This window comes from Miscanthus floridulus, chromosome 5, assembly GCF_019320115.1.
Source record: "Miscanthus floridulus cultivar M001 chromosome 5, ASM1932011v1, whole genome shotgun sequence".
Taxonomy (NCBI): domain Eukaryota; kingdom Viridiplantae; phylum Streptophyta; class Magnoliopsida; order Poales; family Poaceae; genus Miscanthus; species Miscanthus floridulus.
The window spans coordinates 148632256-148702170 of record NC_089584.1 but is presented as its reverse complement, the minus strand read 5'-3'; the positions used below and the strand labels follow the sequence as shown (position 1 = coordinate 148702170).

General features: G+C 46.5%; 6 protein-coding genes, 1 non-coding gene and 2 pseudogenes across 9 annotated transcripts; 2 read left to right on the top strand and 7 right to left on the bottom strand.

Annotated features, from left to right (window-relative positions):
* Positions 1–2035: 2035 nt before the first annotated feature.
* LOC136454107 (UDP-D-apiose/UDP-D-xylose synthase-like) lies at positions 2036–5599 on the top strand. Its single transcript, XM_066454651.1, has 9 exons — positions 2036–2558; positions 2745–2837; positions 2938–3045; positions 4119–4233; positions 4337–4470; positions 4562–4663; positions 4760–4852; positions 4936–5071; positions 5162–5599. The coding sequence occupies exons 1-9, from the start codon at positions 2256–2258 to the stop codon at positions 5275–5277; spliced, it is 1200 nt and encodes a 399-aa protein (XP_066310748.1). The 5' UTR covers positions 2036–2255; the 3' UTR covers positions 5278–5599.
* A 622-nt stretch (positions 5600–6221) lies between these two features.
* Positions 6222–8037, top strand: LOC136454106 (uncharacterized; annotated as a pseudogene).
* Positions 8038–9450: 1413 nt separating this feature from the next.
* On the bottom strand, positions 9451–9534 carry TRNAL-UAA (transfer RNA leucine (anticodon UAA)). The gene has a single exon. It is a non-coding gene; the product is annotated as a tRNA-Leu (tRNA).
* A 17004-nt stretch (positions 9535–26538) lies between these two features.
* Positions 26539–27792, bottom strand: LOC136454105 (dehydration-responsive element-binding protein 1F-like). The gene has a single exon (XM_066454649.1). The coding sequence runs from the start codon at positions 27752–27754 to the stop codon at positions 27017–27019; it is 738 nt and encodes a 245-aa protein (XP_066310746.1). The 5' UTR covers positions 27755–27792; the 3' UTR covers positions 26539–27016.
* A 2165-nt stretch (positions 27793–29957) lies between these two features.
* LOC136451153 (tRNA dimethylallyltransferase 2) lies at positions 29958–32889 on the bottom strand. Of its 3 annotated transcripts, none has more exons than XM_066451902.1 (10): positions 32516–32888; positions 32351–32430; positions 32191–32259; positions 32002–32083; positions 31814–31908; positions 31602–31676; positions 31053–31406; positions 30860–30935; positions 30405–30767; positions 29958–30300 (listed from the first exon to the last, which is right to left on the bottom strand). In XM_066451902.1, the coding sequence occupies exons 1-10, from the start codon at positions 32784–32786 to the stop codon at positions 30149–30151; spliced, it is 1617 nt and encodes a 538-aa protein (XP_066307999.1). In that variant the 5' UTR covers positions 32787–32888; the 3' UTR covers positions 29958–30148. The 3 variants fall into 3 exon arrangements, with proteins under 3 accessions (XP_066307999.1, XP_066308000.1, XP_066308001.1); XM_066451903.1 differs by having other exon boundaries at positions 30598–30767; positions 32516–32887; XM_066451904.1 differs by lacking the exon at positions 29958–30300 and having other exon boundaries at positions 30597–30767; positions 30856–30935; positions 32516–32889.
* Positions 32890–33370: 481 nt separating this feature from the next.
* Positions 33371–41711, bottom strand: LOC136451152 (BTB/POZ domain-containing protein FBL11-like). The gene is given in 21 exon segments (XM_066451901.1): positions 33371–33675; positions 33750–33818; positions 33892–33936; positions 34515–34595; positions 35174–35229; positions 35304–35544; positions 35624–35962; positions 37819–37964; positions 38136–38396; positions 38499–39042; positions 39428–39573; positions 39711–39747; positions 39891–39999; positions 40081–40169; positions 40320–40369; positions 40676–40753; positions 40756–40813; positions 41174–41300; positions 41398–41448; positions 41528–41690; positions 41693–41711. Coding segments are annotated over 21 exon segments (2883 nt in total). The 3' UTR covers positions 33371–33501.
* A 9144-nt stretch (positions 41712–50855) lies between these two features.
* Positions 50856–52215, bottom strand: LOC136454104 (uncharacterized). The gene is made up of 2 exons (XM_066454648.1): positions 51883–52215; positions 50856–51802 (listed from the first exon to the last, which is right to left on the bottom strand). The coding sequence occupies exons 1-2, from the start codon at positions 52124–52126 to the stop codon at positions 51042–51044; spliced, it is 1005 nt and encodes a 334-aa protein (XP_066310745.1). The 5' UTR covers positions 52127–52215; the 3' UTR covers positions 50856–51041.
* Positions 52216–56836: 4621 nt separating this feature from the next.
* On the bottom strand, positions 56837–58285 carry LOC136454103 (uncharacterized). Its single transcript, XM_066454647.1, has 2 exons — positions 57914–58285; positions 56837–57808 (listed from the first exon to the last, which is right to left on the bottom strand). Exons 1-2 carry the CDS (start codon positions 58212–58214, stop codon positions 57075–57077), a joined length of 1035 nt encoding a protein of 344 aa, XP_066310744.1. The 5' UTR covers positions 58215–58285; the 3' UTR covers positions 56837–57074.
* A 7222-nt stretch (positions 58286–65507) lies between these two features.
* LOC136455603 (uncharacterized) lies at positions 65508–66904 on the bottom strand (annotated as a pseudogene).
* Positions 66905–69915: the final 3011 nt, after the last annotated feature.

The window sequence follows — 69915 nt, the reverse complement described above, 5'->3', positions numbered from 1 at the left end:
TTGGTGAGCTAGCTTTAGGAATCAGAACAATAATTGTATCATTCCACCCATCATGTATTGACCCACCATTGAGGACACCAAGAACTTCATTTTTAACACGTTCACCAAAGAGAGACCATAATTTCTTATAAAAGATAGAAGGCATACCATCTGCACCTGAGGCTTTCAAGTCACCCTGCTATGGAGAGCATTCCATATTTCCTCTCCAAACAATGGAGCGAGCAAGGCTTCATTCATTTATGTAGTCTGTTCGCTGGTTGATTTCTGAACTGATAAGTCTGGCTGGTGCTGGTTTATTGTGAGAAGAAAACACTGTTGGCTGGCTGATAAGCCCTAACTGAAACCAACAAGCAAACGGGCTGATGGTCTAACTCTTGGGAACTACACCCTGACTTCATAAACTACTCAAGTAAAAAAAACGGTTCGTCACTTAAACCGCTAAGGAACTAGAGACAAAAAAAAATCTATAGCTTTTTCTTAAAAATACACCATCTAAAATCATTTTGCCAAATGTTTTTTGTAAAGCTATAAATCTATAACTTCAGCGGAGAAGGTTTTCAAAGAGCTAGAGCTGAAGCCTTATTAAAGTCCCCTTTGGCACGGCTCATCCAAAATGACTTCACCGATGAAGCCAAAGCAGGTGAAGCCAGAAAAACTGACTTTTTCGGCTTCTAGTTCATTTTAACCCCGGCTTACAAAATGGCTTCACGCTATAGTGCATCGATTTACGCAAAATAGATGAAGCCGAAACCGGCATAAGTCGTACCAAAGAGGCCCTAAACCTATCCTAAAGGCCAGGTCTTTAAAACATTCGTCCACCCTGAATGAATGATTGTACCGTAATCTCTTTAGCATACGGTATTTCAAATCTACGCGACATCCAGAAAAAAAACATGTTATGTTTCTCTTTTCTACGGAGCGTAGCATACATATGCATGTACCCCTATCTTTATGAAAACATAGTCATATACTCTATCTGTGTAGAAACATTAGAGACAACCGAATTAGTTGAATTTCATAACATATAGCCCTATTCGGCTTACTCCATATCCGGTTTGTTTATTTTTTTTTTCAGTTGGAACAATGTTTTTCTCTCACTAACATTTTAGTTAGAACAATATTTTCGGACGATAGTTTTGTTGTCAGGGGATAATGCTCTTCAGGTGCGCAGGCGTTGCACAAGCTGAAAATGGTGCTGAGGCCCGATCTTAATCGGAGCTGAGATTTGTCACGGAGGAAATGAAGCGCTTGGTTTGATCTCTTGTAAACCTCGTGTTTTTAAGCAGGTACTCCATCGTTCCTAAATTATAATACGTTTCATTTTTTTCTAGATATATTGTTCTTGTATGCCTCTAGATATAATGTACTTATATCTAAATGCTTAGCAAAGGTATGTATCCAAACAAAATGTTTTTATAATTTAGAATAAAAGAGTAAAATAATAAAGTAATAACGAAACAGAAAAATCTAAAAGAAAATTAGATCTGCAGCCGTTTCGAGTTATATGACTGAGGATTATAAATTGAAATAATATTTTTTTATATCAAACCAGTCAACAGTACTTCTGGCTTATAATCCATGATCGTTTTAGTCGAAACAAACAGGCTGTTGAGCGGTGGGCCCATTACCAGGGTGAGAAGAAGGCGACCATTGATTGAAGATGCCAATTTTTTAAGAGTAGAGCTAGCTATAATCCTGTTCATTTGTTGATTTCAGCTAAGGGTGCGTTTAGATCCAAAAAATTTTGGATTTTGGCTCACTGTAGCATTTCGTTTGTATTTGGTAATTAGTGTCTAATTATGGACTAATTAGGTTCAAAAGTTTCGTCTCGCGATTTCTCGACCAACTGTGTAATTAGTTTTTTTTTCGTCTACATTTAGTACTCTATGCATGTGCCACAAGATTCGATGTGATAGTTACTATGTAAAAATTTTTGGCAACTAAACATGGCCTAAATTTTATCAACAAACCCATAAATCAGCATCGGCCAGACTTACGGTGCCAGGGCAGCTATCCTCGTATTCCTCTCTCGTTTTCCTTCCCTTCCCCCGGCGCGGGCCCCACCCCGCTGCCTCCGGTCCTCCTCCATAAATAGAGGAAGAGGAGAGAGAAGAAGGCCACCGCCACCGACATCGCCTCGTAACCCGACCGGACGAGCCCCCATTCCCCGAACCCCTCGCCGGGGAGCCAGCCACGCGCATTCCCCGATCCCCACCGCCTCGCCCGGCCGCGCCACGGACCAGGGGAAGGAGGATATGTCGTCGTCGTCGTCGTCTCGCTCTCCGGCGGCGGCGGCCGCGCGCCTGGATCTGGACGGCAACCCCATCGCGCCCCTCACCATCTGCATGATCGGCGCCGGGGGCTTCATCGGCTCCCACCTCTGCGAGAAGCTCATGGCCGAGACGCGCCACGTCGTCCTCGCCGTCGACGTCTACTGCGACAAGATCCGCCACCTCGTCGACCCCGCGCCGCCGCACCTCTCCGGGCGCATCTCCTTCCACCGCCTCAACATCAAGAATGACTCCAGGCTCGAGGGCCTCATCAAGATGGCCGATCTGGTGAGCCTGCGCCCGCCTGCCTGCTGCCACCAGATTTCGGGACCCTGATTTCATCTCACCTCATCCCCCTCTCATCAGTATAATATATGCATTTCGTACCCCAATAATTCTGCTGGGAGCGCACAACTCACTCACGAATTCCTTCCCTTCACGTCTCCTCCTGCTGTTGCTTGGGTGGATCTGAAGACCATCAACCTGGCGGCCATCTGCACGCCGGCGGACTACAACACGCGCCCCCTCGACACCATCTACAGCAACTTCATCGACGCACTCCCAGTGGTCGGCCCTCGATCTTCTTTTTTTCGCATTTCGTACTACCACTGAAAGAAAGAATGTTTCACTGGCATGACTGATGACCGATTCCTTCCTTCCTTTGCAGGTCAAGTACTGCTCCGAGAACAGCAAGCGTCTCATCCACTTCTCCACGTGCGAGGTCTATGGCAAGACCATCGGTAGCTTCCTCCCCAAAGACCACCCGCTCCGCAAGGTGACGTGATTTTGCTTTCTATCCACTCCACCCCGTGCCAAGTTTCATTCTGCCCACGCTTGTCAGACGGTTTTGACGCTTCAAGTTATATTCCTTTGTTTTTAGTGTTGACTTTCATCAGCCAGTCAATAAACAAAAAGGATTGCAGATATGGTGCAGGTTGCTAAATTGTGCTGTTTAACTATAATAACTGTTCGTGTCCTTGTAGTACGGTCCTTGTCTCAAGATTGGGATAGATTTGGTGTTAGTTGGGGAGGGATTTTCTAGTTGAGCCTCCTTTGGTTGTTGGCATGCTCTTGTCTTGCTCAATTCTTGTCATGATTAATTGATTATTATAGGATGTGGTTGACTTTTGATGAACACTATGGTTTGACTGCATATGCTAGTTCAGGTCGCCCTTGTGTTGGTCTTCCCTCAATTTCTGTACATTGTTCAGTACTATATTTTTTTCCTTTCCGCGCCTTTCAGATATTTGTATTGTTCAAAACTTCAAGCTATGCCATGCTTACGCCTGTTGGTCTGTTGCTGCATGTTCCCTTGTAAGTAATAGTAGGAAAAAAAACATACCATTGTCAGGAACTATCCTTCCCCAATAGCATTTTTCTAAACAATAAGCTACTTCTGTAGTTCTGTTGATGCTGCATCATTTATAGATTGTCAACTATTGGCACCCCTCAAGGATCAGCGTTTGTTTAGCTTGCAGCTTTGTTTTAATTCCGATTATTTTCCCAGTAAAAGTCCGCTCTCTGCATTTGTACTGCACTCGTGCTTAGTTCTGTGGGAATGATTTAGTTGGCACTCTATGGTGTTCATCTGCTTTCTTAAGACTACTGTATTCATCTGTTTGCCATGTGATTATTAATGGAAGTGTAATACATCGACAATGTTGGATAAAAGGATGAATTCTGAATCTTTCCACAGGTTCATGTGGTATGCTCTAGAAGAAACTTAAGTTGTAACTCATTTGCAGTGCTTTACAGCAGGATAAGATAATGACATTTGTAGTCATGCAGATTTCTTTGGTCATACTTGTCCATTGCTGACATATATGTCTCCTCTTATCTTTCAAACAGGAACCTGAATTTTATGTTCTGAAAGAAGATGAGTCACCCTGTATTTTTGGTCCAATCATGAAACAACGATGGTCCTATGCATGCGCAAAGCAACTTATTGAGAGGCTTATATTTGGTCAGTAAAGTAAATTGTCTTATTTTCTTGCCACTGTACAGCGGATGGTCTTACTTCTTCTCGTTCTAACACTTACTATCATTTTGATTTGAGTATCTGCCAGCTGAAGGCGCAGAAAATGGCCTTGAATTCACAATCGTGAGACCTTTCAATTGGATTGGCCCAAGAATGGACTTCATTCCTGGTGTCGATGGCCCTAGTGAGGGTGTACCCCGGGTTTTGGCTTGCTTCAGTAATGTATGTGCACTTGTTTCTTTCTGAGGATGGTTACCTTAATTTGCATCATATTCAGTCTTCTCAGAAGATGCATGGTACAATGGTTTTGCAGAATTTGCTCCGCCGAGAGCCCTTGAAGCTTGTTGATGGGGGCCAGTCTCAGAGAACCTTTGTTTACATTAAGGATGCCATCGAAGCTGTTGTGCTGATGATTGTATGTTACTGCCTTTGTTATCTCTGGCTCCTTGTTCTCATATGCCCTAATTCATTAAGACTGAACTCCTGTTTTTCTGTTGCCAATTACGAAAAGGAAAATCCTGCTCGAGCCAATGGTCACATTTTCAATGTTGGGAATCCTGACAATGAGGTTACTGTTAGGGAGTTGGCCCAAATGATGACAGAGGTATGCCATCAAATTTATGATGCCGTCAAGTAATAGTTGGTGTTACCTGTTTTTGTTTTAAGCCATCTGTTTTGTACGGGCAGGTCTATGCTAATGTCTCAGGAGAGGCACCACTGGATGAGCCCATGATTGATGTGAGTTCGAGTCAGTTCTATGGTGAAGGATATGATGACAGTGATAAGAGAATTCCCGACATGAGTATAATCAACAAGCAGCTAGGTATTGCTGTTGTCAATATGATGCGGTGGTCTCTGGGTATTCTTGTTTTCCCTAACTTGTGGCTATTGGTCAAATGTCGACTAACTGTAGGTTGGAACCCAAAGACCCCTCTCAAGGATCTGCTGGAGACAACATTGACATATCAGCACAAGACATACAAAGAAGCTGTGAAGAGGCAAATGTCGCAGGCTTCAGCAACGAGTTAGATGACATGCCCCCGGACCTCAAGGTGGTGGTGGTGGCTAGGACGGTTCTCGTTAGAGCCCTAGTCGCAGCTGTTATGAAGTTTCGGAAGTCAGAATACATATACGCTAGTAATCGTTTTGAGGCCCTAGATGTCCATGTTAGATTTCATCATGCTGCTATCAAGGGATGCTATGCTATCCGTATGTGATATGTGTGGGTTGGGCCATCCGTTGTACTTGTGTTGGTTGCTCCCCCTGCTGTGCGAAGTCATTCTTTGGAATCATTTCATTGGCGAGAGCTGTTATTGTTCGTTGAGTATACAACTCCTAGATGATTGCTTCAGTTTTGTTGGTTCATATTCTGCCATTCACTACGTGTCATTGATGCTGCCAAATGTCTTCTGTCTGTCAGTTATATATGTATACTGCTACTATGGAAGTCTATCAGCCTGTTCGGGAGGCCGTATCGTATGTCTATGGGCGGGGGGTTAAGACTGAAGAATGATGTTCACCTTACTTTGGGCCTGTTTGGCTGAGCTGTTGAACAGCTTTTGGGCTGAATCCACAATCCAAGAGTAGTTTTGCTAAACTGTTTTTCTTAAAGAAAAAAAAAAGGTCCTTTTTGACATCCTCAACTTTTGTGGTCATCCAATTTCCCCTCATTTATAAAATTGTTTTTTTACCCCTTTAACTTTTATACCATTTGTCATTTGTTTTTGTATTCTGGGTTGTTTTTAATGACAGCTTTTGCTGACATGGTGCCACATCAGCTAACAGGGGTATGTTTGACGATAATTCATAGGATATACCGGATTATAAAAGTGTTCCAAATATTTTTTTTAAAGAATGAAAACCAAACAAGTAAAACATTTTTTGTGAAAAAGAATGATAAGTACTGTAGGGACAAAGGAAAAAAGAAAAGAAAAGACGCTGCCTTGCTTTGCTTGCAATCTGAACCGGGGCAAGTAAACTACTGGACTCGAGAGTTGAGAGTGTTGGGGCCGCAGCTCTTGAGAGTTGAGAGACAGAATACAGCAAACGGGGATTGCGAGGAGGCGGCGGACGCCATGGGCAACGCCGGGAGTGCGCCGGACCAGGCCAAGAACTCGGCGGACGGGGGCAGCGCTGCCGACGCGGAGTCCCGCCGCGGGCAGCCGTCGACGGTGCGTTTCTTCCCCGATGCGGAGCGCCACAAGGCACGGCAGCCGCCGCCGATAAAGCTCGAGGAGGAGGAGGGCTGTCCCGCCACCGCCCGCCACTGAGGAGGAGATGGCCCCGCGCAACCTCTGGCAGGTACGCCGCCGTTCCAAGTTGCCTCGTCGACTAGATTAGGCTAAACCACCGCAAAACCCCTTTGTTGCGAATTTGCGATAGGGATAGCGATGCGATGGCCCGATTTCCTAGTTTCTCAGGATGTCATCTGAGTAGTCATTTTCCTGCAAGTCGCAGCGCATATTGCTTGATGATACAATTGGAAATTTCCCACTCGAAACATTCGCCCCATGATTATGATTGCCACTGAGTGAATCACTGTTTGTAGATGTTACTATTGCAGTGGCATTCTTCTTGTTCCAGCCACGCTGCAACCAGTCTGAGATGAAATTGGACGCAGTTCCCCTGTCCACAATATGGCCATAGTTGCTCGCGATTGGAGTTACAATTTGTTGTATTATTTGTTGTTGTACTTGTGGATTAGCCTTCTCCTCATTCCTCAGCACATAAATTAGTTTGTTACAGAATCATATTTCCCAGAAAGCCAATAGACTGTCCGGATGCAATTCGCTGACTGATTGAGCTGCAAGTTAACACCTACACAATATGCTGCCGTGTAGGTCTTTCAACTCGGATAAAACTGTGCATCAGGATTATAACTGACACTTGACTGTTGTGAGTTGTGCTTGCAGTGTATATTACTCTGAAAACATTATATAGTTGCCCACTGTCAAATTAGAAATGCGCATCATCGAGACTCAGAACCACTTGTAGCAACAGTGCGCTTCCATTGTTACTTTTGGCAGGGTCTGTAACAAGTAACCACTTGGAGACCATGGGGTCGATTACATATCTTCAAGGTCCTCTCATTTGCTATGTTCTACAAATGCTATCACTTGACAAGATCTAAGCTTTTTAGATGCTGGTCATATCATATTGTTGTTGTCAGCCTATTGTTATTCTGCACCTGATACAGATGATTGAGATATGTTGCCCCTTAAGAGAAAGTTTACTCTTGTTTCCTGCAGTTGTTTCATGCCAAATATTTGCTTGTATTTTGCTTTATTTCCAACTGTTCTTGCACTGTATGATATATTGTGGGCTTGTGGAAATATGACACTTCCTACTATATTGCTATAGGTGTATGCACTTGGGGCGTTCATTGTGTTGAGATGGGCCTGGGCTAAGTGGAAGGAGGACCAGGACAGTGAGGACTCACCAGATGGTGGGGATGGGAATGCACCGGACAGATCGACTTAATCTCCGGTTGCTGCTGCGTGGACTAGGCTCTGTTCCGGTCTAAAACTACCAGGGAAGATGAATGCCGTTTCGTGATGAGCCAATGATGATGGATCACTCTATCCATCATATAGTGGTCATCAATGTTGCTGTGTGGTGCCGGATTATGTATTTTGCTGACAATTTGCAAGTGACATTCTCCCCTTTTTCACTCTAGTAGGATCCTTTTTATCTGAGTTGTGGCGCTGCAATCTATGATATAATAGACTGCCAGGTTGACTTGTTTTGAACTTGCAATCTTGTGACTATACTGATAAACGATGTCAATGAACGTACGTGGAAGAGATAGCCATCAGGTGGGTATTTAGTAGGCATGGGCATCCGGTTAATTTCACCGGTGAATTCAGAAAATCAGTTTGGTTAAATTGGTTTTAAAGAATTTTGATTTTGGCAAAATATTGATCGAATTTGCTGCTAAAAAACTCGAAGCCGACTAAAATAGGTCGGTTGTAACACATATTTTGCTAGGAGAAAATGTAACAACTCATTTGGCATAGGAAACCACTCGATAAAAAACTGCAACAAGCAATAAACGAAAAGGAGGAAAAACAACAAAGAATGCTTCCAGCAAGTAAAGCCTCATACAGGTATATTTAAATATGCAAATGGACATAGTTTTAGTAATATTATAGTCATAAAGAATTTTGGTTAACGCCACCTACAAACCACCGATCATTGAATAGTGCCAAATCTTCACTGAATGGATCATGGAAATTTTGGTTAACCGAGTTTTTAGTTAAATTTGTTTCGATGATATTTCACCCGCTTTATGTAAACAACATTATGACACTACATGTGTTCTTATATCACTCACTATATGTCATCCAATAGATTGTCCACTTCCATTAAAAAGTAAAGATTGTGCTCTCCTTTTTTATTGAGAAAAATGATTGCCCAGCTTATTGATAAAACTACAAAAGATGAGAACTTGGTGTATAGACAAACATTTTGGAAAAAAAAGAAAACAAGATAAAGAAGAAGCTGCTGGATCGAAAATAATGGAGGAAAAAATTATCCCCTAAAGTTGTTGCATCCATAACGCTCCTTTAAAACTATATATACCGACAAGAAAACATTTACAAAAGTAAAATTTGAGACGTGGGTGCATTGAGAAAAAAAAATCGAAACAAAAATGATGGTGCGTGGACATTTTTTGAAGGAGCAAAAGTTGTTGCATACAGACAGTGGCAGAGATTGGCACCGAACCGCATGGGCCAATCAATAAATCATACATACAGAAATTAGATGGTGATTTCAAGGTGTAACAATAGGCAACAATTTCACATTTAGTGCTTATTACAAAGTAGCAGGGACCATGGGCCATGTTGTTGTCAAAGAAAGCTATGGCCCTTGCATAAAAAAGTAATTGAGGTAAAAAGGACATTGTTCATGCAAATTAAAAACAAATATTTGAGAAGTTGGTGCATAGAGAGATTTGGGGGGTGGGGGGGGGGGGGGGGGGGGAGAGGGAGAAGCAAAAATAGGAATATTAAGAAGTTTTTGCATGAAAAAGAGAGAAAAAATGAACAAAATATGTTCTTGAAAAGCAAAAACAAAAAACAAAGCAAAAATAAAACAAAAAAAAGAAATAAATAAAAGCAAAAAATATGTTCTGAAGTTGGTCCTTGAAAAGCAAAACAAAGCAAAAAAAAAAACAAAAAAAGAAATAAATAAAAGCAAAAATGCTGGCTGTGGGGTTCGAACCCACGCGCAGATGAACTGCAGAAGATCTTAAGTCTTCCCCCTTAACCACTCGGGCAAACCAGCTAATTCAAATACTTGCTCTGCAGATTTATTTATAAATATTCTTTCATTATCGTCCGGTATATTATTTATATTTGAGTCCTTGGGATTTGGTCGCCCATGCATACTGATTGACTGTGACTGTGAGTGAAAAGTGGAAACCGGATTACGGTTAACGAGACGGACGATTGGAGAGGTCGAGGCATGCGCTCATGGTTTAGGGAGCACTCCGTCGCCAGGGAGGTGGGAGACTAGAATAGAAGAATCCGTTGACTCTTTTGAGTTTTTTAAGGTACAGTTTATAGTTCCGTTAGTCTGAGCTTATTCAGCACTATTTTTTAATTATAGGATAATATTTTTTCTCACAATATTTTAGCATAAGAATCAGAATAAGTCAAATTTTAGCATAAGCGAACAAGGCGCAAGTGTATGGAGACATTTGTTTTCATGTCTGGTGTTCTTTGTCTTAATTTTATGGATGCTAACAGGGACAGATCCAATGGTGGGGCGAGCAGGGACGGATCCAGCGATGGGACGGGTGGGGCTCTAGCCTCCCCCTCCCTACGGTCGTCGGACCCATGGAGCCCCTTTAGGAATTTTTGCTATAGATGCACCTCGAGGAGAGGCTAAAATTAGAGGTTGAAGAAGCCTCCCTAGATATTTTCTTGAATTCGTCCATGTATGCTAAGTGTCTTAATTTGGTTTGATTTGCATGTATGGGCTAGCCGTCAGTGTTGAATGCTTATGTTAATATAATAACATCAAAGGCCATGTTCGCTTTGCTGAAAAGCTGTAGCTGAAAGTACTGTTTGCTAATTTGCTGTGAGAGAAAAATACTATTCGTTCGCTGAAATAGTACGGCTCATAAGACAAGCGAACAGGGCAAAAAATGTGCTGAAAATTCATGTTCAGGTTGAAATAAGGCCGAAGAGCTAAGTATGGCGGCCTTTTTTTTACAGAAACTTTGTTTTTTGGGGGAGGGGACAAGACATATTACTTGTGGCGCGTATGCCGCCGTACTCGTACTCGTACGTGATGCGCGTGCGGTGCCTTGCCTTCGTTTTCATTCAAGTCGGTCGGTGTGCGACTGCGTCTACACTAGAATTTAGGTGACGATTTCTTTCAATGCTATTCAATGTGTCCTTTGATAATGATAGCGAGGCGCCTGTGGTGGCCTCGTCAAGCTCAAGATTTGCCTACTCAATCTTTCAGATGTACTTAAAGAGGTAGGACATGTGTTCGCCACCAGTAGGGCCGCCCCACCCACCACCCTACCCTAGTCACCACTGCTCCCATACCTAGGTACACGCCTCCCCTGTCCCTGACCGTCGGCGCCCGCCCCGTCCATCACCGGCCACACCTCCCCCGTGCCCAGCCATGCCGCCGGTCGTGTCGCCCCATCCCCGGCCGCGCCGCCTTACCTGCCGTTGAGAGGAGAGATAAAGAAGTGGTCAGTGGAGAGGGAGAGAGAAGAGGGAGGAGGAAGATGGATATGGCAGGTGGACCCCACATGTCAGCGTGCCCGTCGGCATCTAGATGTGGATGTAGACCCGTTTGGACTATATTTTGAGACCCGAACAGAGTTTGAGGGCATAAACGACCGTTTTACAACTCTAGAGACCGGGATAACAAACTAGCATAAGTTTAGGGACCGCTGGTGTACCTTACTCCAAGTGTATATATATGCAGCTAGCAGGTGACATTTCATTAGTCTTGCACAGTATCAGGTTTATAAACCCGGGGTCCCTCATGGACCAGCTTCCCAACAAAGGCTCGGTCCAGCAGCCAACATTACAAACAACGTGCAACTCATGGGCCGGCCCAAATACCTAAAACAACATAGAAGGGCGATCCAGTCTCAACCGGAAGGCCAGGCCAAGAAGGAACAGCGCCCGCTTCTGACTCTGGCCCAGCCTCTCCGACCGGAAGGCCTCGCCTCCACCTCCGGCCCACCTCTAGATGGCCTCTCCGATCGGAAGGCCTGGCCAAACACCACTTTTGACTCCGACCCACGTCTCCGACTGGGGATGCACACTCACCGCTCTTCCCCAACTGGCGCAATCAGAGCCAACTGGGACCAACTGACCAGGGACACCCACTCGGTAAGGACCAGGAAATAGACAAAGAAAGTAAGGCAGGGCACTCAAGTCAACCGCAATACCAAGGACCGTACCTTGTACACCTGCCAGACAGTATGCTACGACCTTCCTAGCATGAGATAACCCAAGTAGTGTTGTAGGTGCCAACATTTCCCCTACAGTGTTGTGGGTGCCATCAACTCCCATACCAGACAAACACGGTAAAGTTCCCCCCACGTGCCTCTGGGGCATCAACAGTGTTGTGGGCGCCGGCATTTACCATACCAGGCGAACATGGTAAAGCCCCTTGCATGCCTCTGGGTATCAACAGTGTGGCAGGCACCGACGTCTGCCATACCTGAAGAAGATGACATAACCTCCCACATGCATCTGACATTAAATAGTGTTATGGGCGCCTACAATCATCCTGTACCTGATAGCGTGGGCAATAAGACTTAACATACGTACACTCTCTCCCTCTCACTTGTAAGGCTATCCCCTTCATCTATAAAAGGGGATGTGCTCTCTCCCAAAATAGATAGATCGATCAAGTTCACTAGCACACAATAGCAGAACCACTAGGTTCAAACCTCGAGCACACGCTCAAACACTTAGCACATAGCGGAGCTCACGTCGCACTCGGTTCCTCAGACCGATGTCCGATCGGACCTCTTATACCTCCATCTTTCTTCCTTCCGTTTGTAACCCCACATCAAACTTCGAGCACCTAGGCTCAGGAATAAAGTCACCGACTGACTCAAACTGGACGTAGAGCATGTTGCCTGAACTAAAATAAACCCTGTGTCATTGAGTGTTGGGCTACCTCTGATCACAACGTAAAGCAAAACTAGAAATATTTACGTGTTGGTCACTTTCTGCACCAATAGTTGGCGCCGTCCGTGGGAAAGACGTTGTACATTCACACTTATTGGTCATCGGATGGCCCACTTTTCCGCCATCTTCGCCATGGCGGGCTCAAGCGATACGACTCGCTTCGGCTCACTGGAGTTTCCCGCACTCCCACCTGTTGGGATGTGGGTTCCACCCATCTTTGAGCTATTCTAGGCCTTCCTCTTCGAAAGCCTAGACTTTGTCGCTGACCGGCTCGGCGTACTACACCTCCGTGAGGAGGCATTTGTTCCGGCGCCCGTCGGAGCAGCGCCCTCCCTTGGCTCTAGGACACACGATGACTTCAATGATGAGGCGCCTGCGTTTCATTCCGAGCAAACTCTCTGCTCAAACCCCGCTATGAGTAATGTGCATACTGTTATTTACTCTCTATTTACTATCTCCCGTTGATTATCTAGAGGGACCGTATTGTCCGCACCGTAAACACCGTACGACTGGTTCCCCTGTGGCCACGTGTCCCTTGCGGACATGTGCGCTCAGGGGCTCCGAAGGACGCTGACATCGCCCCCTCTCACATCCGAATTCGTGGGAATAGCGAGCTATGCTCCTACCACTTTCCACAAACTTCTAGATGACGAGGTTGAGAGCGACGGCTCTAGCATCGGCGACATGGCACCTAGCCACCGTTTGTCCCGGGAGTACGCTATGGCGGACGCTCTAGGACAGCCGCCGGTTGTTGCAAAGTCCGTGCAGACTCACACCCCTCTAGACCCGTGTGTGGGGGCCCTTGCGCTCGCACAAGGGCATGTTGAGGAGCTACGACAACTATGGTAGAACCAGCCGACATGCTCGGTGCAGCACGTTGTGCCCCATGCGCGAGACCCCACGAGCGGTGCTCAGGGTCACGCCCGCTAGGTCCAGCGCAACATCATGAACGAGGGGAATGACCCCCCACAGTTTGCTCGAGCTAGCTAGAACATCGCCGCTGTGATAATGCTTCTACGTGGCGTTCCCAAGACCGTCGACCCCCAGGAGCGGGCTGTCTACCAGAACCTCCGGGCACTGGTAGAAGCTGCCGACATTCAATAGGCGGAAAGCTTCACTTCGTGACTCCGACTCGCGCCCTCTCTCCCCACTAGGGGAGTGGGGACGCACCAGACAGATTACTCCATCCGCTCACCGCTACAGCCGCCAAGCGCAGCTCGAGAGGCCATGGCTGCACCACGGTCTAACCTGGCGCCTGCCCTACACCGATCGCCGACATGCTAACGGCTCGGTCCATACCAAGATGCTCGCAGCGTCATTAGCAATTGGCATCAGGCTCGGTGTGATGATTACGTCCACCGGGCACCGATGAGGGCAGACGACATGGGTCCCTACCGAACCATCGAGGGGAGTGGTGAAACGTGCCCTAGGCATGGTCGCTAGCTAGATGACCAGAGTCCTAGCCCTAAGGGCCCAGGACCATGGGCCTTTAACCGGCATATCCAGAGAGCGCCGTTCCCACAGCGCTTTCGACCACCCACTAACATCGCCAAGTACACCGAGGAGATGAACCCTAGTATTTGGCTCAAAGATTTTTGGCTCGCCTGCCGAGCTGGAGGGGTAGATGGTGACCTTTTCATCATTCAATATCTCCCCATCTGCTTTGGGAAACATATTCGGGTATGGCTTGAATTCCTCCCGCACGACAGCATCCGTGACTGGGTGGACCTCAAGAGGGTCTTCGTTGGAAATTTCTAGGAGACATATGTCCACCCTGGTAACTCCTGGGACCTCAAAAGCTACTAGTAGGAGCCTAGTGAGTCCCTATGGGATTACATCCGTAGGTTCTCCCAACGATGCAACTCCCTCCCTAATATCATCGATGCGGACATCATCAATGCATTCCTCTTTGGGATGACCTGCGAGTCCCTGATCCACAAGCTTGGCTGCCTAAAGCCCTATACCATCCGTGACTTGCTCGACGTCGCCACTAACCATGCCTTTGGTGAGGAGGCAGTCGGAGCAATCTTCAATGGAGGCTAGGACAAAGGCAAGGCCAAGTGCACGAACTAAGACGAGGGCCCCTACACACAAAGGGGTAAGAAGAACAAAAAGGATCGGCGCCGACCGGACAACACCATGTTGGTCGCCGTAGCTGATTGCGCAGGCAAGCGGCTCTAGCAGAGCCTGCCTGACCACTTCAACAAGCTCATGGATTGCCCATGCACCAACCATGCCTATCCCATCAAACACCTCTATAAGGACTACGAGCTCCTCAAACGTTTCCTACGATAGGCTGGCGGGCCAAAAGAAGGAGATGACAAAGAGGCGATAGCCAAGAAAGGAGGCGCGGCAGGCAAGGATGGGGATGGCTTCCCTGACCCCATGGAATACATCATGATCTTCAACGGATCCGACGCCATCTGCTCCAAGCGCCAGCACAAGGTACACTACAAGGAGGCATGCGCCGTCGAGATGGCCGTCCCCTCCTTCCTTAGCTGGTCAGAATCTCTGATCACCTTTGATTAGAGGGACCATCCCTCCCACATCACGAGACTAGGACGCTACCCGCTCGTCGTCGACCCCATTATTTGCAAGAAGTGCCTCATCAAGGTGCTAATGGATGGATGCAGCGGTCTCAACATACTCTACGTCGACACCCTCGACGCCATGCGTATCCCCTAGTCAGAACTCCATGCAGTGGGCTCTCCCTTCCATGGGGTGATCCCGAGAGCGTAGGCATACCCGCTCGGGCAGATCGACCTGTCCGTCACATTTGGTAACCAAGGCAACTTCTGATCGGAGGTCCTCACCTTCAAAGTGGTGGACTTCCTAGGGTCCTATCACGTCATCTTAGGGTGGCCATGCTATGCCAAATTCATGGCGATCCCCAACTACACCTACCTCAAGCTGAAGATGCCAGGACCGAACGACATCATCACCATGGGCAGCGCCTTCTTGCACGCTTTCACATGTGACCGTGAGCATTTCGAGCTCACCATCGCCGTCATCAACTCGTCCGAGCTCCTATAGCTCAGAGAGTTGTCAACCCTAGTAGTCCTAGACTGCAACAAGCCAACCTCTACGATGGTCTTTCGTCCACTCGAGGAAACTAAGGTAGTGGGGATTGACCCCACTGACCCAACCAAGACGGTGCGGATTGGGACCCAGCTCCCGGCCAAATAGGAATGTGAGCTCATCGACTTCCTGTGCGCCAATCGTGATGTCTTCACATGGAAGCCATCTGACATGCTGGGAATACCATGGGATGTCACCGAGCACGCACTGCGCCTCATCCCGGGTTTGAAGCCCTCTAAGCAACACCTACGTTGCTTCAACGACGAGAGGCATAGGGCCATAGGCGAAGAGATCACCAAACTCCTGGCAATCGGATTCATTAGAGAGGTATTCCACTCTGACTGGCTTGCCAATCCTATTCTTGTTAAAAAGAAGACCGGGAAATAGAGAATGTGCATTGATTATACTGGCCTCAACAAAGCGTGTCCAAAGGATCACTTTCCTTTGCCGTGCATAGACCAGATAGTCGACTCGACCTCGAGTTGCGAGATCCTCTCCTTTCTGGATGCCTACTCGAGCTACCACCAGATCACGATGAAAGAGTCCAATCAGCTCGCAACCTTGTTCATCACCCCGTATGGTTCATACTGCTACGTAACCATGCCTTTCGGTCTAAAGAACGCTAGCACCACCTACCAAAGGTGCATGCAGCAATGCTTCACTGGCCAAATCGACCCGCTCGATTAGCTTGATCAAGTCGAGTGGCCGAAACCAACAATTGCTGTCTATGTTGATGACATAGTGGTCAAAACAACTCAAGCTTGCGACCTGATCGTAAACTTGGCCGCAACGTTCATGAACCTCCGAAGGTTCAACATCAGATTGAATCCCGAGAAATGTGTTTTCAGGGTTCCAAAGGGAAAGCTGCTAGGATACATTGTGTCCGAGCATGGCATCGAGGCCAACCCTAAAAAGATCACTACCATTTCCAACATGGGCCCTATACGCAACGTCAAGGGCATGCAAAGGCTCACCGACTGTCTAGCTGCCCTGAGCCGATTCATCTCCCAACTTGGCAAATGGGGGATGCCACTCTACAAGCTCCTCAAAAAGACAGACGCCTTTGTCTAGACTGAGGAAGCTCAGCAGGCTCTAGAGAGCCTCAAAGCTTTGCTAACATCGGCCCCAATCCTTGTCGCTCCCAAACAGGAAGAACCCCTCTTCCTCTATGTCGTGGCAAGCAACCATGTGGTGAGCGCCGCCCTAGTCCTTGAAAGGGTGGAGCTAGGACACTACCTTAAGGTCCAGTGGCCCATGTACTTTGTTGGGGAGGTACTCACCAACCCCAAGGTCTGATACACCTAGGTGTAGAAACTCCTATACGATGTGCTAATGGCAACCTAGAAGCTCCTACACTACTTTATCGACCACGAAGTCGTGGTCGTCACTTCATACCCGCTCGAGGACATCATCCGCAACCACAACACTGTGGGATGGATCTCCAAATGGGCACTCACACTCATGGGCCATGACATCAGGTATATCCCCTGTACCGCTATTAAATCTTAGGCTCTCGCGGATTTTGTCACCGAATGGACATCGGTGCAGCTACCGACCCCGGACGTCACCCATGAGTAGTGAACAATGTACTTCGATAGATCCATAATAGCACCTAGCTCAGGGGCTAGAGTGGTTCTGATCTCCCTAGATGGGAGTAGGCTCCGCTATGCCATCCACCTCCATTTCTCGGCCTCAAACAACACCGCAGAATATGAGGCCCTCATCAACGGGATGTGCATCGCCATCGAGCTTGGCGCTACATGACTCTATGTCCACGGTGACTTGGAGTTGGTCGTTGACCAAGTCATGAAGGAGTCCTCCTACAAAAGCCCCCTCATGGTGGCATACTACCAGGAGGTGCGCAAGCTTGAGGACAAATTCTAGGGGATCAAGCTGCATCACGTCCCCCGAAAGGACAACGATGCCGCCGAGCGGGATCCATCTCTGAGTAGGATCTTCATCAACGATCTCCACAAGCCATCCGCCTACATCCTAGAAGGTCTAATCCAGACACACCCTAATGCCAAGTCGATGCCCGGGGCTCCAACCCCGACGCCAAGCCAGCGCTCAGGGGCTTCGACCCTAGTGCCTCTATGATGACGTTACCCACTGACGTCGTCGTGTTGACACTCGATCAAATAGACTAGTGAGCTCTGGTACTCGCTTACCTCCTCGAGGAGGTTCTCCTTCCCAAAAGGATCGAAGCTCGATGGATTGCTCGATGCGCCAAGACCTTCGTCGTGCTCGGTGATGAACTCTACAAACAGAGTCCATCGTGGGTGCTCATGAAGTGCATCCCCACCAACTAGGGGAAGTAGCTCCTCCTCGAGGTCCATGCCAAGATCTACGGATATCACACGGCCCCAAGGTCGCTGGTCAGAAAAGGCTTTCGCCAAGGTTTTTATTGGCCCATCGCACTACGAGATGCAGAGGAGGTCGTCCGCAGGTGTGAGGGATGCCAATTATATGCTCAGCAAACTCATTTGTCGACACAGGAGCTTCAATCCATCCCTATCACCTAGCCATTCATGGTCTGGGACCTCGGCAAGGTAGGATCCCTCAAAAAGGGCCTGAGCGGCTTCACCCACCTACTCATAGTAGTCGACAAGTTCACCAAGTGGATAGAGGGCAAGCCCATCACCAATATCTGCTCGGAAGAGGTAGTCAAATTCTTCCTCGATATCATCTACCGGTTCGGTGTTCCTAACTGCATCATCACTGACCATAGGACTAACTTCACCAGGAAGAAGTTCCTAGACTTTAGTGATGGATACGGCATCAGGATCGACTGGGCCTCAGTCGGACACCCACGTACTAACGGTCAGGTCGAGCGTGACAATGGCATGGTCCTCCAAGGACTTAAGCCATGCATCTTAGACCGACTCAACAAGTATGCAGGACGATGGGTTGTAGAGGTCCCAACGATCCTCTAGAGCCTGAGAATGACCCCGAACCAATCCACAAGGTTTACACCCTTCTTCCTGGCCTACAGAGTTGAAACAGTGCTGCCCTCTGACCTCGACCACGACACCCCAAGAGTGAAGGCTTTCGACCGTGACTAAGCCATAGAGGCTCAGCAAGACACAGTCGACCTGCTCGAGGAGGCATGCGAGACGACCGTCATCCGCTCTGCTCACTACCAGCAAACTCTCTATGGGTATCATGAAAGGAAGATCAGGGGGGATCCTTGAAGTCGGTGAACTCGTGCTCCGGAGGACCCAATCAATGAAGGAAAAACACAAACTCTCTCCACCATGGGAATGACCCTATACGGTGACCGAAGTGATCCGACCGGGCACCTACCGACTGAAGGACGACAACGGCAACATCCTCAACAACACTTGGAATATTGAACAACTACGTCGTTTTCCCCTAAATTCGGTCTTACCGCTTTTATTCAACACTTGCTCCTGTAAAGCACCCTAGCCCGAACACTTTTAGCCTAGGCTGCTCGGGGGCTCCATGAGGGTACAATACTAAATACTACCTCTCTTTTTTACTATCACATGGTAAAAACTTTGTCCCTAAACAAAAGCGCATTCCATTCCTTTGATTACCCTACGTGACTTTGTTTTTACTCCTAACCGAACGCACCCCACCATGACCTACGGTTATGAGCAGCCAAGCCCCACGCGCCATGCCCAGGTTCTTAAAAGTTGTAGCCTATGGAACGAACGGGCAGGTGTGAAAAATAAAGGATAAAAACAAAGCTATGCTAGGATAAAAAGCAAGGAACGGATAGTGATTCTATCACAAAAAAGAACCGATGTATTCATTCATACAAAAACTATTCATACAGGGGCTCTCCCACAAACTTAACGATTATATTTGCTGACTACTTCTACTCCAAATACTACTGTGGCCGCTCGGTGGCATCAGCTGATGACAAAGGAGAGGCCATGGCACATGCCACCGGACATAACCATCGCCACAAGGGCCATGCCTGGTTCCGCTCCTTTGACTTCAGCGAGCACAACGGGTACCTCAAGGACCCCGCCTGGTTCCGCTCCCTCAACTTTGGCCAGCGCAACGGGTACCTCAAGGGCGTCACACCCATAGATGCTCAACAAAAGAGCATGGAGCTCTTGACCTTCTTATGCAGTTGAGGTAGCTCTTGGGCAAGGACGCTACCCACTGAGGTATGGCCACCGTGGCTAGAAGATATCTCATCAAACTTTATGCACTAGCCAACCTGAGCAGCTACAAGGGCAAAACTTCCCACTGGCATAGTCCCGAGCGTCTTCCTCTCCGACAAGGCTTGCACAGAGAAGACTCGTCGGAAGGAGTCCATGTACGGCTCCATCCCGATGAAAGCCTCGCGGTGACAAAGTCAGTGACGTACGGTACCCTCCAGTGCGCCACCTCCTTCCGTGGAACCAGCCCCTTCTTGGTGAAGGTAGCCAGCACCATCTCATCTACATTGGGGGACCTCCAACTCAACATCGCACTCTGGAATCACGAATAGGTCTGTGAGTTCTCTTTTCCTTCTCCCTTCCCCTATTTAAAGAAAAGGCAGAGCGGTTGAGGAAAGGCGAAAGGATTGGGGTGAGAAACCTTCTCCCTTCCCCCATTTAATGTAGATGAGAAACAATGGGACGCACCATGACCGATGGGACACACCCTGCCTGATAGAATGACGCCTGGTCAGACGGGACATGTCCTAGGTATGGCCCACCACTACCGCATGACCGGGCGTGAGAAACAAAGCGCCACCACGCGTAGGTGGCCCTCCGCCTTCCCAAGCGGAACTTGGAAAGGCTCAACTATGGGATCTCCTCCCAAGAGAGACCATCAGGCTTCCTAGGTCAATCGAACAGCTCAGGAAAACACCGAGAGACAGGTATGGAGCAAAGGGATGCCCCATGTGGGCCATGCCGACTCCGTCACGAACGATGAGCATGGATCCCGGTTGGACATTTTTGATTGGAGCTCTTCAAACCCCGTCACTCGAGTTATCAAGGTAATATTATCAACCCCCACTATTTCTTTATATAATCATTCATACATCCATACACGCATTCATTCCATACACCCACACCCCCGGATGATTTGGCATTCATTCCATACACCCATGCCCCCAGACGATTCTACCCAAATCACCTAGGGGCTCGGGGGCTAAAGCATTACATATGTAGTCTAATGCATCACAACGCTCCGTGTTGCATCACGAAGCGGCAGTTGCCTCATTCAACATGAGCAACGATCGACCAAGGTTCGAAGGCTAACCCACGAAGGGCTCAAGGCTGTCTCGCGTCAAATAGAGCCAGGGGAGAAAACACGGATGAGCCTCGAGCGGCCCTCGCTCGGTCTGCCCTGAAGCAGACAGGGTCATCTCAACCTTCTCATTCGGTCCTAAACCTCACCAAACCCATAGAATCTCCAACGAGGGGAGGCCAACGGGCCACCCGGGGTCAGTCTTCGGAACGACCCAGATATCTACCGGGTTGTAGGTTAAGGAGCAGTGGAGTGCCACATGAGGGCTATGCCGACCCCATCATGAACGATGGACCCGGACTTAACTCAATCATACCCGTTAGTGAGCTTACCAAGCGCGTCACTCGAGCTCAAGCCATCGAGGCCAGCGATGTTAGCTCAGCCCCTCCGGTTGTGAGAAACCAAGGATGGGGTAACACACAAATTTCAAACCAACCCCTACCAAGCCCAACGGGGCTCAGGGGCTCAAGACACCCAAAAATGCCTCTACTGTGCCTAGGTCCATGACTCTGACTTGCCTAAAATCCCTTGGCGTGCCTGACGCCTGGATCCGCAAGTTCGTCTCGGCGCGCTCGACGCCTGGATCCACGAGTCCGTTTTGATCCCTCAGTTGCGCCCGATGCTAGGATCCACGAGTCTGTTTTGATCCCTCAGCTGCGCCCGACGCCAGGATCCATGAGCTTTGTCTCGCCCGATCCCTAAAACAACTGCCTCGGCTACGCATGATGGGTCCACGAGTCCGCCTCGACCGATCCCTTGGCTACACTCGATGTTAGGATCCATGAGCTCCGTCTCGCCCAATCCCTAGAAACAACTACCTCGGCTGCACATGATGGGTCCGTGAGTCCGCCTCGATCGATCCCTCGGCTGCGCCCGATGCTAGGATCCATGAGCTCTGTCTCGCCCGATCCCTAGAAACAACTACCTCGGCTGCACACGATGGGTCTACAAGTCTACCTTGACCGATCCCTCAGCTGCGCCCGACACCAGGATCCACAAACTCTATCTTGCTCGATCCCTAAAAAATCACCTCGGTTGTGCACAACACCTTGGTTGATGACTCTGTCTCGACTAAAATGCACGCACACACGCCCGCTGATAAAAACCCCTAGGCGATCATGTCCGAATCGCCTAGAGGCTCGGGGGCTACACTCGTGGGTGCGCTCACGTGCACCTGCTGACGAAACGAAACTTCCCCCGCTGGTAACATAAAAACCCCCTAGACGATTCTGCTTGAATCGTTCGGGGGCTCGGGGGCTACACCCGCGGGTGCACTCGCGCGCACCCGCTGTTAAGATAAAAATCCCCTAGACGGCTCTACCCGAATCGTTTGGGGGCTCGGGGGCTCCTGTTGGGTTTATAAACCTGGGGTCCCACATGGACCAGCTTTCCAACAAAGGCTCGGCCTAGTAGATAACATTGCAAACAACGCACAACTCATGGGCTGGCCTAAATAACTAAAACGACACAGAAGGGCGATCCAGTCTTTAACCGGAAGGCTTGGCCGAGAAGGAACGACGCCTGCTTTTGACTCTGGCCCGCCTCTCCGACCAGAAGAGCTCACCTTTGACTTCGGCCCGCCTCTGGATGGCCTCTCCGACCGGAAGGCCTAGCCAAACACCGCTTTTGACTCCGACCCACGTCTCCGACTAGGGATGCGCCAAACCACTGCTCACTGCTCTTCTCCAACTAGCGCAATCAGAGCCGACTGGGACCAACCGACCAGAGACGCCTGCTCGGTAAGGACCAGGAAACAGACAGAGAATGTAAGGCAGGGCACTCAAGTCAACTACAATACCAAGGACCGTACCCTGTTGAAAGGTCCTAATGGCTAGAGGGGGGTGAATAGCCTATTAAAAATTTCTACAACAACACTTAATAAACCGGTTAGATAATTATGAGGCGAAGCAAGTGTTGCGTTAGCCTACTAAAATAGCAAGCCACCTACCACAATTATAGTTTATATAGTTTCTATCCATACAAAAGCTATGACACTACACTAAGTTAATGTGCTCTCAAAGGCTAACTAAAGAGCCACACTAACCAAACTAATAAGCTCTCACAACTAGCTACACTAAAGAGCTTGACAACTAGTTTGCGGTAAAGTAAAGAGAGTGAGCAATTTGTTTATACCGCCATGTCGAGGAAGGAGCCAATCAATCACAAGAATAAATACCAATAAAGACCAATCACCTTAGAATCAAATGATGACACAATAAATTTTTACTGAGGTTCACTTGCTTGCCGATAAGCTAGTCCTTGTTTTGGTGATTCACTCACTTGGAGGTTCACGCACTAATTGGCATCACACGCTAAACCCTCAATAGGGTGTCACACAACCAACACAAGATGAGGATCACACAAGCCATGAGCAATCCACTAGAGTACCTTTTGGCTCTCCACCGGAAAAAGGTCAAGAACCCCTCACAATCATCATGATCGGAGCCAAAGACAATCACCACCCTTCGCTCGACGATCCTCGCTGCTCCAAGCCATCTAGGTGGCGGCAACCACCAAGAGTAACAAGTGAATCCCACAGCAAACACGAACACCAAGTGCCTCTAGATGCAAACACTCAAGCAATGCACTTGGATTCTCTCTCTATCTCACAAAGATGTTGAATCTATGATGGAGATGAGTGGGAGGGCTTTAGCTAAGCTCACAAGGTTGCTATGTCAATGTAAATGGCCAAGAGAGTGAGCTTGAGCCGGCTATGAGGCTTAAATAGAAGCCCTCACGAAATAAAGCCATTGTACCTATTCACTGGGCACAACACGGGGTGACCGGACGCTCCGGTCATATTGACCGGACGCTGGACCTCAGCGTCCGGTTACGTGATGCATGCCACACGTCCCCTCTCTTCAAATATTGATCGCCCGATCTCAATGGTCAAGTGACGACCGGACGCAGCAACTCAAAATGACTGGATGCTAAACCCCAACGTCCGGTCATTTCTAGTAAGCATCCATAAATGATTTTTCACGACTAGACACGTCCGGTCATGCTCGACCAGACACACCTAGCGTCCGATCACTCGGTGACTCCTCTGTCCACTGCCACGTCAGTAGGACCGAACGCACCCTATCAGCGTCCGGTCACTGAGTGACCCAGCGTCCGGTCAGAGACCGACGCTGCGCGCCCTCTGCTGCCACTGACCGGACGCGCCGGTCCAACCGAGACCAGCGTTCGGTCACTTACAATGACCTCTGTCTTTTCACAAGACCGAGACCGTGTGCTTACTGCTGTCACTGACCGGACTCTGAACCCAGCGTCCGGTCACTGTACCACTAGCGTCCGGTCACTCTGTGAACCCCTGTTTTTTCTATATAGGGCGCCGGTGGCACCGTCGAACTGTCCGCACTCTACGGGCGGACACTTCACCGATGAAGTTTCTAACCCTTGCTCAAATGTGCCAACCACCAAGTGTATCACCTTGTGCACATGTGTTAGCATATTTTCACAAGCATTTTCAAGGGTGTTAGCACTCCACTAGATCCTAAATGCATATGCAATGAGTTAGAGCATCTAGTGGCACTTTGATAACCACATTTCAATACGAGTTTCACCCATCTTAATAGTACGGCTATCTAACCTAAATGTGATCACACTTGCTAAGTGTCTTGATCACCAAATAAAATGGCTCCTACTATTTATACCTTTGCCTTGAGCCTTTTATTTTTCTCTTTCTTCTTTTCAAGTTCAAGCATTTGATCATCATGCCATCACCATCGTCATGATCTTCGTCATTGCTTCATCACTTGGAGTAGTGCTACCTATCTCATAATTACTTTGATAAACTAGGTTAGCACTTAGGGTTCCATCAATTAACCAAAACCAAACTAGAGCTTTCATATGTGGGGTCCACTTGCCATATCCATCTTCATCCTCCCTCTTCTCTCTCCCTCTCCACTGACCACTTCTCTATCTCTCCTCTCAACGGCGGGCAAGGCGGTGTGGCCGGGGATGGGGCGGCGCGACCGGTGGCATGGCTGGGCACAGGGGAGGTGTGGCCGGTGGTGGACGGGGCGAGCGCCGACGGTCAGGGACAGGGGAGGCGTGTACCTGGGTATGGGAGCAGTAGTGACTAGGGCAGGGCGGTGGGTGGGGCGGTCGTGCTGGTGGCGGACACATGTCCTACCTCTTTAAGTACATATGAAAGATTGAGGCCCAGTTCGGCTTACCTTATATCCGGCTTTTTCGACTTCTTTTTTCAGTCGGGATAGTATTTTTCTCTCACAATATTTCAGCCAGAACAGTGTTTTTCAGCCACTTTCAGCCAAGTTTCAGCAAGCCGAACGGGGTTTGAGTAGGCAGATCTTAAGCTTGACGAAGCCACCTCGCTATCATTATCAAAGGACACATTGAATACCATTGAAAGAAATCGTCACCTAAATTCGTAGAATAGATCGAGCAAATGCAAGCACCAACCCTACCGATCGACTCACCTTTGGCTTTTAGAAAAATTGCACCTTAATTTTTAAGGCTTGAGAGTTTAATTGAGTACATATATATCCATGTGCCTTCTCCAGTTAAAATTACTTGTATTTAACTTTGCCGTCCTCCATGTAAAATTATTACTACGTCTAACTTCTTTTGAAGTATATGTATACAATTCATATGTTTTGAAAATTGATAAATTTTAAACTCGTTGTTGTTCATAGTTGTTCTAAGATTATTTGACTAAATACTGTCCTCAACGGCATATTTTTATGACTAGAAGGGGGCACAACAACACTGGTGCATATATCTAATCTAGCACACTTCAATCTCCCATAGTTACAGATAAGTCAAGGTTTTCGTCATTAATTAAGGTTTGTAAAAGTTGAGTTCACGCACCCACTGATCTCTATCCTGACACATTTACATAAAGGAAGACAAAGACATTGGATATTTTAATCGGACGGGACATTCTTGGGGAGAAATTTGCGCATGACATCATCGTATGTCCAAATGCCAAATACATTTAGAGAAATATACTTCCTCAGTTCCAAATAAAAGTTTTTTTAAGACTCGGGTGGAAGAAGAAAACAAGATGACCATTATATACCCCTTAATATAATAATAATATATGCTAGTGTCATATTTGTACATATCCTCTCTTCCCCTAACTAAGACAATTAAGCAAGTTTAAGACATAAAAAGGATGGTGAAAAAGGCCTCAGAACTATATAATGAATTAATTTGGTCTTTTCTTTTTTGGCAAACACACACCATAGATGAAGATCAAAGCTCGCACACACACTCGCCCTGTAAACAGAAGCATAATACATGCATGCCTCTACAAATTGACGAACAGCCGTAGAAAGAAATAGATATATGACGACTGAGACACACAAATAAAGATTGAAACTTGAGATTTAATTGACCATCAAATCTATAGGGTCGTACCACGCTTGACGGTTGGCTTAGGGTGTGTTTAGTTGAGCTGTGGCTGTGGGAAAAAACCGCTGTGGGCTGTGAGCTGTGGAAAAACTGTTGTGGCTGTAAGCTGTAGAAAAGCTAAAAGTTGTTTGGTTAAACAAGTATAAAATATATTTTCTATCTTTATCTCTCTTGAAACAACTATAGAAAAGCTTTTTGTTCCACCAATTTCGAAAAACAGAAAGTCAAAAGTCAAAAGTAGGATCAAACCAGCTTTCAAAAATATACTACGAAAAAACAGCTACTTCTAAAAAAACAGCTTTTAAAACAGCCTCTTTGTTAAGCACCAAAAATCCAACCAAAGAGACCCAACATAGATATGTTGTTTTAGACATCTGTTGTGGTGGAGCTCCGAATGAAAGTGGCCGGCCGGGCATCAATGAAACTGATCAGAACAAAAAGAACAAAACGGTGAAGCAAATTTGAGAGGAAAAAAACTTGCGCCCGCCTCTGATGTATGCGCCCAGCTACAAAAAAAAAGGCGCATGTTTTTTTTTCTCTCAAATTTGCTTCGCCGCTTTTTTTTCTAGGGGCAAAAATGTCTTTTTAACGGCCAGTTAACACCGTTAGCTAACGGATTTGACGGCAGTGTCAAATTAGGAACGAAAGTTGAAGTGAGTGTCAAATAGGGAACGAAGAAAATTTCAGGGCCAAGAAAGGAACGACTCATTTTCCCAGTGTCAAATAAGGAATTCTCTCATTTTTTAACTACTACACCTCGAAAGGAAAAAAAATACTTTAAGGTTAGGCCCTAATTACCAAACAGGGCCTGAAAATAAATAAAAAATTTATTTGCAATGGAAAGCGCGCGTTTATTCGGTGGTACGGTATTAAACATCCGTACGTTTGCGTGGCAATATATAATGAAGGTCATCCCATCGTCAGTCCACCATCCAGAGCGTGCAGTCCACGTGGCTATGGTGGTGGTGGTCGTCGTCGTCAAGGGCGCCCCAGTCGAGCCGCCGGCCCATGGCCGGCGGCGTGAGCAGCATCCCCCTGGCCATGTCGTCGATGAGCCCGGGCATGTCAAAGATGGCGTCCTCGTCCAGGAAGCCGTAGTAGCAGGCCGCCGTGTCTCCTCCGTCGGCTCCTCGGGTTCCCGTACTGGTCGTCCAGCAGCAGGGAGAAGCCTCCGGCGGCGGCAGTGAGAGCGGCGGCGGCGGGGTGGTCGTCCGGCGGCCGTGCTGCTGCAGGCCGGAGGTGGAAGAAGAAGAAGAAGAAGAAGGGCGGTAGAGCTCGGCGGCCTGCGCGGCGGCGCATCGTATGTCCTCGGGCGCGGCGGTGCGCGCGCGCGGGAGCGCGTGCGCGGAGTCCGGGAAGTTGAGGTCGGCGGCGGCGGCGCCGCGGAGCGCGATGGCGGCGACGTCGTGCGCGCGCGCGGCCATCTCCGGGGTCGGGTAGGTGCCGAGCCAGATGCGCGCCTGCGCCTGCGGCTCCCGCACCTCGCACACCCACCGGGTGCCCCCGCCGCGCGCGCGCACGCCGCGGTACACGGGGTGCCGCGTCTCCCGAAACTTCTTCCGCCCCGCACGCCGCTTGGGTGGCAGGCGGTGGTGGTTGTGGTCGGCGGGAGACGGCGGAGGAGAGGACGAGGAGGACGAGGAGTCGTCGGCGTCCATGGTCCGGCGAGTACTGGCAGTGGCAGTGGCTCACTCTGGCTGGTGGAGGGGGCAGTAGGCACCTCACCTGGGGAGCTGGATATAAATAGGAGTCGACTTGGCCATCGAAGCCAACACGACTTGTTGGGTTCGGGTTGTGGGTCTGGGCGGGTGTGAACTGAGCACAGCGGCTCGGGCAGGGACGGGATCCGCTACGCCTTTTTACTCACGTGGGGAATGTGCAAGTCTTGAAATGGAACACGTGCGCGCCTGCCTCCCGCTTTTCTCACCGTCACCCAGGAGGAGATGCAGGCTTATTTGGAACACTTGTTCATATGGTTTTTCTTTGGAACAGTGGGCCTTTTATGTTTTTTTGGTTGTGGCGCTGTGCGCTGACCCCTTTTTTTTTTTGCTTTTAGAAATTTTAGGGCCTTGCCCCAGTCTTAGCATTAAGCAAAGACAACAATATCCATAGAACATTCAGGTGGGTTACGCCTCTCCATCAAAACATGAAAACACAAAACATGGATAACTCAACTACTCCTCCATACCTTTTTGTTTTTTCTTGAACAATGGTCTTTTTTATTATTCATAATACACTGACCAATTCATCAATAATCTTTCCGTTTCAAAAAATTGACTTTCTACTTTTATCCCTTTTTCCGAAGATCCAATGACAAGAGCAATGTCGGACATATATCAACAGACAAGAAACATTTTACAATAAATAAAAAACAAAACAAAAAACCTCACGAAGAGGGCAACAACAAAACTACCACCACAAGAAACACAACACCAATGATCCTCGTAACAACTTTTATTGTAACTCTAGACCATCTTAAGTTTGACCAATTCAACAGTTCGATTAGAACCCGATGAAATAAAATGTCGTGCTAATTTTAATAACATCCTTCCATCGGTGTCTATTCATTCTAGCTGGGTGTATGTCCTACCAATAGGTTTGTTTTTTCCTTACATTTTGTATGCAATGGCGCACAAGACTAATGTAGTCGAAGATTGAAAATAAAATTAGTTATCAGCAAGGGGATTTATACACAATGTCCGCCAAAGAAGTCCTGGTCAAGTGACCCTTATCTACAAAGAAAAAGAAGAATGTCAACCGGTCTAATATTTAGTCCAAGAGAATGATCAACCCAACCAAACTTTTACATGAGAAAACAAGTAGAAAATTTTTGTTGTAGGGGATAGCCTAAACAAGTAATGACGAGGAAGGCGTACGGGTCATCAAACTACTTTTCTAAGAGAAAGAAGAGTACAATCTTGATGCATTTGTTTTGTCAGGACACCTAAGGTTTTGTTTGGATCCACTGTGTGATTATAGTAGTCAACTAAAATAATCTAATTGCAAACAAAACATGTTGGATTATAGGTGGGTTGTTTATAATAAAAGTTCAGATTATAATAATCCTATAATCCAGTTGAGAGCTGCCTTTTGAGATTGTAAGCATTTGTCACTTTAACCAACGATAATCCACTATAATAATTTAATGATCCAAACACTCTGATTTTCATATTCTAATCTCGATTGTAGTAATCCTATACATAATCCAGATTATAATAATCGACCGTGATCCAAACAGGTCCGTGTTATGGTAGTATTTGTCAAATTGTAATAATTGAGCATCTATAATCCATGTGATCAAACATGTCTATTAGGGTTTAAGTCCTAGATGCAATGTATGCATGCATCGGTGCATATGTTTATAGAGTTTGTGTGTGTACGAGTGTTTAATAAAGGAAAAAAAAGAATGTGCCCAATTAGTAGTCTTTGGATGGACCATTGTTCATGTATCCACTTCCGTGGGACAAGAAAAAAAAAGGGGGGAATGTTCTGTTCATGTATCCACCAAGATCGACTTCATACTATGTTGGGTGCCGTCGTGTGGTACTGGTGCAGACCCAACAACATCGTGAAACGGCTGCTCTAATGAAGAGATAGGAGGAGGTGTTTGCCTGCCTTTTATAATTACAAGCAGCAGCACCTGCCTGTGCCTGCTTCAGCTAAAGCATGGAGATATTCCCCGTGGGCGTCGCTGTCAGGCTAGCAAGTTTATGATGAGTGCGCGCGAGACATCTTTGTTAGGACTTGGACCACATCACCACCAGCGCGCTTTTTTGGCCCCCGCCGTTTTTGTTGCAGGCCTGCTGCCATTTACTTTGGTTCTTATCATCAGCACAAGTCAAAACACGCACGTGCCGCAGATCACCCAATTATTAATCAAAACATTCTTCAGTGAACTCATTAGCAAGACCAATAACCCCATCCACATACATACATGTGATTCATCATGTTAAAACTTAAAACGCTTTTCAGCTCGTCTACTGCTCAAGACCGTGAACTGCATGCCTCATCACTCGATTGCAAACAAAACAAATGGCCACCTGCAGCTGCCATCACTCCATCAGCTGCAGTCTTGCGACGCTGATGGCCATGGCCTCAGGCTCAGGTTCTTCTGTTTCAGGCGCTGCACTCGCTTCCGGTGGCCTCGCCCTTGCCTGTGTTGCTCCCACTCGTGCGCCCCTCGCAGCACCCGGTTGTCGCAGGCCTGTGGAGTTAAATAAACACAACACCCATGCTTCATCGTCGGTAACTCTGCAACAGAATTCTCGGCGTCTGCTTTCTTATGGATACAATGCAAAAGGGGCGTACCCGGTGCAGAGAGCTCCCGCTCTGTGCGGGGTCTGGGGGAGGGTGTAGTGGCAAGCCTTACCTCGCCTGTGCAATGCGAAGAGACCACGACTCGAACCCGGGACCTTCCGGTCACAGGCGGTAAGACTCTACCGCTTGCACCAGGCCCGCCCTTCTTATGGATACAATACAGCTCTTGCAAAACTAGACTCACCTCGCACACATATTGCGTCCACAGCTCTCTTGACGGGCCCCTTACACTTCCAACCACACCATTTGAGGCGCTTGTGCTTGGTAAAAGAGTTGAATCGTCAGACAAGAACCTTTTCACAACATCCACACAAGGTTCAACAACTTTCTTTTGCCATGAGTCGCCAGTGGCACCTATCAAAACACACATGAGAGATTATGAGTTTCTGCAGAGAAGGCATACACATTTGACAGTGCACCGAAGGAGTTTAGATGGCCTTACGTACAGCAGAATGCTTCGGTTGCATCAACGCGATGCAAATTCCACCCAAAATCTTTACTCAGTCGATGCAGTCTCCGTCTCTTTAAGGCCAAAAAAAAAGGTAAGAAGTTTACAGTGAGCCAAGTATCAGTGCCCAGTCTGACAGTTTTCCAAACGACAGCAATAACATAAAAATACACAGGATGCTAAGAGCTTACTTGGCGTCGAACTAGTCTGCGAGTGTTTGCCTTCAGCTGGGAAACAGCTTCATCCAACAAGCTCTTAAGCTGATCGTCATGTATACCTAACAAGCTCGCAGAAGAATCCTCACCAGATTCTTTTCTTGGTAAATATAGTCTGAAAAAGTCATCAAATTCACGGACCCCAATTGCCTGCCGCAGCCCTTGGGTATAGAGAGCATCTGCATCATATATGTTGCATACTTCGTCCAGCAGGCCAGCATCCATCATGCAATCAACCCTTTTGTTGACATAACTGTCCAGAGCTTGAAGGTCAGCATCTACCCACAGGAAACAACAGTCGAATCTGGAGTTACTAGGACGACCCCATTTCTGTTCTGACACAACCAATGATCTCATTTAAGACATTTAGAAATCCCAACAAGTTCAAACTCAAACAGGAAAAAGAAAAGGAGTGTTGTGAGACGATTATGGGTTCACGTTCATGACAAAAGGAGGGCGTTTCACTGGGATTTCTACAAGATTGATAAAAAGCGCCGAGCAAACAAGTGTAGAGAAATTCCTCACCTTAGCAGCCTCTCCTTGGAAAAGATCACTGGGTAGGAAACCCGTCGTTGCATACAACTCAAGGTAGCGTTTGATCTTTGCAATAGACCAACGCATGCAGAATGGAAAAACACAGAACAATCAGTGGCAGTAGGAAAATGAGCACCTGTACAAGAAGGAATTCTAACATTGCATAGTTATATAAAGTCAGGAAACTTGGGCAACACCCTTACTTTTCTATGGTCGTTTGGATGGATCCTTTGCGCAGCCACCGGATCAATCTCCTTCAAGCGTTCATACCCACTGCCTTCATCGCCATTGGTAAGGCCTGTTTGGCATAGATAACAGACATGTCAACCGCTGTTTGGGAATTGAGCTACACACTAAGAACAAGGAACATTTAACATGACTTATTACTCACCTATATCATCTATGTGATCTCTCAAAGTACAGTCCTGCATTTCTTCTGCCATATCATCAAAGAGGAATGGGCTAACAAGAGTCTGAAATATTAAGTGGGCAAAAAACACGACAGTAGTTCAGACACTGCGGTCACACAGAAAGCAGATGGACTTGATGATACAGAAATCAGGACACTTCAAATTTGAACCTGGATGTAGAAGTTTGTGCCGCCGACAATCACAGGGAGGCCATCGCGATCCAATATTTCCTGTATAATCTGTGAGCAGAGGGGAAGGCGTTAGCTATCATCATGTGACCCAGGTCCAGTACTGAAACTTGTAGAGGCAGTGGTAGCAGCATTGGCTTACCGGAACGGCATGGTCGCGGAAATCACGGCAAGTGAACTCTACGGAGGGATCGATCACGCTAAGGAGATGATGAGGAACACCTGGAATAATGCATGGAACGGGTTCGAGCATTTAATCTGAGAGGAAACTCAAGTTGGGGGAGGTGGCGAGGAGTCAGAGACAGACCGTTCTGCTCGTGGAGGGGGACCTTGTTGGTGAGGACGTCGAGGCCGCGGTAGAGCTGCATGGAGTCGGCGCTGACCACCTCGACGCCGGCGAAGTGGGCCGCAAGGTCGATGGCCAGCCGCGACTTGCCGACTCCCGTGGCGCCCATGACGATAACCACCTTGCCCCGCCCCCTTTGAGACGGCGACGGCGACGGCGGAGACCAGGCGGCTCCTTCCTCGCCGGTGCCAGGGCTAGGGTTTGCAGCGGCGGCAGCGGAGGGGTGGGCCATCCCTAACCGGCGGCGGGAGGCGGGAAGGCGGGGAGCTGGCAGGCAGATATGCAGATCGGTGACAAGGGTTTAGCAGAATTTTTTTTTTTGGCGAAAATACTTTTTAAACTTTCTTGATTGATGATGATTCAGGCTAGTTAATGACATGGCGGACAGTATTTGCCTCTGCTGATGTTATACATGCGCTTGCTACTAAAATTACTGCATTCAAATTACTGTCATACAGCTGTAATTTCAAACATGAATAACTGGATATTGATATGGTCATCCAAAAATTCCAAAGTCTACGACAATCTTTTTTTCCTGAAGAAAGCGCATGAAAATACTATACATACAAGACTTCAATATCAAATTTTGTTCGTGGATCAACACAACATATGAGAGTACATGTATACAACTGCAAACGCTATTACAGTTTGGTCTCGGGACAAACTTGTCTAGAGATGTTCTTCTTCGCTTGGCACCACACATACAGACAAAAGGATGGAACCAAGTACGTGTCCATCACACTAGTATAACTTCACACAGAAAAAGGATTCAAAATCAGCAGAAAGAAAAAAAAACATTCATACAAGTCATATATGTTGCGAATCGCCCTGTTCTTCAGCGATACTTTTCAGCGGAGGAACAGTGTTTTCCTCTCACAACAAATCAGCATACGGCAAATTTCAGCGAAACAAACAGTGTACTTCATCAGGAACAGAAAAAAGGCTTATCACACTCTTTCTTTCACTACGGTGGTTGTGAGCCTTCTGCTGCTCCATTCCAGCACTACGGTGTCCTTGTGCACCGGCCTTGAAGACCCTTGTCTCGGGACCTCCAAACAGGACCCCTTCATTGTCTTGCATCGACTCATCCTTACACTTCTAATCATCTTTCCTTCCGCATTCTACAAAATAAAGACAGTGATATATTAGCATCTGTCTTATCAAAGTTACAGATAGAAATCTTTTCTGTGCTCACATTCGGGCTATCGTAACCTTCTTCACAGGCATTGCATAGATCCAAAGCCAGCTTCCGCAGTAGTGGTAACTGCAACAAATGTCACCGAGTTGATTTCGAAACCTATGGTGCCAGACGATAAACTAGAGGAGAAGGAAGGCACCTCTCTGATAGCATCGTCTATGATGCTCCTTCCAATGCCCCTACCCTGCGGTTCTCAACTCTCAGAAAAAAAAAACCTCGAACGGGGGGTTAAGACTGCCCCCGCAGCATTACAAATAAGAAGGACCTTCTCACTCGGCCGAGAAAACCCCCGAACCCCCGCCCCCACCCTTACACGGTGGCTTTCCGTCGCCCAAGTGAGAATTGGGCCGGTGCCCCCCCAGTGCTTTGGTTATGGGGGTTATGGGGACGGACGAGGGGATTTTTTTTAACCTCAGCCTGAAATTCGCTCCTACAGGGAGTCGAACCTAGGACCTGAGGAGTGCCGCTGGGTCACCTAACCGTTTGAGCTAGGCGTATATAACCAATCAACAATTCAACTGAGAAAAGTTACAATGGTATACGTCCTGGAAATGACATATATAGAACTATAGATGGACTGCAATTTTGCAACAGCATGGTGAAAGTTTGTTTCAACTGTAGCCATGTCAGGCACCACTTCCTCTTTGGGTAGCAACTAACAAGTATTAAGTTGCTCGCATCATTTAGTACAGTTCTACATTGTGTTTTAGGATTCACTAGAACTATATCTCAAGAACTTGCTATGATATTTTTCATACTCACCGTGTGCCGTAGTAGGATGTCTTCCAAAGCTTTACAACTGAGAAAAGAAGAAACCCCTTCAACTGTTATTTTACCACATTCCTGTATATGGAAAAATAATGCAATCCATAAAAGATGGCGTGTACAGGATGAAAATGGTTTCAGACATTGAGTAGAGTTTTAGATATTTGTAAAGTATACTTTTTATAGCATTGGAAGTCAAATAGGGCGTACCCAGTGCAGAGAGCTCCCGCTCTGTGCGGGGTCTGGGGAAGGGTGTCAGTGGCAAGTCTTACCCTCGCATGTGCAATGCGAGGAGACCGCGACTCGAACCCGGGACCTTCCGGTCACAGGCGGTAAGACTCTACCGCTTGCACCAGGCCCGCCAAATCAAGTTTCAACTAATACAATATAAAACATCCAGCAGTGAATGAAATAGAGCTGTAGAGTACATGCTGGCGCACAAAATATGGACATGCTATTTTGTTAGTCTTATAAGCTACTCTTTTAAAAAGGCTTTTGCTGCCCCACCACTAAAGCAAGTCCTATTTATTTAGTTTAGTTATATACTTATATTAGCCACTGAACCCCGAAATTTGATTTTAGAGGAAAAAATATCAGATATTCAGCACTGACACAATAAGGTTTACTCAAATTGTCGAGATTGCAGTTAGGCATACCTCAACGTGTAAAAGTGCCAAGTTTGGCCACCCAGATGAGATAATGTCTTGAGAGTCTGTAGATCAAGAAAAAGTGAAAACTCAAAATAACCAAATTACAGGAGCCACTGGATTTGGAAGTAAAACTTACTGGAGTCAAGGTGTTTGCAACCGGACAGTGAAAGTTCAGCTAAATTGCAATTCTCTGTAAGGATTGTCAAGTCATCATTTGTAAGCCATGGAGTAACCCAATGAAGCTGCAATACTCTTAATGCAGGTGCTTTTGTCTGGAAACTAAATGAAGTTAAACTGCCAAGACAATAGTGCAGGCAAAGCACATGAAGATTTACTGCTGATTCCAATAGATTTCTAACAACTCTGTCAGATATCACCTGGATGTATATTGTCAATTTGTTATGGAGTGAAAAGCACAAGTTCATATTTAACATGCCGTCGAGTGTTGGGGCACACCTGAAACCTCAGAATCAAAGACTCGAGGAATGGGCAAATCATAGGAAGAGCACACATGACATTCTCAGCTAATGCTGTGCCAAGACCAATTGTCATCTTCCTTACTTTACTAAAAGAAGGAGCAAGATCTTCAATTCGAATAGGGCAAAATCCCCAGCCCATTTCAACATCCTCCAAACAGCAGGTAGTTCCTACCTCCTGTAGAAAATCTCCATACTTGTTACCACTGATATTTTGTACATTATCACATTCCAACAGAAGACTACGACATCCAGCTGTTTTCAGACAGTTCAATTTACAATTTCTTCGTATAACTGGAGCTAATGATACCATAGAAATCTGTGAGTCGATGGACAAAAAGAAAAGAATTAAGCACACTCTATAGTGGTACATGAAAAAAACAAACTTAACAATCAACTTTTGGGGTTTGTCCTTCGAATGCGAAGGTAAAAATGATAGCTATCTGTCGGTGTTTCGGACCGGGGGGTCCTCAACCAACCAGTGAATTTGTTCTGCGTGCTCCCAATTCCGGATGGTGATGCAAAGAGACACAAGGTTTATACTGGTTCAGGCAATCGAGGCCCTACGTCCAGTCTGAGAGGTCGATCTTGTATTCCTTGCACCGAAGTGCTCGTAGTAGGGGGTTACAAGCTAAAGGAGAGAGGGAGCTGGTCCCAGGTCTCGACAAGGTGTCGTGCAAGACGCTTGAGGCGTTGCTCTCAGGCGGCAGGGATGTGCGCGTGTGTGTGTTACAAGGTATTCTCCTTCGTCCCCCTAAAACGGCCCAAGTCCTCTCCTTTTATAGCCTGAAGGGAGGACAAGGACGGTACATGAGCTAACTATACGGTGTCGTGTGAACAGAGGTGGCATGTCCGGGCCCTGTAGCCTGTTCCTGTGGCGGCGTGGTCGTCGGAGTGGTCCGTCCTTGGAGCACTGGGGCGGCGTGGTCGTCCCATCAGATCCTGTGCGTCGTGGGAGCCCCAGGACTGCCTCGGAGTGGGTGCGGCGGTGAACGTGCAAGCCACTGTGGACGGACTGTGCGCGAGGCCGAGACTTGGTCGGTGTCGAGGCTGCACCGCGGTGGAAGGGTCTCGACAGGCGCGAACCCCAAGATCGCCGAGACCTTGGTGTACAGTGCCGAGGCCTCGAGTGGGCGGCTGATCGTGGGCACAGTGCTAGGACACAGTGGCCGGTAATCCCCGCCGTACCCTGTCCCAGCCGGTATGGCGCTGATCGTGGACACAGCGTTAGGACACAGTGGCCGGTAATCCCCGCCGTGCCCTGTCCCGACCGGTATGGCGCTGATCGTGGACACAGCGTTAGGACACAGTGGCCGGTAATCCCCGCCATGCCCTGTCCCGGCCGGTATGGCGCTGATGCGACCTCGAGTCCCGTCGGCCATTCTGTGGCGTTGAGCCATCGTCCGGCTGAGATTGCGGGAGTGGTTGAAGCATTAATGAGACATGACGCGCTGTCTGGAGGGTCGGTCGAGGCGGGGGGGTGACGGGCTGCGGACGACCCGGCCTCGAGCAACACGGAGAATGAGGCCTCGCGCGAGACGGAGATCGGGCTCCTTGCCGAGGCCTCGCGCGAGACGCCTCGCGCGATACGGAGAATGCACCCCCTGCCGAGGCCTTCCGTGGAGAGCCTCGCGCGAGGCGGAGTTTGTGTCAGGATGCCGAAACCTCCTGCTCGAGGCTCGAGGCGAGGAGGAGGAGGACCCAGTGGGCTCGGTCGTGGCAGGTGAGGGGCCCACGGCTTACCTTCTAGCTTTATTTTTTAGATGGGACTTTAGCGACCCATTTGATATTTGCTTGGGGTACCCCGTTCTAAGGTACCCGACACTATCGTACTAAAATAAAGTAGCAGAAAAGTCCATCAACATAATTAAAAACCGTGTACTTCTATCACCCTGCAACCTGCAGGCATGTGTATCAAATATCAACCTGATACATAGAAATAATAGCCCCACAGGCCATAGTGCACTATGTATTACTCATCAATAGTCTCCTAGCTCAGTGAACATTCCAGTATGAGTGTTTCATCAACTGTTCAATTGTAGTGCTTGATTAGTTAGAAGCTCAAAACTAAATTACATAATCAGTATGATAAATATTTTCTAAAAAGTAGACACATTAATATAAAAGTGATCAGGTATATTGAACAAAAACAATGATTCAAACAGAAAATCATACCACAGTCTCTGAAACGTCAAGATACTCAAGACTAGAGCCAACAAATTTGCAGAGTGCACCATCTGTAAGTGATGTTTCCCTTAAGCTCAGAAACTTTGTGATGCTTATAATGCTCATTAGCTGCGACAAAGCAGCAGAGTCAATACCTACATATTGACATATACCCATATTAGCCAGCATGCCTAAGTAGTGGAAGGCAAACATAATGATAACTGAAAAACAAGCATAGCATCGTATTTCTGATGTCATAAAAATAAATTATCATTTGCTCAGTCATCGAGGGATCTGGGGCATGAGACAAAGGGAATTGTTTTTACCTTTGCAGCCATCCAGATGTAATTCTTGCATATAAAATGCCATAACATGAGCATGTACACTGTTGTGGCCAGAAGGATTGGTAGCGCATAGTGTTTGAATTGATCGATTTCCAAAAGAAGTATAAGAAAGAACCATTGAATGGATCTTTGTACACTTCATCAGAAGGTTAGAAATACCATCATCTGTTAACAGGAAGCAGTTTCTAATGTTTATATAGCACAGAGAATTTTTCAAAACAGATATCTCCAGCAAGCCCACATCTGCACACGCGCAAACAATGAAGTTACTAGCTTGCAGGTAAGGTAATAACAATATGGACAGCTGCAAAGCAAGAGATGATAAGCACAAATCTTTTCTATTACCATCAATATCACTTCTGCCTTCCAATGTCAATCTTGATATATTTAAGAAAATCGAATTCAGTTGTCTGTCATATGGTGGACAATGTATGCCATATCTTTTCTGATTTGGTTTCACTTTGCTTAGGACTTCAGAACTAGACGAGACTACTGAATGTTTGGGTGTTACAGTGCTTGTATCAACAGTCATATCAATTTCATCAATCCATGGACATCTCAGTAACAGATATAGCAAATCATCAAATTGAAAGGATAAACAATGTGAAACCCTGAATATCCTTAATTCTGGAAAAAACAACTTCAACCAGTCAATTGCTGCGCCAAAATGAACATTTGGACATTTTGAAATATCCACCATGTGTACATTCTTGAATGATAAGGTTTTAGCAGCCTTCTCTAGTTCATCATAAAGAATGAAGCTTCGATGATCCACCTGGGTGTATGAACTCACTATCCTTCTCTTAAATGAAACATCCAGATCAGTAGGGAGAACAGATATGTACAAGAATGCTGTAGTTACTTGGGGACATCCTGAAAGCACTATGTTCTGCAAAATAAAACCATCATCCTTAAAAATAGACAGAGTGCATGATCTTCTTGGACAGTGAAGTTCAAGGCTAATGCATTTGCAATTTCCCTTTTTTTGCAAAAGAAGCTAAGCAAGCACATTATCATAGCAAAAATATTTCGGAGAATATGAATCTTGTAAAAAGATCTAGTCAACCTGAACTATCACATCATAAACTTCACCTATTTTGCAGCATTTGATCAGATTAAAGTACATGAAGAGGTTGCATTAAGTTTCATTCACTAAAAGAAGTAGTAAATATTTTGCAAAGCAACAGGAAAAAAGAGAACGAAACATAAAGGTGAAGAATTCATTCTAGACAGGTTAAATGTATCATTGCAATATTAAATGGAAGTGGATAAACCTTCGAATATTCTGTTATTCGAATGCAATATCTCTCCAAGTTACCATCAGCAATAGCATCCAATAAAGTTTTCAAACTGTCCTTGAGAAGATCAAGAATTGTGCAGATGATGTTGTTTCCAAAGTCAAACCAATGCCTCTTTGTCCCTAAAAATACAATTTTCCACTGACCATTGTATTACTAATACATGACAAGAAATTATGGAAGATGAGTAGTGTAAAAGAAGGAGCAAACATGAGAACTGTCTGTTATCAATTAAAATTTATAGATCTAGGAATTGTACCTGCCGCAAATCCCAACGGTAAAAGGCATATCTTCACCTGCAGAAACAGTCCAAATGAAAAGATATGCATAAGTCAAGACAGCCAAATGCTTGATGAACTAATATACAACAGCAGATACTGAGGGGGGCAGAATAGACTTGACACTAAATACTACCCACATATTTTGAGGAATAGTGTACCTTGCTAAGAAGGAAGAGGTGGCCATCTACAGAGTTGGGGTATGATTGTTCACAGGTTTTCATATTTTCTGAAACCCAATAGAAAATTGCTTCACACAACTGCTTTTCACTGGACAAGGGCAGCAAATTATTTTCCTTCACAGAGGGGAATAATGAAAATCATGTTATAGAATGAAAAGATACAACAAACCTATCCACCGTCAGATGTGGACATTCGATCGTTGAACATAGCAAATCATAAGGTATTTTATTAAATGACCTTCTTGAGATAACATGTGCCTGCGCGGTCCACAGAATGGGAGTGGTACAGAAAGCACGTTGCATAATGCATGAGCACATCAGAAAGGAACCAAACATTGCCAGGAAATATATTTTTGAAAGAACATGCACAAAGTGAACGTACAATGGTAATGCAGTAATTGTACCTACAAAATTCTGCGCTAGATATTCTCGGCAAATTTCTTGAACAAAAGTAACACCTGCAAACATATACAAAGTCGGCGCAAAAAGAAGTTCAAAGAGTTGACTATATTTTGTTAAAGTGGAAGCTATTAGCTATGAGAATTTCAGGAAAAAAAAGGGCGTACCCAGTGTAGAGAGCTCCCGCTCTGCGCGGGGTCTGGGGAAGGGTGTTAGTGGCAAGCCTTACCCTCGCCTGTGCAATGCGAGGAGACCGCGACTCAAACCCGGGACCTTCCGGTCACAGGCGGTAAGACTCTACCGCTTGCACTAGGCCCGCCCTTCAGCTATGAGAATTTCAGAACACCATAACAAAAGACACTCACCATGCTCTTGAGCAAAGTCCCAGACTTCAATTATGAAATCTAATGGAACTGAAAAAATGGCGGAAGTTTGAGAGGCTAGGTGCTGAACCATCTTTCACACTCCACTAGAAGGCTCTCAACAGCAAGAAACAAAGCTCCCTGGAGGATAAATGAAGTTAGTGACCTAGAGTAGCACCTACCATGAACAGATGGCAGTAGCACTAGACTCAAAATTGCTAATGAGTATGGCCTAAACGACCATTTTCCTCCAGCAGCTATCTGTGATTCACTAGTTTACTGGTAACTGCTAATGGAGGTCACAATGGTAGGCAGTACTAATGAAATTCCTATTATCACGGCACAGAATTTATGAAACATAATAAATGCATCAAAAATAAGATAAATAATTTAAAAGGCTATTGTCTTGTACTATCAACTAGACAACCACAACTTCTAAGTATTATATCATTTATTCAGAATTGATTAACAGTGAAACGCTAGACTTTCAAGACTGGGTACCTCCAACAGCGGGAGGAAATTGTTGTGCGTGATGTTGAAGCTCTCGAAAGGCTCAAACAGGTAGCGCAGCACTTGCACGGCAGCCTCCAAATCGCAGCCCACGTTCACATGCTCTCGGCCGGATTCACTGCACACAGACAGCGTCCATGAGATACCCTGCCCACTCGCCACTAACTTAACTTGTAGTAGTAGCTCGAGAGCTCGAGGCTTGGGTTTTCGCTAACCTGAAGTTGCCGCCGAGGAGCGCGCGGAAGTAGGAGGAGCTCTCGATTAGCCTGCCACAAGACAGGATTCGATTACCAAAGCGCAGGAATCAGCTAGGGGTTAGGTTGAGATGAGAGAGCGCTCGCTTGCCTGTGCCGGTCAACGCGAACGGCGACGGTTGGGGATGGGAGCGGGTCGAAGCGCGCGAGGTCAGAGATGGAGACCGGCGGGGGACGAGGTGAGGATGGATCACGGGCGGCGGCGGAGGATGATGTGTCGGTGATCTCTAGAACCACCGCGTCGCCGGCGTCATCCCGTCGCCGGGGAAGGCCATGGCCTTGATGCTTGGTTATGGACTCATGGGCTGTTTCAGGAATGGATCGAGTTCTTCAGTTTGTTGTGTGAGTTTGTGACTTGATGAGGTGGGCCGCCGGTCCGACTTGGACGAGCCACAGGCCCAACCTTAAAATGCCAAGCCCCATCCTAAAGAAACCAGAATCCCCTAAAAAAAATCCTAAAGAAACCAGAAAAAACAAAATTCTCTATTTCTTTTTCCTTCTGATGAGAATCCCAAATTTGTTGGTTTTAGTAAAGCACTGAGATTTGAGTACAGTATTTGCGTTGTTATTCAATTTCGTCCTTGAACTTTCAAAATAATCATTGAGGTGCTCAAACTTTAATTTTGGCCTTGGTTCATATCTCAAGACTATCAAAGTGACAGTTCTAGTTCTCGAATTTTTGTTCAATGTATTCCATGAACTATCAAGCTAAGGGACTAGACTGAAACTAGAAAGACAGGCGCGGCGTTGCCGCGCAAGGTCATGATGGGTCCGTGTATCCTCTAACACCTTCGTGGACTATGTATATTTCTTATATGATACAAGTAGCTCTACACACTATCATGGAATAATTTTTAGGTGTACAGGTGATACACAAAGCAGTTATAATGAGGATGAAACAAACCAAGAGTTATAAACCATCTAGTGGTCGTAACGATTGTTCATGGATAATTTTAGTTTATGAAAGAAGTAATACCGGTTAGCTGAAATCCAAGAGAGGGCAAAACATACTATTAAGTAAAGTTTCTAAATTTTGTGGATTAGCATTACATAGCTAGAAAATTATCCTAGTAGCACATTTAAATACCAAAGTTTTCTTGGATTCTCCTGATTTATTTTCATGGAGGCGCCAATGCCAATAAATCATTACAAACAATCGGTGATCGGATTCTCTGGAATTTTCTAATTTAGGTGCTGCTTCAGAGTTCAAAGTCTCCAAAATATCTTGAGAAGAATACAGAATTCCACCAGCCCTGAATCTTAGATTATATAGAAAACGAAAATTGTGTCTTATATTGTACAAAAAGCCTAAATAACTTGCTGTCATTGAAACATCATATCAGGCCGATATTCCATTGGCAAGAACCAAAGGGGCTATTTTCTCTTAAAGTATGTACAACAGACAGATTGACACATCACTAACTGAACTCAAATTGTAAATCTCGCTGAGAAGGAAATGTTAGAGGGGATGGGTATGGTGTCCACTCACCGCTGCTCTATCCTCTTCTTCTGTGCTTGGAAGGCGGAGAGGATAGACCCTGTTGTTCCCTACTACGGCTCCTTGGGATATTCCAGCCTCGGCCCCTCCGATGAGACAGACAGCACTACCACCGCAGCAGCTAGCTTCTTCCCCTTTTCCAAGGGATGCCATTTTTTCCCTCCCTTTTCATCCACAGAAAGGGGAGCGCAATAGCGGATCCATTTCGCATCTACATAGAGCAGATCGCTCGTAGCTGCTTCCTCTTTGTCCAAAACTCCAAATCAGCAAGCAACGAGCACAACCAGCAGCCCGATGGTCCCTCCTCCCCCACGGTCTCCATGTTTTCCTCGCAAGAGCAGAGCAGCAGCACCATGCCAGCAGCACTAAGCTGCAGGGCAGGTGGTCTCTTATCTCCGGCAGTGCCTGGGCTTTAGCTTCTCCCTCTCCTGTATTTGTGAAACGTTAAAAATGTGTGCTAAAAAAAGAAAGGCACATGCAATCTAGCTGGAGTATTCAAGGAAACCTGCTGCATGTTCAATTAAAAAAAGAATTCAAAGAAATACCTAAAATCCATAGAGCTGTTCAGTTAGTTTCCTTTAAGATGTTCCTTTTCTCCACACCAGTAGCACCTGTGTTTCTAGAGCTAGGGAAAAGATCAACAAAGGGTAGGAAAAGTATAAATGGATGGAGCAACCGAAAAGAATTAACTCTATGGTCTTGGACAACAATCAGTGAAGCTCTGGTGTAGCTCCAAAACACACAGCAAAAGAAGTGAACAGAATTTACTAAAATGTCACACATAACATGTATGTAGTAGAGAACAGTAGTGGCAAGAGCTTACCCCCTCTTGCAAAATAAACAACTATGCGGCGTCCATGTAATTCTTGACCGTCAAGTTCAGACCTTGCAACATCTGCATCCCGGTGATTCTAATACTCCTGCAATATGATCCAGTAAATGAAAACACAGGGGTGGGTCTTAAATGTGGAGGAAACTAAATCATTTCAAGTATTTCTTTATACACAATGTTTTTAGTTAGTGATCCGCATGTTCTGTCTTGATTTTCTATCAAGATTTTTCAATCCATTTTTATTTGTAACTCTTGAAACTGCAACATATAACTGTCCATGGGTGAATATAGGTTTCTTTAAGTATACTCCCAAACTTGATAGAATTTGTCCTTTGGCTTTTGTTTATAGTCATGGAATAACACACTTTTATTGGAATTGGCGTCGACATAAGGTAAATGGCCAACGACATCCTCTTGTTGTTAGGTTTATCCTTGGTATATATGTTTTTTCTCCACTATGTGTTCCTGTTATTATGATCGCTTCTATGACATAGTCTCCTAAATTTGTTATTATTAGTCTTGTCCCATTACATAATCCTAAACTTTGATTGAGATTTCTTAAGAGCATTATCGGAACACCGACTTTAAGCTTGAGTCTATGAGATGGAAAATTATTTGTGGTTAGAGTATTAAGATATTCTACAGGATATAGTATCTCAGCATCATTACATGCAGCTGTACATTGTGATATTGTATCTGCACTAAAATATTCTTTTTTCTGCACTTGGTATTAAGCTGAGTATATAATCATTGATTTCATCGACAATCTCATTAGTTGTTGCTAGAATTGCCCTCTCTTTAAGATACTCTGGTTGTTTGAAGTTTATTTTAAAATCTGGATATGTGAATTGAACCAATGCTTCGATTTTATTCCCTGTGGTATGTATCAATAGATCTTCTGGTACTTGGACTATTATTGAATCTTGATCCAAGTCATCATTAATGTTGGATTGGTGTTTAATAGTGCCATTTCCAATAGCTAGTATCCAATCGTTGAAACTCTTCAATTCTTTGTACTCTAAACTTTGTGGGTCCATTTTCTGTAATCGCATATTTTCAAACAGGTAAAGCTTTGTTACATGGTTCCAAAGGTACGATCTAACTATCGAGGCACTTATGACCTGTGATTTTGATCCATTTTCAATGACAGGCAAGATCTGTTTTGGGTCTCCTCGAAGTACGACAACCTTTCCTCCAAATGGTATATCCAAGGCTTTTGTATCTTTTTCAGATAATATATCCCTTAGAGCAAGTATAACAACGCTTACTCAGCCGGCTAAATAGAGCCACGTCAGAAAAATAGAGTGATTTGGTAGAGAGAGAAAAGAAGAAAGCAAACAGCCGGCGCTTGACTCCCAGCCCGGCTGAATCCACCATGCAGCTTGCTCCCAGCCAGCTGCAGGCTGTAGGATCGGCGCTTGACTCCCCACCATCCTCGTTCCAGCTGCTGTGATACGTCCACGCATACATAAGCATTAAATACTTACAGTCACTGTTGCAGCCAATCTATAATATGAGTTGGCTAATAGGATGGCTATAGCTGACATGGCAGTAGCATACAGCCCGCTGCTGGCTAGGTTATTAACCATGCTCTTAGTGATCTATCAAGAGCTTCGAAGCACTGGCGATTCGTCATTAATGCTCCATCCCATATTATGAGGGCAGTTTCTGTAAGTAGTTCAGCAAGTTTAGTGCCACGTTTTATATCACATATTGATAATTCATCTATATCTATTGGAATTCGATACCTTGAATGAGTTGTTCGCCCATTTGGAAGCAATAAGGACGCCACACCCTGATGATGCCACTGTTAGAACAATTCGTTTTTGGGTTCTTAGGTATGAAATTATTGTATTCCATAAGAATGTTTCCCAGTTCCTCCATGTCCTGATTCAAAATAAAATTTTGGATCTTTATTTAGAACACTATTCACTATATTGTGAAAAGCATCCTTTTGTTCTTTGTTTAGTTGTAGGTACAGTTTGTTAGCTTCTTCTTCCAAACTATCTATATTGTAATTCAATTCTTCTTCAACAAATTGATTATTGTCATGTGATTTATATTGAACTGATTTTTGAGAAAGATTGTAGTTTCTTATATTAACCCCATTCTTATATAAGATCGGTTCTAATTCCTCAATTAGTAGGTCTTGAAGTTCTGTTTCATTAGGACAATATATAATTGGATGGTATTTTATAGTCAATTGGTGTTCAATATCATCTATCATTTTCCTCCAGTTCTTTTCATAGAAGTCTTTTTCATCTTGTAAATTACAGAATAATAGCATTGTTGAGAATAGATATCGTAGTTGTCAAGCTGTTGCCCAACTTGCAGCCTCATCAAATGTTTTATGCCATTTGTTATCATCATTTAATAGACCACGTGCTGCACATGCTTCTTTAAATGTTTGATATACATTGCCATTGTATATGTTCTTATGTCTTTGTAATCAGTTGCTCCTTTGACTATGAATACTAACATACGTAGGTAGAAACATTCTCCTTCTTTTGGATTAACATAGTATAAACGTCCTATTTTAAATCCAATTTGTCGCTTAACCCAGATCCTTTTTGATTCATCCCATCTCCAATATTGTGGAAATTCACAATATGTAAGTTCTCTTGCTTTCTTTATGTTTCTTATTAGCTTCAAACCACTCTGTAAGCATTGTTTTTTGGTTTTTAGGATCTTTAATAATGTTCTCCAGTTTTGTATCCTTTGTTAGTCTCACTGTAGTGTTCATTAAAGGTAGATGAACGGGTAATCTTTCAACCGGTGGCCAGTGGTGATGTATTTCAAAGCCAAGTAATCTCCATAGTGCATCTTGCTCACATATGTATCTACACTCTAAGTATTCTTTTATGTCATCTTTATCTTTAGTTTCTTCATTTGTTGGTGGATCTTCACCTTTTCTTAAACGTTGAAAAATTATCTTTGCGTTGTCTGCTCCTTTGTTTACATATTTGCATAGATATTTTAAGAGTTTACTTTTGTTCACAAATTCAACATTTATATGTGCTTGGTATTTTTTAAGGAACAATAAATTATGTGGCACAACCCACTTGTTGTCTAGGTTATGATTATCTCTCCTTATGTAGAGTCCAGTATCTCGACGTCGATATCGAGTAAAACCATTATCAGATAAATTGGTTTCATCTTGGAATTCCTTTGGATAAAATTTTGAGCATTTTCCTTTTTTCATACATGGACAATCTTTATTTCTTTCTCCACACGGACCATGCATCATATGTTCTGATATGAGAACATATCCTAAAGGATCTTCTCTCGGGTTTGGTATTTCAACAGATATCCACTTGTCTATCATTTCAGGAGTTATTTCATTTCCATTTTTTTGTAACCAAACTAAGATGTGCACATGAGGTAATCCTCTTTTTTGAAATTCTATTGAGTATAAAACTGCTGATATGGGACCAAAGATTGAGCCTGGGCGTAAATCATATAGCAATTGTTGTAGTTTCATGTGGAATACACGTACTATGATACCAGGTCTATCATTAGGTTGTTGACCCTCTAAAATTGCTAGAGTTATCTCAGGCCATTTCGGATTACAAGTGAATGTTATAAAAAGATCTGGAGGTCCATATACACGACAAATTGCTATGCCATCATGATAATTTTGCATCACATAACGTCTTGAACCAGTATGACTTGATGGTAATAATATCCTTTTACCTATTTGGTTGCCTTCGCTTAGTCCTTAGTCTACTGCATCAAATATTCCTTGAAGATATTCAGCTCTTAGTTTGTCTTGTTTTGTAGCAATGAACATTAGCCTGTCTTCATTTTCCATTGCACATGCATCTACGATTGCTTGTTTTGATAATCTACCACAACATAGATAAGGGTTTGGTTGATTTGGTTTAAAATGCATATGGTACTTAAAAATACTCGTGTATTGTAACTGTGTTTCTTTTCCTTTTTTTGTTATCTTTTATTTCACTTTTACAATATGGTATACCAAGTTGAAATCCTCTTTCTCCATAAGGAAATAACAGCAGATATTGCAATGGCATATATGCTGGATGAAATATACATATGCGTTGTAGACCTTTATTTTTGTTGCTAACGATAATATCTCTTCTATAATTTTCTAGATTTAAGTCGCCTACAATTAACATTGCTAATTCTTCAGTATGTGGCATTTCATATTGTACTGGGTCTCCTTTGTTTGCTCCTATGATACGTATACTAATATCTATGCCTTTATGTTCCTCGAGAAGATCACGGGCATGGCGAAATGTTTTTACCATGGATTATATTGATCGAGCATTTTTTTAAGTTCTTCGACAATATAATGGTTGATATCATTTTCTTCAGGGTCTTCTTTATGTAATGCTCGTATCCTATTTTTGATCTCATTCTTTGTATAAAAAATATAAAGCTCGGCAAACTTGGGTATTTTATTTGGCTAAGGTAGTAGTGAACCTATATGATGTTGTATTTGCCCATTTATACAGAATACATATGGACCTTCGCCTTTATTTATATTTTTGTCGATGTTGCCACCCATTGATGTAAAAGCAAATGAACTATTATATTGTCGTATCTTCTGTAAGAAATGCTTCGATAGAGGTTCACTTCTGTTGTTAAGTAATCTAGCAAGAAATTGCGGTGGTTCTTTAAATGGTGGTATTTTAAGCAATTTGAATACATTAATTCTTTATTTTTCCGTGTATCCTCTTGGGTTTTTTTTTTCAAGAAACCAAAACATTGCGTTGCAGAATTTGCAATTGTATTCTGGAAGGCCCATGTATGATCTCTCATTATATGTTTCTTTTAGATGTTGAATATATTCTGGTGTAAAGGACACTGCACCATGCCGATAGAAGAAGATAAGTATGGATGGTTAGGTTCGATATCTCGTTTCATTGCTCTCTGTGTGCAGTCAGAGGTATTTTGTTCTTCTCTTTTTCTTTTTTCTTCCTGTGCTTTCTGCAATCTGATATGTCTCATTTTTTTTGCATTCTGGTTTGTCTGAGGTGCTTTGTTCTTCTCTTTTTCTTTTCTTTTGCAGTATTTTTTTGCAGTCTCATATGCCTCATTTTTTTAGGATCTGGCTGGCTATTTTCTGGTTCTTGCAGTGGCTTTTGTCTTTTCTTATATGTCATCTTTAAATAATTATAAGAGATGCAAGGAGTACAAAAATAAAACAGTCAGTCACATTGTTTGAAATAGTTAGTTATAAACAAAAATTGAAAGGTATTAATTCCTACTAAAAATTGTTACAGGAAATTAGATTTATCTTATTACTTTATATACAGTGGATATCCAACATGATATAATTATCCACTAATAATAAGTACAGGATACAGATAGATTTACGCAGGGTATACATACCTCTGCTTATTTGTTTACCTTTAACCTTCACTCTTTTATCTCCTTTTCCCTATAAATACAAGTAATATATTTAGATGTATTTGCACAGAATGTCATAATCAAAAGAAAGGTTGCACAAAGCTAATAGCTTGTATTTTGATAATGTAAATAGCAAAGCAGCATATTTACTTAATTACTTTTGCCTCTTTGTTTTGTTCCCTCTGAATTTTCTGAATAAATAATTTGACAGTAGATCAGGTTTTCAGCTAACTCAAACACCTAAATGCATTGGCTGCGGGACGGTATCTATATATATTAACTGCAATGGGTGTGATGGGAGTTAAACTTGGACTGGTTATTTTGCCTTGCCTTGAGACTCGCGTGAAGCGGATTGGAGAGAAGAGATGTGGGTGCGGCCAGCGGTACGACGGCGCCGTGGTACAGCGGCAAGGCAACAACGGCACGACGAGCATGGAATACAGGCGGCCGGCAGGGAGGAGCTGAGAAATCCGCGGCCGTCCGTGCCGCGCTGCTTAATTTTGTTTTGGAACTCGAGATTTGGAAGAGCACGGGAACCTCTCAGGTCTGAACGTTGGGGAAGAACTGAAGAAATCGCTTTTGTGGAATGGGAAGAGTCGCTGCGAACTGCGATATATGCAGCCGTGTACCACGGCGCTTTTTCAGGAAGGCGTTGGAAACGACCCTAGCGCTGGCTCATGCTCAAGCCGTTGGATCAAAATAGGAGAGCAATCGAACGGCTGATATTTACTGTATACGTGGCCCTGCGAGCGCTCAATTTCAGCCCGATGCCACGGTCACGATTCGTCTTATAGAGAAGAGACGCACAATGTTAGTTCAAGGATGAAATTGAGTGCCAACGCGCTTGTGGCGCAGTGGTGAGCGCTCCCGCCGTGGAGGCCACCCACCCGCGTTCGATTTCCGGTTGTGGATCGGCCGGGTGTGGCACCGGGGTTTTTCTCCCCATATTTGTTTCAGGTCCTAGACAATCGCGTGGCGTTACAATGGGATTACGACGTGCCCGTTGTCTACGAGGCTCGTGTGGCTTCAGTGATCTCCAGAAGGACGTTTGAGGTGTATAGGTTGTAGTTTCTAGGTGTGTGCGTGTGTGGTGGTGTGAGTGTGTTGTGTAGAGTACAGATACTACAACTTGTACACTAGGAGTCCAGGCTAAAAAAAAGGATGAAATTGAGCCCAAAAATAAAGTGAGTACTAAAACAATCACCCGGACAGTCCTAGGATGATAATGAGCCCAAAAGTGAAGTTCAAGTACTGAAACAGCCATTTTAAAAAGTTGAGGGATAAAATTGAGTGCTCGGACCAAAGGATGGAAGTGGTGGCTCAAACTTAGTTATTTAAATTTAAAAAGGTAATAATGAATAAATTAAACCAAATATAAATGGGTTATTATACAGATAAAATTTGAGTGTACATGCGTACGCTCCAGCTAAGCACATGTAACTGGTCGAATAACAATAATTAATGTTGAAGACACAAGGATTGAAAATTGAAGCAGCTGCCAATGCAAACTCGATGCGGCTCATATATACTCAGCCTGTTCGCTTGTTGGTTTCAGCCAGCCCAAATCAGCCAGCCAATAGTGTTTTCCTCTCATAACAAATCAGCACCAGCCAGCCCAAACCAGCACAGAAACCAACCAGCGAACAGACCGACTATATATTTACGGGTATAATAATATATATTATAAGCCTTATTTATTGAATATAATTTCAATCGGTTGTATGCATAAACATATATATGCTGCCGTCGTCGTATATTTCGATACCAATTAATTGTATATATAACTGTGGTTATTGCTGCTGCTGCTGCTTCTTCTTCTTCAGTGTAGAAGAAAGATGGAAACGATCGATCAAGATCCGATGGTCGTACGTCTAAGACGCAGTACACATATAGGAGTACTTATTCCATGTCGTCGGTGACCATGGCAATATTAACGGCGGCGGTGGTGCCTGCTTGGTGGCGTCCACCACCAAAGCGTGCGACGGCGCAGTCGGTGGAGAAGAGGTCGGAGGAGAGGTAGTCCGGCGCGCCGCCCATGACGGGCATCTTGGAGGTGACGTTGAGGCTGTTGACGTAGTCCGGGCGGTAGGTCTGGCCCAGCACGCCGTGGACGTCGTCGGTGAGGTCGTAGAACTTGAAGCCGAGGTCGAGGTGCGCGAGGCTGTCGTCGTCGGTGACGCCGTAGTTGTGGATCCGGGAGTCCTCGGCGGTGATGGGCACGACGTTGGCGACGATGCGGAAGACGCCCCTGAGCTCGACGACGACGGTGTTGACGCGCGCGGTGCGGGTGACGGACAGGGCGGGAGCCGTGGGCGGCGACCAGCGGGCGCCGACGAAGCGCGGCAGCTGGGACGCGACGTCGAGGTCCTCGTCGTCGAAGGCGAGCGCGAGGTGGTCGGCGGAGGGGTCCCACTTGGGCGTCTTGGCGGCGCCGACGTAGAAGTGGTGGTGCGCGAAGCGGATGCCGAGCGCCTGGATCCAGGTGAAGTCGCGGCTCATGGCCGGGTTGCGCTTGCCGATGAAGTGGGCGTTGATGTGGAGGCCGGCGTCGGAGACGATGCAGAAGTCCTTGTCCTTCTTGCCGTGGAAGTAGAAGTTGTTGCCGTCGGCGCCGGTGAAGCGCGGGTCGCCGCAGGAGACGCCGGGGTAGAAGTCGCACACTGCATGCATATGCATGGCTACAAATTAAAACCAACAAAAAAATGGCCAATGTAAACGATCAACACTGAGCGACACATACAGCAGAATGTCTTGCAGCTTGGGCACTGGATGAGGCACTTGCGAGGGCATCGCTTGTTGCAGGTGGCGCTGCAGGTGGTCTTGTTGGTCTTGGTGTTGGTGCACTTGAGAGTGGTGGCAAGAGAGTTGGAGCCGACGGTGAGGCTGGGGATGCCCTGAGAAGAAGCGGACTGCATCATCACAGCCAACGCCGCCATGCACAGCAGCAGGGCCAAGCTCATCATACGACTGCTGCTCGCTGCCATGGCCGCGCCGGCTTAGACGACACAGCAGCCCGCACCGCAGGACGTGGGCTACTACTGCTCGCTCGATGGAGATAGATCTCTTTTCTTCCTTCTCCGCCAGGTACAGTACGTACAGGCTGCTGTCAGTGTATATATGCTCTGCCAAAGCTGAAGCTAGCTTATATATAGTACAGAAATGTGTGCGATATATACAAGCTAGCTAGCTAGCTAGCTAGCTGGGGTTCCTTTGGCCTGCTGCCTTGAGTCCCGCCTCAGCAAATACAGAAATGTGCCGCGTTGCATTGAGGCATTGAGCCGTTGACGTTGACATGGAGGGATCATGCATGGGGATCGGAAGTGCATGCCTTTGCCTGCCTTGAGTCCCGCCTCAGCAAATGCATGCATGACTTTACTTCCATTCCGATCCCTTGTTTGTACAGACGCCAGACGGTACAAGCAACATCCTAATACGCAAACGTACTAGCACTAGCAGGACAAGCTTGCTAGTGGTGAATATACATACGACATATCAGCGTTGAAGCAATGCATGGCCATATATCCCATCGTCGTTAATTACTACACTGACCAACAGCTAGCTAGCTAGCTCTAGTAGTTGCATGCGTGCATGTGTATAGCTTCTGCCCATGCTACGGATTCCTACTACTGCTATTAGCTGTTGCTACTTGCAGCGCGCGCGCGTGCATGTCGCCCAAGCTACCACAAGTAAACGCCATGCATTTCCTAGCTTCTTATCTTCTTCACAAGCACGCACGGCCACGGCCAGGATTAGAAATATATACTCCCCAACTTACACAGATGTGAGTGTATGCCAGTTTCAAGTGGCCGTATTTCAAACAAGTTAAAAGCCAGCACAAGTCGAGAACAAGCAATCCAGGCTTCCTTTATCTGGCTATTCTTTCTTTAGCTGCTAGTAGCTGCTAGCGGCTCCTTGAGCAGCAAGGAAAGCTCAAGCTCTAGCTGCAGAGACAAGCGCGCTCTTGTCCACGCATGCTCACTGGTTCGGCCGGCCAGCGCGGACGACACGACGCTAGCTCTAGCATCTTCTTTTATTTACAAAACTAATTAATTTCAGAAAACAAAGCATCTTCTTTTATTTACAAAGATGCATGCATGGTCGAGAATTATACTGGTCTCTAAAAATGCACATTGAAATCTAGAGACAGTTGGTTATTTATGGAGACAGTAAAAAAACTAGCACATCCTAAAACTGATTTACTGAGGCTATTAATTAACGAGGCCCCGGGCCACTATAAACCTAGCCCACCCAACTCTCACATCTCTCTCTCTCTCTCTCTCTCTCTCTCTCATCACCTATTCACCTCCTACCTCTCTACCCCGAATCAACCCTCCTCGCGTCTGAATCCGGCATGCCCCGCCCCCATCAAGGATATATAGCTTGCTCCCACATTAGGAAGATTAATGGTATTTTGATTTTCCAACATGCTTATGACATGGTACTGTATTCATTCAGCACAATTTGAAGCAAACAACTAGTATCAAAATTATTTTATGTGTTTATGAGCAAGTTTTAGTTTTTTTCTTAAAAAATAAGTTTCACAAAATTGAGTTGTTTTGCTTCCAGTATCGGGTATACCAATGAATCACAAAAGGGTTGAATAATAAAGATTGAAAAGCGGTTGAAGAGCATTTTTTTAGGAAAAAAGAGTGGCTAGAAAGGAAGGTGTTTTGCCTTGGAAGACAACTAGTCCTGATTAACTTTGTTTTGAGTAGTCTTTCTATATTTATGATGTCTTTCTTTGAAGTATCAAAAAGGTATTAATAAGAAATTAGACTTCATAAGTCTCTGTGGGGGTATGGCCCCCAAGACATGGGCCGCACCATCGGAGGTGGTCCAGCCCACAAGATCAAGGCGTGCACGGCGCTGCTCGGCGTGCACCGCAAGACATTGTATATAGTACTAAATAGGATACTTTACTTGTAACCCTATCCATCCGGACTATATAAGGAGAGGCCTGGGTCCCCTAGCGGATAGGCTACATCAAGCTACTTGGTCGTCCAGATCAATACAATACACCAAAGACACAGGACGTAGGGTATTACATCGATCAGACGGCCCGAACCTGTCTAAATCGCTGTCTCTACGCCTTGTGTCACCATCCGGTTCCTAATTACGCGCACCCCACCGACAAATCTACCATCGCGGGATACCCCTCGGTGGACTGTCGAGCATATTCTGTCGACAATTGGCGCGTCAGGTAGGGGTGTGCACTTGATCCATGGCGAGCCAGATGGACCTCAAATCAACAACGCGTTCTCGTCATCAATCTCGTGGAGATCCATGCTGGTCCACGACGACGATTCATCGCTGGCTACGTCAGCCCCCGCAACAGCAGATCCGATCTCGGAACCATCTCCGAGGTCGCCTTCACCAACAACTCACCGCCCGCCAGGTGCTCGCCGTCAACGCCAACCAGATAGCGCCATACGCCGTCGACCAGACGCTCCGTCCAAAGCTAAGTCACACTTTAATATTCTTCTAAATATTCTCCAATCTCCGTATATCGCCATAATGTTTCTCTGAGCTGTTTTCTCCATGTTTGCTCTCCAAACGATTTTTCAAACCCTCGAACAGTCATGTTGATGCTCGGACGCCTCCAGAGATGGCCCTGTCTCCGGCTCCTCCCTACACGTGCTACGGGCTCCGCGCTCTGCGTTATGGGTGGCCGGGGACTCCTCGCTCCTCGGTGCTCGGTCATCGCCGCCTACGCCGGGGACTCCTCGCTCCTCGGTTCTCGGTCATCGCCAGCTACGCCGGGAACTCCCTGGGTGGTCGGACATCGCCAGCTACGCCGGAGACTCCTCGGTGCTCGGATCTTGCTACATCTCGTCGGTGTGCTATCAAGCTGCTCCATGCTGTTCGGATCAGGGTACTGATCTTGGGCAGCACGTCTGGGGTCTTGATACACGCATGTTAGACGACGTCGGTAAGCTTTTAGACTTCTTTGACCCTGCTACAAGATTCATTCTTCATCTTCTAGCAGTCTCGGGGACTAAGTGGGCACACTTCACCTTGCGGTGAATGTGCTTGTTCTCATCTCGAGGCTACGCCCGGGGACTGGTTGCCTGCTCGGCTGGTCTTCTACTTTATGACCCTGGCACCACGTGACTGCGTCACCTACTATCTGGCTCGGGGACTAGCTGTGGGGGTATGGCCCCCAAGACATAGGCCACACCATCGGAGGTGCCCCAGCCCACAAGATCAAGGCGTGCACGGCGCTGCTCAGCGTGTACCGCAAGACATTGTATAGTACTAAATAGGATACTTTACTTGTAACACTGTCCCTCTGGACTATATAAGGAGAGGCAGGGGTCCCCTAGCGGATAGGCTACATCAAGCTACTTGGTCGTCCAGATCAATACAATACACCAAAGACACATGACGTAGGGTATTACGTCGATCAGACGGCCCGAACCTGTCTAAATCGCTGTCTCTGCGCCTTGTGTCACCATTCGGTTTCTGATTACGCGCACCCCCACCGACAAATCTACCATCGCGGGATACCCCTCGGTGGACTGCCGAGTATATTCTGTCGACAGTCTCCCTTTTTTGGAAAAGGCAGTAACCTTAAGAAAAAAATTAGACTGATGAAATGGAAAGTTTTTTTGACCAAAACAACAACGTTGTATAGGAATCTTGAATCTTGAAAGTCAGATTTTTTGCTTAATTATTCTTAATAAGTGTCTATATAGGTTTCGAAAGAACTTCTTAGGAACAAATACCTACAAAATAAGATCATTGGTGAAGTTCGGTGAAAATCGGGAGATGATCACACTATTAGTAAGGCCTTATTAAGGCTAGCAAAAAAATTCTACAAAACACCTAAAGTGATGCCATGTTGCCTGTGGACAATGAGAAAAAACTAATTGGCTAGTCAACACTTTGATTTGTGACAAATTTGTTACCGGACATCACGCCTATTAAAATGTCTATTTGCGGTTTGCGGGGTAAAATGTCATTTTTGTCTCTGACCCTTTGTTCTTCCTCCCTCCCTTTCTATTCATTCTCTTTCCTCCTCCCCTTTGTCTCCCCTAGCAATCATCGGGGTGCACATTCACATAACCCTACTTGGGAAGCAAGGGTAAGGTTGAAGAAGGGAGTCGTTTCAGCTCCATTCACCTTTTAGGCCAGTCTCAATGGCAATTTCATTTGCATTTAATAAGGTGCCATGTAAACGCTTTTGATGACATTTTTAAGAGAGAGGAGTGAGGTTCATGGGGATGAAACTCTCTTGGCGCAATTACCAACTCTCCATGAGTCATGAAATTAAATGTCTATGAAACCATAGAATGGAACTTCCCATTGAGAGTGTGCGTTTCATCCAAGTTTTATTTTATTTTATAAGACATAGTAGTCTTGAAAGCAATGCTATGAATGTTTCATCCAAGTTTTATTTCGTTCTAAACTTCTACACATTCATGTATGTATGTGAACTTACATTGCAATGAGGATAAGTCGGATTGGCGACTGTAAAAGCCGACTATTATAATCTCAGTAGGATCAAAACAATCCTTAGTTCACATGCAACAACCAAATGTATGTCATATACTTCCTCCATTCTAAATTATAAGTAGTTTTGTTTTTTCTGGCAACATAACTTTTGGTATGTATTTAGACATAGTGTATCTCGGTGGTGTATAACAAATTATCCACAAAGAGTAGTAGCATGCATGGAAAACGAGTATCACAATTCAATTTGTTGAGCTCCTTACATAATAATAAATTTTTGATCAATGGAATGATCACTTAACGTACGCTTAATTATTTCTTGCTTTCAGGGTACGATTACATAGGACGACGACGACGGAGTATATTAATTGTTGGGCTGGCTTCATTAATTCTTAATTATTTCGTCTTCCTCATGCATGGCGGCACGCACGGTTGACGGATGAGCGGCTCGCCGCCATGAAGAGGATGGAGTGTGTATTTTTAAGAGGCATATGTGGTGACGGCGCCGGCAGCGGCAATGGAGTCGCTGCGGTGGAACCTGGAGACGGCGCAATCAGTGGAGAAGAGGCCCTCGGACAGGTACTTGGGTGCGCCGCCCATGATGGGCATCTTGGCGCTGATGTTCACCTTGGTGACGTAGCCAGGGCGGTAGGTCTGCCCCAGCACGCCGTCGACGTGGTCGGTGAGGTTATGGAACTGGAATCCGAGATCGAGGTGCACGAGGCTGTCGCGGTCCGTCTTGCCGTACTTGTGGATCCGGTCGTCCTTTTCGGTGATGGGCACGGCGCCGGCCGAGATGGAGAAGACGCCGTCCAGCTCCACGGCGACGGCGTTCACATCCTTGGTGCGCCTGACGGAGAGCCCGGGGAGGGCCCTGGACGCCCAGCGCGCGTTGCGGACGGCGTCGACGTCGACGGGCTCGCCGTCGAAGGTGACCTGGATGTGGTCCTCGTCCTCGTCCCACTCCGCGGCCCTGCGGGCGCCGACGTAGAGGCGGTGGTTGTCGCCGAAGGTGACGCCCAGCGCCTGCACCCAGGTGAAGTCGCGGTTGAGGGCCGGGTTGTGGTTGCCGATGAAGTGGGCGTTGATGTGGAGGTCGGCGTCGGAGACGATGCAGAAGTCCTGGTCCTTCTTGCCGTGGAAGTAGAAGGTGTTTCCGTCGCCGCCGGTGAAGCGCGGGTCTCCGCAGGAGGTGCCCGGGAAGAGGTCACAAGCTGCATGCAGGGTGTATATATATATATACGGTACGGTGTGCGTAAGTGAGTGACATTTTTACTGCTAGCTAGCTAGCTAAACTTGGTCGGGATCGACGGACGTACGGCAGAAGGCGAGGCAGTAGTCGCAGAAGACGAGGCAGGAGTTTGGGCAATCGGAAGGGCAGCCGACGTAGCAGGACGGACCGTTCTCGTCGGCGCAGGAGGCCTCGTAGTTGCGCTTGTGCCCAAATCTGCCGGGGGTGATGGGGAAGAACTTGGAGTTTGGCGGAGGCTTCTGCCCTGGCGGCAGCGTCTTCTTGCGGGGTCTCCTGATCGGCCCCCTCGCCGACGCCACGCCGCAGGACGACAGCGCCAGCAGGAGCGCCACCGCCACCGCCATGCCGGCGCGCCTCCCCATCATCATGCTTCGTCTTCACAGCTAGCTATAGCTTCTGTATGTATAATACGATGGCAAGCTAGTAGCTAGCTGGCCGATCACCTGCTGGATGATGATCTGATTGATGATCGAGCTAGCTAGAGCGATCGAACCGTATATATAGTAAATGCATGCATGGGATGGATGGATGGAGCTGCTGGGGGAGATCGATCGTATCGATGGATGCAGTTTGCTTACGTACAATTGGATCAAGGTCAATTAATTATTAAGCTAATATACGTACACAGTAAGTCTATCTGTGCTGGCACTGGCATAGAGAATCGTATTAAGTACTCAATCCATCTTGTAAGACGTTTGACTATTTTGGCATCAAATTTGATCGCTCGTCTTATTCAAAAATCTGTGCAAAATATCACTTCTTTCGTCGTGGCTTGATTTATTAATAAAAGTTCTTCAAGAATGACTTAAATTTGACTATGTTTGCACAAACTTTTTGAATAAGATGAGTGGTCAAATTTGGAGTCAAAAAAGTTAAACGTCTTATAATTTGGGACGGAGGAAGTAGTTGCTGGGAAGAACTGGGAACGGAGACAGCAGGCCGCGTTAACTAACGTTCGCGAGCAAGGTGACAAAGTGGCAAATATATACTAGTAGAAATTTAATTATCCAACGGTGCAACATGATTGATCAGCAGCATATGCCTGGATGTTACACTACCAAATAAGTGGCAGGTTTTATATAGTCCAAATTGCTGTAAGGAGTAAGGAGCATGCATGGATGCATGTTAGGATGCACTGGATCGGAGTCTGGACCCTCTCTTCTTGGTTCTTGCCATATTAGACCCCATATCAAGCGAGGTAATATAAATTCAATGCTTCGTACTGTAATGTACTGCTTATTATTAGTGAGTTGACCTAGCTAGCTAGCTGCTGTTTCAACTTGCAAAGAAACAACGACATATGGAGCATAAAATATTGGACGTACTGACGACGTGCCATCCGAGTTACGCTGCTAGCTAGCGCTGCAGCTGCAGCAGCTAATTGGTCGTCTCTGTGAAACAATTATGCCGAAAGTTACGCACCTCCACTCCATATGTTGCATCGGTTCGGTCGATCGTATCGTACGTACGTGATCACCAGCAGGTCAACTCACTCTGCCTGCCTGGGATCACGATCAAGCCAAATAAAAAGGCACAAGCAGCCGAGCCGAGCACTCTCGCCGGCCGGCCGGCCAATGGCCTCCTCCGTACGTAACCTGCATGCATTCCGGCCGTGACATGCGCGACGACCACCGTGCAGTGCCTGCCGCCGCCCGCCGGGCTCTGCCGGCTGAGACGACGGTCCCGTCCGGTGCAGCTAGCGCGGGCGGCAAGGACCTCACCGGTCGTGGACACTGCCCGCCGGCCCATCAACCGTACCGACCATGCATGTCGTCTAGTACTGTGTGACGATGGAGCCTGTTGAGGGCCCACGGCCACGGCCACGGCCCAGCGCCCTAGTCCAATTATTATTAAAAAAAATAAACAAGTATCACTAGTTAATATGTCACTTCTCATCACCTACTAATAGTTTATTAGAAGATGGAAACAGAATTATATATATATTCTCTCTACTCTGAATTTAAGGTCGTGGCATAATTCCACTTATAAGTGGAGCTGTTTTTTCACCTTTAACTTCATGAACAACTCATCATGAAGTTGGAACCGTTTTGATAAATCGTTTGGCAAAACATCTCATTCTGGGCAAGCAAAATAAAATGGCCATAGTATCTTTCAATTTATATTTTTCTTATTTTCTCCTCTCTATTTCCTTTTTCTTAGGGCCTGTTTGGTTTGGGTTGCTAAACTTTAGTCCATTTTAAATGATTTAGTCATATTTAGTCACTCCAGAGTTGCTAGAGAGGACTAAAGCCCCTTTAGTCTTATTTAGTTATAGTGTTTGGATAAAAAGTGACTAAATGGGACTAGATTTAGGAGTTGCTAGTTGAACCAAACACCCCCTTACCTAATCCGGCTTGGCCCTTCTTCTCCCCACGACCACCTTCTTCTCCGCGAAAGAGCGGCGGCGGCGCGCGTGCCCCAGCGGCCGTGCCCTGTGCTCAGGCACACCTCTTCTTCTTTGTGCTGAGGCAAAAAGGGGGCCGTCCTCGTCGGGACCCACAAGTCTAGAGCAAGGTGGAGCTGGTTGAAGATACTATTTTTAGCTCTACCTCTGACTAAACCTTTTTGTAGGAGCAAGTGTGTTGAGGAGCTTCTTGGATATATAGAGTTGTTTTGTTTTACTCCGTTTGGCACAAAAACAACTTCAAGAGCTCATGGTGGAGCTATACCAAACGGGACCTAAGTATGACGTTATATGCGGCCAAGTTTTTATTTTTAAGTGACCGTTACTTTTTTTAGGAAATCCTTAATTTTGTGTTCATTAATATTGTACGCACATAATATCATAAGATTTATTATGAAAATCTCTTCCTTCATTTAACATTTTTGTTGGGGAAAATTTGGTCTTGCCTCGTGGCATTAGGCCTCTCCATATCGGAATGTCCCAAATAGCCAAGCTTAGAAACATGCGAGGAGAGAAGTATCAAGAGCAAGAGATAGAGTGTATATGGAATCATGTACAATGATTGTCTTATTGCCTGGGGGCTACTTTTATTCATATCCAAATATGGTATGCTAGCCTTTTAGTTACAGCAATGGAGATACCTTTAGTCCCATGGTTCATGTACATCTGGGTCATTCTGTATGTACATAAAATAGTCATATTGTCATATATCTAGAATATATGCTAGGAGAGGGCCCTCTCCTTATTTTCTACATTTAGCCCCTCCTACCAAGCTTCAAAGACTAGATCTATAGTGAGCTTAGGGGGGCTCCATGCTTCCGACGACGTTAGGAAGGGGGGACCAAGCCCCAGTTGCGGCCAATGCTAGATTTGCCCCTTATCCTGACTACAATACAACTTTTATCCCATGCTATATCCACGTCCTAAGGGTCATGGCTTTATTCCAGCAATATTCCCTAATTTGCTAGTTCTCAAGCCTAAGCATCGAGGTGGTTCCCTAAGGTGCTTTGAGTATACCTCCTTGGGGGTCAAGACATTCTTGCAAGGTGGACAAGTTAATCCATCCTTGATTTTTTTTAAAGGGGAGAGCTTAATTATAGAAGGTCAACATGATTACAATCACGGGCTAAAGCCGCCGACACGTAGGTCGAAATGTCACTAGCAAAACATTTGGAAGCTCTCTCCTACCAAACTAACATAGCTCATGAGCTACCTCATTTGCACTCCGGTGACATTTAGAGATTTTGACTTCCCGAAAGTTCATAAGGATTTCCGTCACTTCTTCTATGGTATGGCAAAATATAGATCAGTTTTTGCACTGGTCCTTTAGATGATGTACCATTGCGAGGCAGTCTGATTCCAACCAGAGACACCCTTTCCATGAGGATAGGGTGTGTTTTAGACCTGTCCAAGCAGCTAGACAATTTCCGCTTCTTTAGCCGATTTGAGTCGTTGATCGCTTGACCATCTAGAAAACAAAACCTCACACATATGGTTCCTTGAAATGCAACCAAGGCTGGCATGATCAGAGAGGGGTCAAAACCTGCATCCATTTATTTTTATTCAGTCGGGGGGAGGAGGCGACCAAGGAACTTTGTCTTTTTTGTCATAAAGAGGAGCCAAGTAGGGCTGTACAGGTTCTGATTATTGATTTCTTTGCCCTTTCCTAGCGCTGGCAGATTGCTGTTTGGTTTTGTCAAGCTGAGATAATTCTAAAGGAATTCTACCAAAGCAGATATAGGACTTGCCCTTTCCCGAAGATGATATCATTTCTGAGGTGCTAGGTTCTCCAAAATAGGAACATCAAATTAGCCCTTGCCTCTTTGTTGATAGCATTTAGAAGGGCTAGCATCCATCCAGGTCATGTATAGTTAAAAAGAGTCTCATCAAGGAGGTCCCAAATTTTTCGTAGGGCATGTCATAGAGCAGCAGCTTCCGTGCTTTGGACCATATAGCAATCCGTCCTTGGTGATAGCCCTTGCTTGGCATAGTCGAGTCACTGGCTAGGAGCTGCATGACGAGGAGTTTAAACATGGAGCTTGAGCGGGCATTGTTCAATGTTATATATTTGGGACAAGTGTTTCATGGAGGCCACCCAGAATCCGCGAACCATAGTCAAAGGTGTAATTGATTGCGGGTTGAAACGGAAATGCCTGGGAGTGTAACTTGATGCCCTTGGTATGGGAGGATCCACTTTGTGGAGGCCTATAAAGGATGATGGACATTCAAAAATTCATCCAATTTGCTCATGTATCTGAAATTCTAGCTAAATTGAAAAGAATGGAGTGTGAACATTGTAATTGTGTCTTACACATGTTTGGGTTGGTGAACTTTCAAGAAACAATCTTTCAAGTGTCATCTCCTGTAGCCTTTCCATAGTCGCTTGAGTATCATCGGTTCTAAACTTGCATCTAAAAACATCATAGAACCTCCACTAATTTCCTTGTCCACATAGTTAGTATGGAAATCATATTGCTTTTAAGTTGGAGTAGTTTTCGAATAAGAAGGAACATTTTCATCTTTGGAAAGAAAAACCTGACGGCAAAAACTACATATATAGCAAGATTCAAGCATAATGGATTTACCATAGCTGTCCATAGAGCAAAGAAAAATTATTTTTTCTCAACCAATGAAGGGCTAAATGATCCGGTTTAGCTTTGTTCTTGCTATACCTTTTCAACAATAATCTGTATGGCCCAATTTACTAACATATAAGGTAGTTACTTGGGGTTTTCACTAATTCCCGCTCTCCTCTTTGCCCCTTCCCTCTTTCATCCCCATTTTGACTCCGCGAAATGGTCAACAGAGCTTCACGATGGGGTGGGTTAGTGGGGCTCCACATATGGTGACTCTACAATGGGTCTCCATTGTGTCTCTGTGGTTGTTTCAACGATGGGGCACGATTGGATAGGGTTCCACTATGAGACCCATGGCGGGCTACACAACGGGACAGGAATCTACAATGGCTAGATATAGGGCACTATCCAAAGTCCCTAGTGTCTGGTGGTCTAAGAGGCTTGGCAAGATCTGTAAATTGAATGATGGTGGATTTGGCAGGGTTGTGGTTGGTGGTGATGGATCTATCATGTCAGAGGACATGACAATGAAGAGGCCAACAAAGCGACGGTGCATGTTGTTTTTAATCGTTCAATTCGAGGCAGGTTGTCGAAGTGCCTCTGGAAATAGCTTTGATTTAACCAGTCTATATTAAACTTTCCTTGATCGTTTTGGTGCTAAGGATGACAATGGTGATGCTTTTGGTGTCGGTATAGATGGTGCTTATAGCTTTATGTGCAGCTCCATAACATATTTTCTCAGGAATTGAGAAGCTTGTTACCAAACCTTGCCGTACAACAAATACTCCACTATTAGTATTTATCCCATCCCTTGTTGGAGAGGCTTTACCGTGAGACCGGTATTATATTCCCCACATGAGGGGATTGGTTAAGACACCTAGTGTTAGAATCGTCGACCAACGTTGGTGGCATTTGCGGATGTGGTTTCCCTCCCTAGAGGTATCGCTTTAGAAACCCTCCCTTCACCCCTCCCTCTCGTGCCTGTTGTTTTGGTGTGTGGGGTGGCACTGTTGTTGGTGCTATGGTGTGGTTATATTGGTTGCGTGTCTTTTTGTTGTTGTATTGATGTCACTTCTTTGGAGTGGGTGTTTTTTCTTTAATTTTATTTATTGTTGTAATTCTTTTCTTATCTATTAATATTAAATGCATACTTGGTAATTTTCTTGCTGGTTTGCTTTTCTAAGAAGATAAAATTGTTTTTTTATATAGTGGGTTGGCGCCCTTCTTGTGTTTGAATTAAAAAGCTTAGGACGGAATGAATATCAAAATAGTATCGCCTTTTTAATCATTTATTAAGGTGTGATCCAAAATTTAGACGCGGGGCAATAAAAACTTATTTCTTCCACGTTATGATGAGATGCGGGCGGTACCATCGATCTCACTAGCATGCATGTTCTTGGTTCAATCGTTCCGTTGTGTGTGTGTCTATATATATATATATATATATATATATATATATATATATATATATATATATATATATATATATATATACATGTTCTTGGTTCAATACTACTCTGTAGCTGGCTATAAAATAACTTATTCTGTAGCCACTTTGAGCTACGATAATTACTATGTTACTTTACAAGATTATAGTAACTCCTTACTAAGTGGTTTACTATAACGTTACGGTAAATATCCCCATGTATTATAGTAACCCAACTATCGTAAATATGTATTAACATTATCGTAAATTAGTATATAAAATTATCGTAAATAAAGGTGGCTACAGAATAACTTATTTTGTAGCCGGCTACTGAATATACTCTCCATATATATATATATATATATATATATATATATATATATATATATATATATATATATATATATATATATATATATATATATATATATATATATATATATAGGGAGAGGCTATTCAGTAGCCGGCTACAAAATAAGTTATTCTGTAGCCACCTCCATTTACTATAATTTTATATACTAATTTACCATAATGTCAATACATATTTACGATAGTTGGGTTACTATAACATATGGGGATATTTACCATAACATTATATTAAACCACTTAGTAAGGAGTTACTATAATCTCGTAAATTAACATAGTAATTATTATAACTCAAAGTGGCTACAGAATAAGTTATTCTGTAGCCAGCTACAGGATAGTAGTTATATATATATATATATATATATATATATATATATATATATATATATATATATATATATATATATATATATATATATATATATAGAACTACTATTCTGTAGCTGGCCATAGAATAACTTATTCTGTAGCCACTTTGAGTTACGATAATTACTATGTTAATTTACAGTAACTCCTTACTAAGTGGTTTACTATAACGTTATGGTAAATATTCTCATGTGTTATAGTAACCCAACTATTGTAAATATGTATTGACATTATGGTAAATTAGTATATAAAATTATGGTAAATAGAGGTGGCTACAGAATAACTTATTTTGTAGCCGGCTGCTGAATAGTCTCTCCCTATATATATATATATATATATATATATATATATATATATATATATATATATATATATATATATATATATATATATATATATATGAGCCTACGTACACAACATATATAATATAATGGTGTGGTCGATATTGCTTGTTAACTTATTTCATGGCATGGATCACTCGGTGATGATCGTGCCAAATAACGTTAGTTTACTTTGGAACTTATTAGGAGGCGAACGTGGTGACGACACCGGCTTCAGCACCGCCGCCGCTGCGGTGGTGGAACCGGGACACGGCGCAGTCCGTGGAGAAGAGACCGGCGGACAGGTACTTGGGCGCGCCGCCCATGACGGGCATCTTGGCGCCGATGTCCAGCCTGCTGACGTAGCCCGGGCGGTACGTCTGCCCCAGCACGCCGTCGACGTCCTTGGTGAGGTTACGGAACTGGAATCCCAGGTCCAGGTGCACCAGGCTGTCGCCGCCCGTCTTGCCGTACTTGTGGATCCGGTCGTCCCTGTCGGTGATGGGCACGGCGTTGGCGGAGATGGCGAAGACGCCGTCCAGCTCCACCATGACGGTGTTGACGGTGTCCATCCGCGTGACGGAGAGCCCGGGGACGGCCTTCGACGCCCACCGCGCGTTCTTGACGGCGTCCACGTCGACGGGCTCGCCGTCGAAGGTGACCTGGATGTGGTCCTCCTCCTCGTCCCACTCCACGGCCCTGCGGGCGCCGACGTAGAGGCGGTGGTTGTCGTCGCCGAAGGTGACGCCCAGCGGCTGCACCCAGGTGAAGTCGCGGTTGAGGGCCGGGTTTGTGGTTGCCGATGAAGTGCGCGTTGATGTGGAGGTCGGCGTCGGAGACGATGCAGAAGTCCTGGTCCTTCTTGCCGTGGAAGTAGAAGGTGTTTCCGTCGCCGCCGGTGAAGCGCGGGTCGCCGCAGGAGGTGCCCGGGAAGATGTCACACACTGGTCGGTTTGCATATGCATATTCGTTAGCCACGCAAAGAGCAGCTAGGAGAAACAATGACAACATGCAAGGGGCGGGCGATGGCGATGCTTGCATGAGCATGATAACGACGAACGAACGTACTGCAGAAGCTGAGGCAGTAGGAGCAGAAGACGAGGCACTTGTTAGGGCATTCTTTTGGGCATCCGACGTAGCACGCCGGACCACCCTCGTCGGAGCAGGCGGCCTGGTAGTCGCGCTTGTGGCCGAACCGTCCGGGTCTGAGGGTGATGAACTTGCCCGCAGGCTTGGCACTGGGCTTCAACCTCGTCCTGGTGGTTGTGAGTCTTAACTGTAAGTCTGAGTTCAGTTCGTTTTTGCTTTCATTTTCAGTTAAGTTCAGTTAGCGTTCTGTTAGCGTAGAGCTCGGCTTTGGATTCTTTCCTCCCGAGCGCGTCTTTGTACCGATTCTGTAGGATCGTGGCGTGGACTGGGCGTGTGGGATGGCACATGCAGTAGTGCGGTTCATGGCCACGAATGTCGGTTGGTGCGAGCAAAGCCCGGCCACCATTTTCTTTCCGTTGAAGTCTTCTCTGTAATGAGATACAAATAATAGAGGAGCATAAACAGAAAAGCTGCTGCAGTTTGCACAGCACCAAAAATACCCTGTGTTCATCGTGCTTGTATTCTCAGTACGTGAGATTGAGAGCACGCCGGAGTGAGTCCGGCTGACATTTGGTACCAGAGCCGAGATCACGCCGCCGGCGCCATGTCCGAGTCTCCGTCGAAGAAGAAGGAGGTTACTCCATCGCGTTCGCCGCGCCGCCGCCGAGGCCGCTCGCACACTCGCCGCTCTCGCGCCCGCAGCGGATCGCGCGTCCTGGAGCGCATTGTGGAGCGTCCGTCCGCGAGCGTCGCGTGGCCGATGCTCACGCGATCCAACTACCCCGAGTGGGCGTTGGTCATGGAGGTCAACTTCCAGACGCTCCGAGTATGGGACGTCGTCGTCGACGCCATCGACGACGATCCTGACGAGGACGACTACCACGACGATCGGGTGGCCATGGCGGGCATCCTGCGGTCCGTACCGCAGGAACTCTGGAACGCACTCGCCGTCCGGCGCACGGCGAAGGAGGCATGGGACGCCATCAAGATCCTCCGGGTCGGCGACGAGCGTGCGCGCGACGCCACCGCGCAGCAGCTCCGCCGCGACTTCGGCAACCTCGCCTTCAAGGATGGGGAAACCGTCAGCGACTTCGGCGTGCGGATCACCACTCTCGCCACGAACCTGCGCACCCTCGGCGACAACATCTCCGAATCCGAGGTAGTTAAGAAACTGCTGCAGGTAGTGCCGGAGAAGCTGTCCCAAGCCGCCGTCTCCATCGAGATGTTCTGCAACCTCCGCACCATCTCGATCGAGGACGTAATCGGGCACCTTCGGGTGTTCGAGGACCGCGGCAAGCAGAAGTCCGTCACGGACGCCATGGGGCGTCTCCTTCTCACCGAGGAAGACTGGGAGGCGCGCCGCAAGGCTCGCCGAGACCAGGACAGCTCCGGGCGCAGTGCGGCGTCGAGCTCCGGCGGGAAGAAGCGAGGCCAGCGCGGGCAAGGCCGCGGACGCGGGAAAGGAGAAGGCGGCTCCACCTCGCACGACGGGAAGCAGGCCGAGCCCAACTCCGGCAAGACAACGAGGGCCGACCAGTGCAAGCGATGCGGCAAATACGGCCACTGGGCCAAGGATTGCCGCAGCAAGCCCAAGGCGGAGGCCCATGTCGCGCAGGCTGAAGAAGATGCCGAGCCTGCCCTGCTGATGGCCCGCGCCACAGTCGTCCCCAATCCGGTGCCAGATCCCCACGGCGCCGCCACCACTCCGCCGCCGGAGCGCCGCCCTCTTCGCGTCATGGAGGGCAAGGTCTTTGCCAAGCTGGACTGCGACTCCGAGCGCGACGACGGGGTGTGGTACCTCGATAGTGGAGCTACGAACCACATGTCCGGCAGCCGCAACGCCTTCATCGACATCGACACGGCGGTTCACGGCTTCGTCAAGTTTGGCGACGGGTCGGAGGTCGCCATCGAGGGCTCCGGCACCGTCCTGTTCGAAGGGAAGACCGGTGAGCACCTCCCGCTCACGGGGGTGTACTTCATCCCCAGGCTCACCACCAACATTGTGAGCCTCGGGCAGCTGGACGAGGGCGGCTGCGACGTCCACGCCAAGCACGGCGTCCTGCGCGTCCGCGACGAGAATGGACGCCTCATCGTGCGAGTGAAGCGCTCGGCGAACCGCCTCTACCTACTGCGCGTCAAGATTGCCCGGCCGCTCTGCCTGTCTGCGCGTTCCACCAACAGCGCGTGGCTCTGGCATGAGCGGTACGGGCACCTGCACTTCGACGCCTTGCGCAAGCTGGAGCTGCGCGGGATGGTCCATGGACTGCCGCATGTCGACCACGTCCACCAACTCTGCGCCGACTGCGTCACCACCAAGCTGAAGCGGAGTCCGTTCCCAGCGCAGGCAAAGCGGCGTGCCGAGGGACTGATCGATTTGGTCCATGCGGACCTGTGCGGCCCAATCACGCCGCCAACTCCCGGCGGTAAGCAGTATTTTGTGCTGTTCGTGGATGATCGAAGCAGGTATATGTGGGTGGCCCTGCTTGCCGCCAAGAGCGACACGCTTGCGGCAGTGAAGAAGTTCCAGGCTCGAGTGGAGACGGAGACGGGCCGGCGACTGCGCGTTCTGCGTACCGACAACGGAGGAGAATTCACCTCCGTGGAGTTCGAGCTGTACTGCGCCGAGCACGGGGTTGAACGGCAGCACACCGCGCCGTATACACCCCAGCAGAACGGCGTCGTGGAAAGGCGGAACCAGACGGTCGTGACGATGGCGCGCAGCCTGCTGAAGAGCCGCGGCGTGCCGTCGCTGTTCTGGGGAGAAGCGGTGGCCACGGATGTGTTCCTGCTCAACCGGGCGCCCACGAAGGCGCTCGACGGCGTCACCCCGTTCGAGGCCTGGAAAGGCAGGAGGCCCAATGTCTCCTTCTTTCGTACCTTCGGCTGCGTCGCCTACGTCAAGTCGACAAAGCAGTACCTGAAGAAGCTCGACGATCGTGGCACGCCGGTCGTCTTCATCGGCTACGAACCTGGCGCCAAGGCATGGCGCTTCTACGACCCGGCGTCGAGGCGCGCCGTGGTGTCCAGGGATGCTGTCTTCAATGAGCAGGCACCCTGGAGATGGAAGGACGAGGAGATGAACACGGAGGCTGAGTTCGTGGTGGAGGACAACATCGTGGAGCTGGACGCTGGGCACCACGACGCTGAAACCGGCGGCACTTCTGAGGTCCCGTCGACGCACGTGTCTGCTCCAGGCTCGCCCGTGGCTCAAACTCCCGCGACGTCGCCCGCATCATCTGCGCCCGGTCCGTCCACACCTGCGCCGCCACCGATCGAGCTTTCCCAACCTGATTTCGTGTCCCCTCCACCGAATGCTGAGGAGTACTGGGACGCGGACACGGACGACGTGGAGCCGCGCTACCGCACCGTCGACAATGTCCTTGGCGCGGAAACTCCACCGGGCTACGCCACGCGCCAGGTTGCTGCTCAGCTCCATCTACAGATTGAAGAAGAGCCGGCCACGTTCACTGAGGCCGAGAAGCACGAGCCCTGGCGCAACGCCATGAAGGAGGAGATGGACTC

Excerpts from the sequence above, each read along its gene's own strand:
- LOC136454107 (XM_066454651.1), top strand. The coding sequence starts at position 2,256 with ATGTCGTCGTCGTCGTCGTCTCGCTCTCCGGCGGCGGCGGCCGCGCGC. Across the intron at positions 2,838-2,937 it reads TCATCGACGCACTCCCAGTG|GTCAAGTACTGCTCCGAGAA; the intron begins GTCGGCCCTCGA and ends CTTCCTTTGCAG. Across the intron at positions 4,853-4,935 it reads TGGCCCAAATGATGACAGAG|GTCTATGCTAATGTCTCAGG; the intron begins GTATGCCATCAA and ends TTGTACGGGCAG.
- LOC136454105 (XM_066454649.1), bottom strand. The coding sequence starts at position 27,754 with ATGGACGCCGACGACTCCTCGTCCTCCTCGTCCTCTCCTCCGCCGTCT.
- LOC136451153 (XM_066451902.1), bottom strand. The coding sequence starts at position 32,786 with ATGGCCCACCCCTCCGCTGCCGCCGCTGCAAACCCTAGCCCTGGCACC. Across the intron at positions 32,431-32,515 it reads CCCCCTCCACGAGCAGAACG|GTGTTCCTCATCATCTCCTT; the intron begins GTCTGTCTCTGA and ends GCATTATTCCAG. Across the intron at positions 32,260-32,350 it reads TCCGCGACCATGCCGTTCCG|ATTATACAGGAAATATTGGA; the intron begins GTAAGCCAATGC and ends CTCTGCTCACAG.
- LOC136454104 (XM_066454648.1), bottom strand. The coding sequence starts at position 52,126 with ATGGCAGCGAGCAGCAGTCGTATGATGAGCTTGGCCCTGCTGCTGTGC. Across the intron at positions 51,803-51,882 it reads AAGCTGCAAGACATTCTGCT|TGTGCGACTTCTACCCCGGC; the intron begins GTATGTGTCGCT and ends ATATGCATGCAG.
- LOC136454103 (XM_066454647.1), bottom strand. The coding sequence starts at position 58,214 with ATGATGATGGGGAGGCGCGCCGGCATGGCGGTGGCGGTGGCGCTCCTG. Across the intron at positions 57,809-57,913 it reads CTACTGCCTCGCCTTCTGCC|CTTGTGACCTCTTCCCGGGC; the intron begins GTACGTCCGTCG and ends CCCTGCATGCAG.